This window comes from Glycine max, chromosome 2 (genome assembly GCF_000004515.6).
Source record: "Glycine max cultivar Williams 82 chromosome 2, Glycine_max_v4.0, whole genome shotgun sequence".
Lineage (NCBI taxonomy): Eukaryota > Viridiplantae > Streptophyta > Magnoliopsida > Fabales > Fabaceae > Glycine > Glycine max.
The window spans coordinates 47,752,316-47,807,437 of NC_016089.4; the positions used below are offsets into that span (position 1 = coordinate 47,752,316).

At 31.3% G+C, this 55,122-nt stretch overlaps 7 protein-coding genes, 1 long non-coding RNA gene and 1 pseudogene across 13 annotated transcripts; 4 read left to right on the top strand and 5 right to left on the bottom strand.

The window, feature by feature from the left end:
* Positions 1–3,267: 3,267 nt before the first annotated feature.
* LOC100814270 (pentatricopeptide repeat-containing protein At1g71210, mitochondrial) lies at positions 3,268–7,967 on the bottom strand. Its single transcript, XM_041009309.1, has 2 exons — positions 4,982–7,967; positions 3,268–3,639 (listed from the first exon to the last, which is right to left on the bottom strand). Exon 1 carries the CDS (start codon positions 7,701–7,703, stop codon positions 5,085–5,087), a length of 2,619 nt encoding a protein of 872 aa, XP_040865243.1. The 5' UTR covers positions 7,704–7,967; the 3' UTR covers positions 3,268–3,639; positions 4,982–5,084.
* A 1,545-nt stretch (positions 7,968–9,512) lies between these two features.
* LOC100797024 (urease accessory protein F) lies at positions 9,513–12,676 on the top strand. 2 transcript variants are annotated; one of them, XM_003519450.4, is made up of 2 exons: positions 9,513–9,627; positions 11,631–12,676. In XM_003519450.4, exon 2 carries the CDS (start codon positions 11,673–11,675, stop codon positions 12,387–12,389), a length of 717 nt encoding a protein of 238 aa, XP_003519498.2. In that variant the 5' UTR covers positions 9,513–9,627; positions 11,631–11,672; the 3' UTR covers positions 12,390–12,676. The 2 variants fall into 2 exon arrangements, with proteins under 2 accessions (XP_003519498.2, XP_040865246.1); XM_041009312.1 differs by lacking the exon at positions 9,513–9,627 and adding an exon at positions 10,697–10,833.
* Positions 10,238–10,785, top strand: LOC102665510 (uncharacterized). Its single transcript, XM_006575550.4, has one exon. It carries the CDS (start codon positions 10,238–10,240, stop codon positions 10,655–10,657), a length of 420 nt encoding a protein of 139 aa, XP_006575613.1. The 3' UTR covers positions 10,658–10,785.
* A 9,638-nt stretch (positions 12,677–22,314) lies between the features above and the next one.
* Positions 22,315–27,398, bottom strand: LOC121173480 (uncharacterized). 2 transcript variants are annotated; one of them, XM_041009329.1, is made up of 6 exons: positions 27,226–27,398; positions 26,494–26,541; positions 25,910–26,052; positions 24,012–24,109; positions 23,011–23,231; positions 22,315–22,829 (listed from the first exon to the last, which is right to left on the bottom strand). In XM_041009329.1, exons 2-6 carry the CDS (start codon positions 26,534–26,536, stop codon positions 22,405–22,407), a joined length of 930 nt encoding a protein of 309 aa, XP_040865263.1. In that variant the 5' UTR covers positions 26,537–26,541; positions 27,226–27,398; the 3' UTR covers positions 22,315–22,404. The 2 variants fall into 2 exon arrangements, with proteins under 2 accessions (XP_040865263.1, XP_040865259.1); XM_041009325.1 differs by having other exon boundaries at positions 26,494–27,398.
* A 412-nt stretch (positions 27,399–27,810) lies between these two features.
* On the top strand, positions 27,811–30,323 carry ELF1B (elongation factor 1-beta). The gene is made up of 6 exons (NM_001249608.2): positions 27,811–27,959; positions 28,063–28,179; positions 28,299–28,371; positions 29,386–29,503; positions 29,792–29,905; positions 30,008–30,323. Exons 1-6 carry the CDS (start codon positions 27,874–27,876, stop codon positions 30,169–30,171), a joined length of 672 nt encoding a protein of 223 aa, NP_001236537.1. The 5' UTR covers positions 27,811–27,873; the 3' UTR covers positions 30,172–30,323.
* A 4,810-nt stretch (positions 30,324–35,133) lies between these two features.
* Positions 35,134–37,330, top strand: LOC100797565 (probable E3 ubiquitin-protein ligase RHC1A; annotated as a pseudogene). Its single transcript, XR_003265351.2, has 2 exons — positions 35,134–35,240; positions 36,078–37,330. The product of XR_003265351.2 is annotated as a probable E3 ubiquitin-protein ligase RHC1A (transcript).
* Positions 37,331–38,927: 1,597 nt separating this feature from the next.
* Positions 38,928–42,046, bottom strand: LOC121173481 (uncharacterized). 2 transcript variants are annotated; one of them, XR_005888457.1, is made up of 5 exons: positions 41,939–42,046; positions 41,616–41,716; positions 41,260–41,380; positions 40,890–41,027; positions 38,928–39,507 (listed from the first exon to the last, which is right to left on the bottom strand). It is a non-coding gene; the product is annotated as an uncharacterized lncRNA (long non-coding RNA). The 2 variants fall into 2 exon arrangements; XR_005888456.1 differs by having other exon boundaries at positions 40,890–41,100.
* Positions 42,047–44,630: 2,584 nt separating this feature from the next.
* LOC100798094 (uncharacterized) lies at positions 44,631–48,225 on the bottom strand. The gene is made up of 2 exons (XM_003519452.5): positions 48,050–48,225; positions 44,631–46,657 (listed from the first exon to the last, which is right to left on the bottom strand). Exon 2 carries the CDS (start codon positions 46,637–46,639, stop codon positions 44,687–44,689), a length of 1,953 nt encoding a protein of 650 aa, XP_003519500.1. The 5' UTR covers positions 46,640–46,657; positions 48,050–48,225; the 3' UTR covers positions 44,631–44,686.
* A 2,324-nt stretch (positions 48,226–50,549) lies between these two features.
* LOC100798626 (phosphopantetheine adenylyltransferase-like) lies at positions 50,550–54,821 on the bottom strand. Of its 2 annotated transcripts, none has more exons than XM_006574368.4 (7): positions 54,577–54,821; positions 53,459–53,791; positions 53,307–53,378; positions 52,101–52,160; positions 51,500–51,594; positions 51,079–51,148; positions 50,550–50,956 (listed from the first exon to the last, which is right to left on the bottom strand). In XM_006574368.4, the coding sequence occupies exons 2-7, from the start codon at positions 53,588–53,590 to the stop codon at positions 50,840–50,842; spliced, it is 546 nt and encodes a 181-aa protein (XP_006574431.1). In that variant the 5' UTR covers positions 53,591–53,791; positions 54,577–54,821; the 3' UTR covers positions 50,550–50,839. The 2 variants fall into 2 exon arrangements, with proteins under 2 accessions (XP_006574431.1, NP_001241114.1); NM_001254185.2 differs by having other exon boundaries at positions 50,625–50,956; positions 53,459–53,901; positions 54,577–54,700.
* Between the last annotated feature and the right edge of the window lie 301 nt (positions 54,822–55,122).

Below are 55,122 nucleotides of genomic sequence, written 5' to 3' on the forward strand. Positions count from 1 at the left end.
AAAAAGTATTGATTTAGTTAGTTGAGTAGGATTTAAGTTAAACAACTATTGTGCATACTTATTTGTCTCTCATGTTTCTTTTATTTTTGATTTTTGTTGGTGGAACACGTCTCCCTTTTTTTGTTGCAGCAGAAATGAATAGGAGGAGAATAAGATTATCTAATTATTGCTTCTTCCGACTTGAGTTTTGGTTTTGGCTCCCTCAAGCTGCTCTTGTTTTATTCTTTTCTTTTTCATCAATAATATTTCTTTTTTAGTGTGTCTTAAGATCTTTGATGTTTGAGGTGTCAACTTAATTGAGATTTCTTGCATTATTGTGAAGTTCACCGAGGTTCATTTAAAAAAAGAAGTTTCTTAACAATTCAGTTTTAGGTTTAATTTTGAATTCTTTTGCTTATCAAACAACATATTTTGAGAAGTATAAATATATTCTTATCATTGACATCTGTTTATATTTTACAAAATTAGTCTTTTATGGATTAATTAAGCCAGTATATACTACTAAAAAATTCATTTTGTTAGCCTAAGCTTTGAGGGATTGATTTTAAGTTCAAATTTTTCATTAAATTATAAATAATTACTATATAATAAAAATACAAAAGTGTAATATATATATATATATATATATATATATATATATATATATATATATATTACACTTTTGTGATATATATTATCCTAATGCTAGCTAAGCCACATTGGCAAAGGTTTTCCCACGTTTTTCAGCAGTTATTATTCAAAAGCACCATGATTTGTAGACATACATATCTATAGAGGCATATTGCTGATCTCCACTTTCTTAATGAGTAGTGATGCCTACTATGAAACTGATGATAATCTTTTGGTTTTACATATTCACCATTAATAGTAGAAGCTTTGCTGGACTTGGTTTTATGGTCTTACCCTTTACATTGATAAGTTATTCAAATTAAAATTTGTCTATGTGGTTGGTTTTGTCAGTTATCTGATATTAATTAGCTAATGAAAAGAAAAAGAATTATTACCTACCATAATTTTGGCCACTTATATTTCCCATCATTACTTGCTAATTGTTTCAGCAATAACGGGGGAATCGGAGAAAAAGGGAGATAAAAGGAGGCAATAGAGAAAAAAACGAAGAATATGATTGGTAATAACATTGAGTAGGAAACAATGAAAAAATAGTCAACTATTATGACTTTTATCTTTGTCATCTTCTGTCTTAATCTGAATTTGACGCCAAAATGCATTTTGAAATGATTTATCTATGCTGTAGTAGTTTTTTTTATATATATATTATTGATCAATTAGAAATCATTTTATGATTTTAAAATAGTTATTAAGAAAGTTAACGATTTTATAAATTTACATAAATATTTAAGGTAGTTTTCAATATAAAAAGTTTTAGACAAAAAATAACATATTTTTATTTACTTTTTAAGGTGAAAAAAATTAAAATGAAAAATATTTATCAAAATAGTCATATATTAATGTGATCAATGAAAATAAAAAGAAAACATAATAATGTTAAAAGTTTTTAGATAATAAACTATACATTTATTTTCACTACCTTAATGGTTTTAAAAACGTTTTACTCTCCGAAATATAATATGCCTTCACCTTAAGGGCATGTTTAGTTTAAAGAAAAAGGTGAAAGGAATGAAAGTGAAAAAAAAAATAGAAGATTAATGAGATGATTTTTGAAATTATTTAAAATGAGAAAAATCGTTAATCTTTTTCTCTTGTTTAATTATATAAAAACAAAATTGAATAAACACAAACAATATAAATACTATCTAAAAATGAAGACAAATTAATCTTTTTTTATAAAAAATAGCACTCATTTCTTTACTTTTCCTTCCACTTTCATACAGATTAAAAATAATGTGAATATAGCCACTTACGCTTCCTTTCTCTCACGTTATACATTAAACCAAGCCAATAGAAAGATATAAAAATTGTGTTTTCCGTGTTTTGTTATTTCCTTCCTTCCTTCCTCCATTCATCAACCTACCAATTGTGAGAAATAAATATAAATTTAAATGCAAAAATAAAATCATTGACATGCTCAGTCATGTACACAGGTGATAATTACTGTTACCCGTACAATTACTGTTATCCGTAATAATTGGGTTCTGAATTTTCCTTGGTTTATAATTTGGATGATCTTATTATCTATTCCATTGATTGACATTAGTAAACCAACATTTAGTGAATGCGTTGAAGTCTTTATTTAGTGTTATTTTGTTTGGAACCCTATTTCTGTACTAGGTGGGATACATATAATTACAAGTTTGAATTACTGAAAATCTAAAGAAAATGAATGGTTCTTCTGACAAAGCACAAAAGAATACATTCTGGTAAACAATAATTAAACATATACGTGGACATCATCTACAACACTAATTTTCAGAAATACACGAAACATTTGCAAGTAACACATTGTTTTATCCCCCACCACATATATATTCTATGAGGAAGACAATCTTATGAGTGATAAAATTTTATCTTTAAATATTTAATACAATTATATATACATGATCCTTTATAACTTAATATTAAACTTTTATTTGAGTGAAAAAATGTTGAATAAATTTCTTTAAAATAATACAAAAAAATTAAAGCAATCTACGTTGGTTATTCATCATCCATTTGAAACTGGTTTTCACAATCAAACCATATAGTTCAGTTCTGTGTTAGAAGTAATGGTTCATCATTCAAGTATAGCATGCATGCTAGAATCCGCCCCCAATAGTGTGGTTTAATCGAAACAACTTCATGAACTCAGGCTACATAGTACGATGAATTCTTGTAGTAGCAAATCAATAAATGGGATGGTGCTAAAAAAAGGCATCAACAAGCGATAACGATTTTCTCTCTTCTTGATCATGCACCGAGTGTTGTATTGTCTTCTGGCTTTCTTAAGATAAATTCGAAGTCAAAAGCCTACCCATTTATTTATGTTGCCATCTTTTTTTTTTGAGGGAATGTTACCATCTTTTGTTAAAGAACTAGAATAAATTACTGCCAGATGCAACAAAAAAAAAAGGTTACATAGGGTATAGATCACATTTCCGTGATTCTCTATTAATCTCATGCAACTATCCAGCTAAACTTTAAATCAATCTATTTGGAGTATTCTCAAATTTTGTTGCATAGATTAGTATTCTATTTTATGTTTTCTAGAGTTCGATAGTAATGAACCTGCGATTCTGATTCCTGTGTGTGGGGTTTATCCTATTTTCTGTAATAAGTTGCCTAGTTGCCTATCAGCTTTCTTCATAATCATACCATCCAAACATCTCAACTGACTTAATTAATACCTCCAATCTATGATGCACAGACATTCCAAACCAGGAATTGTTGCCATGTAATGTTAGAAAAGATGCAACTCTTCAAACCCTAACGGTACAGTTTAAAGTTCAAACTTAAATTTGTTGCACTGTCCATGCTAAGCCCATGCTCCTTTGTGAGTTTCATTCTCTCCACTTTGACACTTCTCGGAAAAGATTGTTATTCTTTTACATAATCACAGCTTGAATTCTTAGGACCTCTCAGGTAATGGACTAATGGCTCTCTTGGCTGCACCACTTCTTTATTTGTCTTCTTCCTCCCTTCTTTTGTTCTTTCATAATCTTTTCCTCTCTTCTCTGTTTGTTTCTACAAGACCAGTTCTCCATTTCAGTTTTCAGCTAGATTCTGCCAGCAGTGATGACGACGAGCATACACCTGGTCACGAAGTACTACTACCATGCAAATCCTACCAATACCTCAAATGTGGCACACAATTTTTCAAATAAAAGTTATTAATGGAGGGATTACTAGGGCCAGAAAACATCTGATTAGAGGAAAAATAATACCGTGGTATGTATATCATGCTTCGAAATAATAGAAACCTGAGCTATCCTATAGGTTGAAACTAGAAAGTATGTAAATAATGATAAGAAAAAAGAGCCAGGGATAAACAAATTTGGAATCAGATTTTGAGGAATTTGACATAAATCATATAACAACATGAGACTAAAAATGACACAAAAGAAACACAAAAATTAAAACGTCAAGTATAAAATCCAAACAAGAAAGGAGTCCAGCAAACTGCCCATCAAAGAAATCAAAGCAAAAGGCACCAATTGATAATTTTGCATGCCACTATAATAGTACAAAAAAAGAAATCTTGCCAAAAGATTATAAAACCACAACAGATTATGCTTACAAGAAAGGATGTAAGGAAGCTCATAGGGCAAATTGCTAGGTAGATGTATGAAGCAAATACCTTTTAATTCTGATAACTACAATATGTTTGTTGCAATGCCTAATGTCCATGGCCAATATGGTACTGACACTAAACACACAAGCCCTCATGAAATAAGCAGTCCATTTCTCAATGAATTCAAGCACATTCTCAACTTGATGAGAGAATATAGCAAGAAGTGCATAAAACATATGATATTAGATCATGGCAGATAACAAGAAAGAAAGAAAGTGCCACATGAAACATATAACTGAGAGCAACAATCTCATATCAGAAGCTGCAGCTCTTATTCGGCAACCATATTCAAATCTCGGAATAGAAAATCACGTAGATAAACCAAAATCAATGATTCAGTAATTAGTGACACTAACAACTACTTAATAAAGATTCAAAATCAGTCAAATCTGAGTCCAGATTCATGAATAATCTGGTACATTTTTTATTCTGTGTGATGACAACTAGCACAAAAAGAGGATAAGAAGCAAAGTTTCTAACTTTAACGATTCAGTATGGAGAATAAAAAAATGTATAAAAGCTATGTCAAATATCATAGCTTTATGTCAATCTAGTGTGATAAATCATACAAGGTGGAAACATATTTTATTTCCCAATGCTTCCACAAGAAGAAAAAAGAGGAGGGGAATACGAGATACAAGGATTGCTAAAGAATAACAAACAGAAAAACTAAAACCAATGCATCCAATGTAGCCCATTTTTCTAATAAATGGATAGAAATCATAATATCCTTACCAAAATTGGATGAACCATTTTACATCTTTAACGCATTGATTGGACCTTGACCAGTTCTCCTTAAATGAATATTCTATTGTTTTTTATCATAAAATTCATAAAATCAGTTTCGAAACATTTCTTTAAGCCACCGCCTAGCCTCATCATTCCTCCCATGAATTGAGAAACCACGTACCATGATATCATATGTCCAACTATTAGGTTGATAACCCCTTTGACACATCCGAGCAAACAACAAACGAGCTTTGTCCATATCACTCCTGGCTACTTGTTTTAGCAACAGATTGTAGGTGAAAATATTAGGTGGAAAGCACTTCTCGATTAATCTTTCCAGGTCCGTAATATAATGGCTCACTCTGAGACGACCAGAAAATGCACCAATCATCAAGCAAAGTGTTGAATTACCAGAAAATACCCCCTCTTCCACTCCTCTTAAATTAACGCATGTATCGTAGAGTTGCGGTGAAATCAAAGAATGATAAAGAAGTACATTGCCAATAAAAGAACTTACTGGACGTCCCATTTTCTGAGATACATTAATGATATGCATTGCTTCACTATATCTTTGCAATGAGCAAAGCTTTTGCACAAGAAGCTCATAGCATTCAAGGCTTGGATTCAATCCAACTCTTAACATTCTGAAAAAGTACTCACGTGAAATGTCTACCTTATTGGACTTGCAGAGACCAGTAATCAAGGCAACATATAACTTCTTAGTTGCCAAACCCCGGCGCTGTACATCATTAAAAAAATTCAGAGCATCAGAAATTCTCCCACTGATCAAATAACCATTCATCATAAGAATAAGAGAACACATATTGGGCGTAATGCCATTCCTTTGCATCAACTCAAATACTTCCCTAGCCAACTCAGGCTTCATAGCATGTCCAGCTCCATCAAGGAAAAAGTTGTAAGTCTGACAAGAATGTTGACAACGGGTCAGCATCTCCAGTAAATTGAAAAAGCGCCCTCTTGAATTGTCCATTTCAAGCAAGCTGCAAATAACATATCTACACAACCGAGGAATCGGCGTATGACCCTTCCCATTCATTTCAACAAGAAGCCGAGCAGCAGTATCTCCCCTACCAGACTTAACAAAACCCTTAATCATCTTAACATACGACGTCTTGGCAGCAACACTCTTAAGTTCCCCATGTACCAAATAACCATCTTCCACTCTCCCAGCCCGGCACAGAGCCGATATGTACTTGTCATACATCGACGTAGGAGGCACAATATTCCGCCCCACGGCAAGATACAACAACTCCTTCATCTCATCAATCTTGCGCTCCCTGCACAAAGCACTCGCAAGGGTGCAAAACGTCTGCCCATCAGGAAAATAACTCCGGTCAACGGTGCTTCTGAGCACATTGAACGCCTCCTTAGCGCCCCCATCCCAGCACAAAGTAAGTATCAAATACTTGCAAGCCAAGTGATTGGGAGACAACTCTAAGTCAGACCTGGAGTTGTACAACTCCAACGCGACATCCGCCATCCCCACTTTGCAAAAGAAGCACAAGACAGCATTCATGGTAACCGCATCAGGAGGAATGCAGCTCTCACTCATATCCACCAACAAATCATAAACCTCGCGAAGCCGATTCTCCCGCAAAAGCCTACAAATCAAAACATTATACCTAACAGTGGCGGGAAAATAACCTTCCGAGTCCTTCTTCTGAGAGAAAAACTCCAATGCCTCATCCACCCTCCCACCCCGGACAAGACCCTTTATCCAAACCCCATAAGCATGATCCAACGGAACCAACCCAGAGCTTCCAAATTGCTTAACCAACTCAAAGGCACGCTCAAACCTATAACTCTCACACAATGCACCAACCAAAAAACTCACTTCAGGCCCTTTTAACTCCTCTCCACGACACATCAAACCATTGAGAAAACCCTCAGCCTCCTCCAACCTTCTCTCCTTGCACAAATGCTTAACAACAATGACATTGGTCATGTGATTCTCGTAGCCCCTGGAGCGAATTTGCCTCACGATGATGTCAAACGCATTGAGATAGTTTTTCTCGACGAGGGCGTCCAACAGGACGTGGTAGGCAAAGGAATCGAGGTCTAGGCCGACGAAGCGCATTCGGCCGAAGGCATGGAGGGCGTTTTGGGGCTTTCCGGCAATGGCGTAGCCGACGACCAGGATGTCGTGGAAGCGGACGCGGTGGTGGAAGATGCGCCGGCGGAAGGAGTCGAGGAAGTCGAGGACGAGGGGCTTGAGGTCGGCGCGGGCGAGGATTTGGAAAATGGCAACGAAGGTGGCGCGGGTGTGGTGGAAGTGGGGCTGGTGGCCGGCCCAGTCGAAGAACTTGAGGCAGGGGAGGATGTTGCGGCGGGCGGCGCCATGGCGGAGGACGCGGAGGACGAGGCTCTCCGATAAGGGGAGGCGGAGGGCGGAGAGAGCGGCGGAGAAGTCCTCTTCGCCGGCGGGGGAGGAAAGGATTTGGTGGATGCGGTTCAGGAGGGGGTCGAAGGGGAGCTGCTGGTGCTGCTTCCGCGCCGCCGCGAACCACGACCTGAAGGAGGAGGCGACGTCGTTTTGGGAGATAAGAAAGGAGCTTGAGGCTGAGGAGGAGGATGTTGATTGGGAGGGTGATGATGATGCGAGAGAAGTGTATGCAGCATGGTCGGAGGAGCACGGGTTGAGAACGGTGGAGATGAAGGATTTGGATCTGAGACGGTGTTTGGTTACTTGTTTGAGCGGGAGCATCATGGATTGGAATGGACCAATGGAACTGGAATGTTCTTCTCGTTCTCTCAGGGTTCCATTGCATTCCAAGTGTTTGTGTTTATGTCCGTGAAAGTCTTCATACCTGCGACTTTTCACTGCTCCTTACTTCGGGGGTGTTAAGGGTTTAGGGGGGGTCTCACTTTCAGTAAATAAACTTAACCTGCTTTGTTTCGATTCGAGTCACTGCACCACACCACCCCCACCCATTGTGGTTTCAATTAGGTCTAAAGTCTAGACCATATGGATGGACTAGTATAGTAGAGTCGGGTCGTGCAGGTCAAATTGTTTCAAGTTTCATGTTATTTCTTCAAGAATTATCTTTCAGAAATATTATTTCTAGATATATTTAAAAATTCTTTTTTTTTTACATTTTAATATTTTTGAGAGTTTTTTTTTAAAAAAATTAAATAATTTAATCAAAAGATAAATGAAAAAATAAGTTAATGATATTTTAAGAAATAACTTTTCTTATTCTCATATGAAAATATCTTGTTTTCATCCTTTTTTATGGAAAGAAAACACGTGTTAAAAATTGGAATTTATAACATGTTAAAGGTGCATATGTGAATTTTTTTATAAAAATAGATAAAATTACATTTTTTGTCCTTCAGTTTATCTCCAGTTTCAGATTTAGTCCCTCAGTAATTTAATTCATGAATTAGGTCTTCATATTTTATAAAATCGTATAATGTTGGTCTCTAAATCACAATTGGACGTTGACAGTTAGCAAGTGACGTTGACTATCACATGTCACTCTCTTATTAGATGATGACTGTCATGTGTCATATTTTGATTGGATGCCAACTTCATGAAAGGTGAAATGTATTATTGTTTTCATTGACCAATCAGAACATGACACGTGACAATCATCATCTAATAAGAAAGTAACACATGACAATCAACATTTCTTTGTAACAATCAACGTCCAGGGGATGCATTGCATGATTTTATAGGAGGACCCAATTCCTGAATTTAGTGGAGGACTAAATCCGAAACGGGAGATAAATTGAGACCAAAAATATAATTTTACCTGAATTAATATTATGTAATTATTTATTATGCAATTTTACCTAAATTAATATTATGTAATTATTTATTATGTTTTTTTAAATAGATATGAAATATTTCTTTCAATTCACTTTTTTTTTTTAATTACACCAGCAAAATATCCACCAACTTTATTTATAATTAGTTTTTGTTAAAAAAATTGTCTAACCATTGTTTTATTCATAAGGTTGGAACCCAAAACTCAATTATATTCAAATTAATAAATAACAACATGTTGCTTTTCTAATGACATATAAAACTTGACTTTTTTTAAACTAAAATAACTTAGTACTCTTTGCATTCAAACTAAAATATCCTTATTTAATATTTTAATCTTTTATATTTGTGTAATCAATAATGAATATTAAATGAGGGTATATCTTAGAAGAAAAAAACATTAATAACACTTTAAAATTCTAAAAGAATAATTGTTTTGAGAAAAAAAAATAGAAGGATAAACAATTAAAGAATGAAATGGAGGGAGTAAAAGCCTTAACATTATTTATTGGGTAAAAAAATTTGGCTTGTCCTAAACCTAATGTAAGCTAGATCATAAGTCTAATTGAGTGGCATAACCTATTTTTATCCTTATTAGTTGGGATGGCTTGACTTGCTTTGTAACTTCTATTTATTATAAAATTTAAGAGCTTAATATAAATAATGTTTTTTTTATTAAATGATAGTGTATAATGTCTATATTATTTATTCTAAATTAAATTCTTGAAAATTTATATTCTTCTTGTGACAAAAAAATTCAACAGAGTCCATAAGCCATAAGTACAACTGTACAAGCCCATCCACTGTGTTGGCAGCGAAAGGAAGAGACAAGAGGCTTCACATCGAGACTCAGCTTCACCTGGTAAACTTCACATACCCTACTGCTTCTTTTCCACTTTCTTTTCTATGCCCGAATTCCTTTGTGGGCTTTGTAGCTCGGTAGTGCTTATACTCCTATGGGTTGTATCCTTCGGGGAGTTTATTCCCTTGTTCTTCTTCTCAATTTTTTGATGAATTAACTCTAATCGTATATTGCTAGTCCCACAATGAATTAAGTACTGTGATTACCCACGAACAATTGTTTTTTCCCCTTATTCATACAAAAGTTAAATTTTGTAGATTTAATCTGTCATGCTCCGTTAAAATCGACTTTCACCAATAGACGACGATTGTTTTCCCTGCAATTAGAAATTTTTTCATTAGGGTTTCAGTGTTTGGTGATGGATGATTTCTCCATTTTGTTGAGTTAATAAAAGTACTGGGAACATTCACTTTGGAAGAGGTGGCATATATACGCAAAATTCATGTCACAATACTCAGAGGCAGTGGTCCTAATGTTGTTCATGAATTACTGATCACTCATCACTATGTAAGCAAAATGTTTGTTGGAAGTCCGCAGTAAGTAGGTACCTTCGTTTGTTTCAGATTCGATTTGTGGAAGTCGAGTAGGCACTGCAGTTCTGCGGGCATAGATGGGTTTTGGGACACTGAGTTTATCCGTGGTGGTCCGATTTGAGGCCACTAATTTCAATGGTTTGCCCCCATCTCGGTCGTCCAATTCGTTGCCTCATCTCTCGTTCACAAAGCCATCTTGGGTTGTGAGAACGGAGTCTAATGTTCGGAAGAAAAGAAGAAAGAAGCCAGATCCGCATTGCGTGGTATGTGAGGGGAGTGGAAGAGTTGATTGTCACCAGTGTCATGGAAAGGGGAGGACAAACCAGGTTCATTTGGAAATGCTCCCGAAAGGTGAATGGCCAAAATGGTGTAGGACTTGTGGTGGAAGCGGTCTTAGTTACTGCTCCCGCTGCCTTGGGACTGGAGAGTATAGGTATATCATGGGCTTCCAGTTCATGAACAGGGACAATAATCAATCCCAAGAAAACAAGTCTTAGCTTCTTTTTTTTTTTGTCAGGGATGATGGTATTTGGTTCAAGGTATTAGAGAATGTCTTGGTACAGCAGCTTTACTTGTAATTGCTGAATGATGAGTCTCAATCACAGTATGAAAACCTTGATAAATAGATTGTTCCAACTCTCACCTCCCAATGCAATTTGATCTTACCTTGCAGGTTTGTATGTTGTAACCTTAGGTAATATATTTTAAAGTGAATTTTTTCTTGCTTTCATGTATCAAGAGAGCTTTGAAGGATGTTTCTAACCTTAGTATATATTTCATGCTACTTTTAATTTCTCGTATCTTACTTTTTGTTTTTATTTTTTCTACTATTAAATAACTAAACATGGAACTATATATGCTGCAACATTTAGGAAGTTTCCACCATTTAATTCAACCAACCAAGATAGTCAGTTACAACTGTGTTTGTCTTCAATATTGACTTGCCAGGCAAGCTAAGAACTTGTCACTTTTGGCATTTTGTTCAAATTTTGTTGATAAAAGTTCCTGGCTTTTGTATCAAAACCATTTCTTTGATTTTGGTTATCATAGAAATGAAGCTTCCTCCATGCTTAACTTTAGCATGTTTAACTTGAGATTTTTTTTTACAGCGGGTGCTTTGGTTCACTTGAGAGTTGACAACTTGATAAGCCTTTTGAAATAACAAGTATTTTTTGACAAATTCACATCTTAATTTTTTTTCTCTTGGCAAGGCTGTTGCTGTTGTCAAACTAGATCTGCTATATCAGTAGAAGTATATTGATGCATAGCAACTATTTTCTGTGAGCTTATTGCATTCGGTAGTGATAGAATCATGGACCCTTTTGGAAATTCAACTTTGGTCAGGTTGAATCTCCCAAAAGGTTTATCTCTTACATATATGGTTCATTTTCAAAAGATATATGGCAATATTTCAGATTGTTTTATAAGTTTTAATACATAAACCTATTTTATTCCTTTGGGCATTTGTAGTAATCAGACAATTGCGGTCAACGTCGAAGTCATATCATTACGATGCAAGTAAATGAAGAACACAACAAACCTTGCTCAGACCCATTTTTACAGTGGAGTCAGTGGCAGTTGCTTGATTCTCTTTTACCTACGGGTGGATTTGCTCATTCTTTTGGCCTTGAAGCAGCAGTTCAGTGCCACTTAGTGTCTGATTCCAATGACCTTAAGACATTTGTTATCCATATATTGGAGAATACAGGAAGCTTACTCCTTCCTTTTGTGTACTCAGCTTCCATGTTGCCCAATTTAGAAACTTGGCATAAGCTTGACAAAATATTGGATGCTACCCTAACTAATGAAGTGGGTCGAAAGGCATCAATCTCGCAAGGATCTGCATTAATGAGGGTGGCCTCAGCTGTGTTTTCTGAGGTCCCCTCCCTCAAAACCATGAGAGATACTTCTCTGGGTTTAGGGACTGTATCTTTTCATCATGCTCCTGTATTTGGACTTATATGTGGAGCACTAGGATTTGATAAAACTAGTTCTCAGAGAGCTTACATGTTCATCACAATGAGAGACGTGATTTCTGCTGCTACAAGGCTAAATTTGATAGGACCCCTTGGTGCAGCATTGTTGCAGCATCAGGTTGCCCCTAATGCTGAAGTTATATTAGAAAAATGGATGAATCGAGCTGTTGACGAAGCATGCCAAACTATGCCTCTGTTAGATACTGTGCAGGGCTGCCATGGTTACTTGTTTTCAAGATTGTTTTCATCTTAGAAGGCAAAATGTGGACATTGCACATCATATTTCGATGCATGTAAAAAGTTTGTTTGTAACAGTTAGTGATGTGCTTAAGGTTTTGAGTTTTCTAACTTCAATGATGCCCACTCTTCTGCAGATTATGTGATGTCTTAGACTGAACAGATCCGTACATTCTCTTTGGGAACTATTTGTTATACTGTATGGATGATGAGCTTGTTCTTTTTGCTTTACAACTTTAGCCTTCAACAAGAATTAATGTGACGATGTTTTGAAATTTTATGAGACTAATTTTTGTTCACAAAGATATTGGTGGTGATTCATTAATTTTTTAGAGACTGACTCGGAGACTAGTATAGTCTTTGAAGGAACAGGGACACATGGTAATGATTTGCTGAAATTTTATTGTGCAGTCATCCCAATTTAGAGATGATTCTTCCAACCAGTATTTTGAAATTGATTATTGATATAATGAACATGTTGGCTTACACTTTACAGTTTAGTAGTTGAAGTATTGTTAAACGATGGCCAAACTAGTGATAATTATACATTTCAATTAATAAAAGAAGAAATTAAATTATACAGGTAAGTCTATTAAGGTTACTTACTCAAAAAAACAAAGAACTTGGACCAATTAAACCCAACACTCTTTAATTGATTGACTTTTAATTACCTCAAGCTTGACCCATTTGCATTTCTAGATTAAAATACTACTTAAAAGTAATTTTAAAGAATAAAATAGTAGTCTTAGTTATTTATATATATTCTATAAGCCTAAATACGTTTTTGATCTTTGATAAGTTATCAATTTTTTTTTATTCTACTATTTTTTGGTGTTTAATCCCTGATAAAATAAAAATTGTCTTTGGGTTCTATCCTTAGTTTGACTTTGTTAAGGGGTAACATGATAGATAGTTAAATTTTCAAAAGACGTTTTTATAATGTTTGTAATAATGTCGCGTTGATTTAAATAATCAAGTTACAGTTTTTAGCTAATTTCTTTATGTTGTTTCTAAAAAAATATGTTTCTAATCATTGCTTCTCAAATTCTTCGCTTTAAATTGAACTTGCAAAAACTGAAGTTAGTTATTTTTGTTTTCAAAACTTAGCTGTTAATTTGTTTAAAATGAAAATTGCTTATTTCCCTGGGTTGTTTCTGATAGGTAATTATGTCTGTATTCCTTGTCACATCCTTCACTTTTAAATTGAAATTGCAAAGTACATAAATACTAATTTATGTTACTTTGTCAATAGCTAACTTCATTCTTTATTGATTATACTAGTTCTGACAATTTTCTCACACTAATTTTCATGTTACAGCTAATTCATGAAAGTTGATCTGATATCTTTAAAAACTTTTTTTTTGGATAAGAAAGTACTCCTTTCCTATGTTTGTGGGGTGCTTCTTGCACTCTTTGCTACAGTAAAAGTTTGCATAAAAAATAACAAAATTCTTACATTCTTTGATGTGGCTAGGTACATGGGAATTTCTCTTAATTTTTATTTTTTAACTAAAAATAGTTAATAGTTGTGACATTCTTCATTAATTTTAAATTAATCTCTTTGTAGTCATGGTGTCTTCTGAAAGTAAAATACAGTACTATACAAAGATGACCATGGATAGACAACGGAAGATGATGTAATATTGGCACCATATCAAGTGAGAAATTACACATCATTTAAGACCAAACTTAAACAAAAAAAAAGTACACGACCAAGTGTTCATTACTGAACCTGAACTCAATGATGTAAGAAATTAATGGGTCAGCATAACTTGGGATCTCGCATGTTTTTTTGCTTATACTTGTAGATTTATTTGTCTCCTCTGGTTACTGTAATAAGTTGTATTATTATTAGATTTTTTTTCATCCTGTTGTTGCTAAAATAAGTTGTATTATTATTATTATTATTATTATTATTATTATTATTATTATTATTATTATTATTATTATTATTATTATTATTATTATTATTATTATTATTATTATTATTATTCTACTCTTGAATGCACGTTGCACCGTAACAAAATATATAAGATTCAATGCATTAATATTCATATTTAAAAATATATAAAAATTATAAATCATTTCTTCAAATTATGTATAAAGAGAATAATTTTCATTTTTTATTCATCAAAGGATAATATTTTTATGTTTCATGTGTCTTGTACATGAGAAGCACATGATTAATTCAATCAGACCAATAAAAATAATTAAATTAGTTAAGTTTAATTAATATTATCATAAGTTTAAATTTTATTAAAAAATATTCATATAATTTATTGATTTAAGTGATGATTAGATATAGATACTAATTGTATTATTTTTTCTTCTGAGACTCATTAAACGGTTAACAACTAATTAAATTCATAATAAATCAATGTTTTAAAACATTAATAGAATTCATACTAAATCAATGGTTTACAACAAAAGCTGGTCATTGATAGGTTGAGGGTGATATTTTTTTTTATAATTAGAAAAAAAAATAGTACCATTTGTTTTATACAAAGAAGGGGAGCCAATACGGTAAGATGTGTATCTCATGTCATGTTAAATTTATATCCCTATAGTTTATAGAAAATAAATATTGTTAAATATATAAATTATTTTATACTTAAATTTGTAATAAATAATTTTGAAAGTGCTATATGTTTTTTTATAATTAAAATAAAGACAGCACCATTTTATACAACTATAATTTATAATAAATAAATACTTATAAATATATAAAATATTCTATCATTAAATTTGTAATAAATATTTGTAACATATAAATTATATTTTAAATTTATGATAAATAATAATGTTGCGATATATTGTTATTTTTAATTATTAATATTTTTTATAAAAAATATTCAAATTCAAGTTAAAACTAACATGTTAAAATGATAGATTGAAAGATATAAGTAGTTACCCTATTTAGTTAATATGAAAACATAAAAGATGATATATCATAGGTATTTTAGGAACATATTTAAATTTTGAAGATAATATATATATATATATATATATATATATATATATATATATATATATAATTTAAAATTATTTTTTATATTCAATTGCAATTGTTAGCATTAAAGAATGGAAGATGATACATCACATTCAGACTATAATGAAGTTCACAACTCTTAATGAAAGAAGACTTAACCAATACAAGTGAATGTGAGGAAGGATGGGGAGACTAAGGACTAAGAAGAAAGTTCACTTAAATGTTTATTATATATGTGTGTGAAAATTGAAAAATTAAAGACAACATTTGTTTCACAGGTTATTTGTTTATTCTTTATAATGAGGTTGGAAAAATTTATTCATGCATTTGTTATGAAGTAATAAAATAATTATTGTTAGATATATCACACATTTTTTAAAATTCTTGAAAACAACATTCTCATGTTATATTTGCAGGAATAAACAAATAATTCATGAAGCAAATGCCCATGAGATATTTAAAAGAGCAATAAATAAAAAAGAAAATTTGAAAGGAATCTTGCAAGACAAATAAATTTATGAAAACAGTCTTTTTATATATGGGAATGGAGAAAAAATACAACAAAAAGTTTATTTTTTTTAATCAATTAATATTCACATGACTTTTTTTTATTTTATATTAAATAGTAAAAAATGGACAATAACTAAATTAAGGATTCTCTTTATTGTTTTAATATTTGTATTTAAATTTTAAAGTAGATTTTTTTTATACTTAATTTTTTAAGATTAAATTATTTATTAGGTTATGAACCATTTGAGATTATCAAGTTCTTAAACTTTTTTTTTTTATTGAATCCCTAAACTAAACAAAGTAGATCTTCGAAATTAGATTATGATGGCTTAACATTAAAACAATAAAAAAGTGAAAACTTATGACATTTTTAAAATCTCTAGGGACTCAACTAAAAAATTACATGATCATGGAACTAATTAAAAAATAGCTTAGAGACTAAAAAAGTTAAAATACTGCTTTTTCCACACAAAAAAAGTTTATTATGTTGATATAAGGATCGAATTTATATTTCACAAAAATATAAGTTTAAGTTGGGAATACAATGATTTTGCTCGTGGACGATCTGTGATTTATCATGTAATCACGTTTAAAGAGCTTTGAGACATGTCCCGGTAATTTGGTAATTCAATTCATTTACCTAAACTTTCACTAATATGTTAAAAAAAATAAGTTAAATTATAAATTTAGTCCTTATTTATATGAGAAATCGATTTTACTCTTTTATAATTTAATTTACAAATTTAGTCCCTAGTTCCATTATTTCAATGCCCAATCCCAATCCTTGTATGTTAATTTTTATTGGATAATAATTTCGTACACCTAATTAACATTAATCTTCAATAAAATCGTGACGATGAAGGTTCAATAAAAATAATCACACATGATTGTCAAGATAAACAATTAATTGTCCATGTCCAATTTTGGAAATTGAGACTTAAATAATCGAATCATACAAAATTAGAAGACTAAATTTATGTAGAATTGTTGACTAATTTATATGTTATTTTGTGTAGAATTGTCTAGAAAACAATTAAATGCGTTGTTTATATGTTATTTTGTGTAGAATTGTTGGCTAATTTTTTATAATGTGATATGTTTATTGCATTTATTGTTAACAGTTTATATAACCACAATACTATATAAAAAATGTTTGATACACCTAATGTGTTATCTAATACTTAAAAAAATATAGTTTTATAAGATTTATGATACAGGACATGAAAAGAGAGATAAAAAAGGACAGGTGTTGATTAGGTATTTAGAGTGAAAAGTAATTTATTTATTATTACTCTTTAGATATTTACTATATTCATTAGTATGATTCGTGCCATCACTGTTCGTAACAAATAGCAGCGCTCCATATATAATATCCATTTATAGTCTAAAGTTTCAGGGTGATTACATGTCTTGTGGCTATGCATGTTCAAATGACTAGGGCTCTTCCTCAATGTCCATTTCCATCATTAATATTTGATGACTCATTGAGAGTGAGTGAGAATCCTCCGGCTGAGACTCGTGTTCAGCACTATGAACCACGTTCTCCATGCAGAAATGGGTATTTGGAATCTATATTTTGCCCAATACCAAAGAATTTGGAAGGACCAGATCATTTTGTTCCATGCAAGGGGAGTCAAGTTTGGGAAACAAAAAAAAATTCAGACCAGAGAAACCTTGTAAATCAAGATACTTTAGGTGACTCGAGAATCATGACAAGGATAAATATGCTCTTAAGGATACTTTAGTCAGCATCATCATCTACCCCTTTTTTCCACACTAATATGTACTGATTCTTAATTTGGAGGATTTTTTAAGAGATAATAAAGCTGAGGGGCTTCACTCTGGTGGCAGGCTTTTCTTTTTCTTTGGTCGAACGAAGATCATTTGGTCTTGACCTTACCTTGAAGAGTTCATGGCACCATCATCACGAGTGACAAAACAGCTACATATTCTTCTGCAGGTTCATACATAACTTTAAGAGATCTATAGTTTTAGTTCAAGTATTTTTTTTTATTGTTGTCTTCTCTATTTTAATAGTTTCATTCCTTTATTTTATTCCTAGTGGAAGTGTTAAGGGCGTGGGTTAGTCGATGACCTAATCCGACCGTATTTCTGGCGAATCTAACTTAATTAATTAAATTAAGTTTTGATCATATATATTTTTATAATCTGACTCATATTATATAATTAAATTTATTATTATATATAAATTAGTTATTAAATAAAAAATTAATTTTTAATTCACATAATCTATTAAACTAAACCATTCATGATTTTTTAAAAGTTGTTTTTATCATTATCTTAATTTTGTTCATATTCTCTCTTATTAACACAATACTTTATTTCTATCTAAAATAAAAATTTCATTTTAACATTCAAATCAAATCATTAGTCCTGTTAATCAATTATTATCACAATTTGATATTTTTTAGTATATTTATTCATTATATACTTATAAAGTTTTATACAAAGACAAATTATATATTATTCTTAAAAAAATAATTTTTACAGAATAAAAAATAATTTTTAAAGATTCATAATCAATTAACCTTATAAGGGTGTATGTAGTGTAATGTATTTATTATTGAGTATATCAGTGTAATGCATATAAGTTGGTTCCGGGTGTGGCTGGTCTCAAAACTTAAAAAACTCTCACAGATTACGTATTAATGATGCCTTCACATAAGACCTTGGTAGAGAAATTTGACCTCACGTTCTCCTAAGATATGAGTCCAATTTTTATGCAGTGAATCAAACTTTGTTTTTAAGTTTAATTTACTCTATTTCTTTTTTGTTATTCTGTGTGCTTTCCTAAGCTACTCAATGTTATATATGTTGTTTAATAATAAAGAAAATGTTTAGTAGACATCTAATATGTTAGTTGACACCTAAAAAAATAAAAAAGAGAAAAAAAATATAAAGATGATAAGACATATGATATGGTAGAAAAAAAGGAGATAAAAGAAAGTGAAATAAGGAAACACGATGTTGGGGGACAATTTAAAAATTAAAATTTATTTTTATAGCATATAATAGAATTATAATAAATAAATAAGTATTAATTTATACAAAATATTTACAATTACATGTTTTTCTTACAATTTAAGAACACGTCATCTAAAATATATTTACACAAAAAATAATGTAAGCATTTTTCTTAAAGGATCAGTTTTTTCTTTTTAAAAACTCATTATTACTACACATGCTAATAATAAAGTTTGTTCTTCAATATCTAACTTATTTTTCCAAAGTATACACATTAATGTGTACCGTGCACTTAAGGTTGAAAACATATTAGAATCTCGATCAAACAATAACAGTAAAACAAAAAAAAAATATTTTAGGGTGCTTAATCGGAAAATATTAATAAATAGTTTTTAAATTATCAAATCAATTATAATCAATCAAATTAATATTAAAGGAAGACTAGTAATGTTATTTGATTGCAAATATAATCATATAATCATTCATATCCTTTAAAATACTAATAATAAATTATAAAAGAAAAAATGTTAAAAAATAATACTAAAATATTTTATCTAAAGGAGAGAAAAATATAATATTAGCCTATTAAAAATAAATTATTTCATTATCTTTACAATGATAATTATAAAAAGATAATTAACTATTTATTAAAATAAAAAAATAATACTTAAATATTATTATTTCTAAAATTAAACTTTCAAATAAAAATAAATATCATATACAGTATATTAAAAAATATTAAAGTTAAAAAAATAGGGGGGCCTTTGGTCCTCCAAGGGATATGTATATACATCCATAGTGTCTAAAATTATGAATAATTTATGTATTATTACTCTAATAATAATGATATTTTATATCATATGTTTCCTTTCCTTTTGCGTTTCTCCGCTATGCAACCTATCTTTTGATGTTGCTATACTGCAAATGTTCTCACTCTCATTGACACATCATGTCATTGCCGTTTTTTATTTTTTTCGGCAATGTCATGTGACCATCGTGATCATCCACATGTAATTTTTTGCTGAAAAAATGCATATAATTAATTTATAACTATGATTTAAGTTAGTTAATACGCACGGTGTAAATATTGGATAAAGTTAATGAGTTTTTTTTCTTATCAATGCATAATCTACTTAATTCTTTCTTCATCTTGCTCTTATTGGTGGCCTCAGCTGAAAGACTCTTTTTTTGGCTGCTGTTATTTTCGTCGTTTGGGCGATTTGGCATTGTTCTGTTGATGATTTTCTCATTCTGAAAAGTCTCGGTATTGATGGTTCCTCTATGGAAAATCCGGGAATTTCTGGTTGCTGTATTTCCAAAAGAAATTCATATTTGCTGCTGTATCTTTAATTTAACGTAATTAGTTTGACTGTAGCTCTTCTGTTAGAGTAGAGAATTTGATTTTAAAGTAAGAATATTTATCATTTGATAGTAAATAAAAGAATAAGCCAATATCAAATCAACACTGGATCATCAACAAATAATGTCTTTATCAATGCAGATATTCAACAAAGCATCACTAGAATAGTCATTGGGTAATCCTTTTATCCCTAATATTAACACACTATAATATGTAAAGTAAATAACTCTCATGTCAGTGCATGTAAAAAAAATAGGCGGCTATATCTCTATACCAACACACACCAAGTATTTGAAGGAGCGAATAACTTTCTTTTGGTGTATGATAAATTGGTAATTAGAGATCTATTTTCAATCAAAATATGTTATCTTGGAAAATAATATCATTTAATTGCTTTCAAAATATTTTTCATTATCATCTTGATCCTCTAATATCCTCTCCTCTCTCTTTTCTTGTTTCCGTTTTGTATGTTCCCACATTACTCTAATCGCCCCCGTCTTTTTTTTTTTTTCTCTAAGTATTGAGACGGATTTAGATCAACAAAATAAGTTTCATAGGCATATACCATGCTATCTTCTTCCATACTGTTTCCTTCTTCAGTTGTAGGCTCGTAGCTTCTTTTTTTTCATCTTTCTACTTCATTATATTTTTGTTTTGTTTTTCTCCAGTGGATGATGATGACGAGGAATGATGATAAGTTATTGGAAAAAATAGAGGAGATGAGTAATTCACATCCCGAGTTACGTGTAGAAGGTGGTAAACCAAAGGATGACGTTGAAGGGACACATGAGAAACTATCTACAACAACACGCGAGTGTGAATTTTGTGGCAAGAAGTTTAGCTCTGGCAAAGCATTAGGTGGCCACAAAAGATTTCACCTTCAAGCTCAAAGGAAAGGGAAAGAGGCTAATAACTCTAATGGCAATGGCATCATCAAGTTGTCTCCAAATAATTTGATACTTAGTGGTAAATTCAGTTGTTCTATTTGGTAGGAATGATTTCCCATCCAATAAGTCCTTGTACGGACATATGAGATCCCATTCTGATAGGAACTGGAAGGGCATTCATTCTCCTCTATTTTCTTCTCTCCTTAATCATAGGCATAGTTCTCACTCTGAATCATCTACGGATGAGATGAGAACAAAGGTAAAGGTTGTTTCAAATCAGATGAAGAGCCTGCTATTGATCCATCAATACATTTGCAAATGCAACCAAGATGGCATAATACCAATAACAAAGATGGGGAACGCCTGGTGAACTACCTCAAGTGGAATGTTGTGTGAAGAATGTGAAAGGAGGGCCGAGAAGTATGATCATTGAAGATATTCCTAATACTAGTGGGTTAAAAGATCATGTTAGTCACTATGATGCATCAAATGTGTTGAAGAAGAGAAAGCTGATAGTGAAATTGAAGAATCCATGTTTAGAATTCAAAGATGAGAAGCCGGATACCTACCAATGACATATAGAAGATAATGTGTTGCTAATACTCCTCTAATTGAGTCATTATAGATTAGTGTACAAGGATGATTGTACCATATTTTTTAATTTGCCAAATCAATTTTTTAATGTGCATTTCTTTTTCAATCGAGTATTATTGAGCAATTTGATTAAAAAAATAGTTACTCTTGCAAGGTATTGAGTTAGCAGTGATCCAAGGAATATTTATTTTTATTTAGTACATTCCAAGTCCGAGTGATAACATTCTATCAGCCCCTCAACAAGAATAATACTTTCTTGACACTGAAGTAGTAGAATTCTGCTATGCTATGCTGTTACCTTTTTGTTCAAGAGTGATATGTCGATTCAAGGGGTGTTTAGGCATAGGATTTCAAGAACACTAGTCACCAGATACGATTTAATAATTTGATTGATGATGTCGGAGAACATAGATTTTGCTAAAATCCAATAATTAGTTATCATTTTTTTATACATATGAATTAAACACAATATGTATTGGATTTACAACACTCACACATCATACTCAATCAACTGAACATAAATTTTGTTAAAATCCAGTAATTAGTTATCATTTTGTGAAATAAAAACCAATAATATTCATCACTTATGAATTAAGGCAGAGAGTGATCAACATTAGCTAATCTTACCATCATATTAAAGAGGAATTAAGATAGATTGACACAAACTGATAATGTGTAAATAATGCACATAGGTATAACTTTCAAACTAGTTTTTCACATGAAAATTACTCAAACTAAAAAACTGTTCACACACTGTATATTCTTCCGCCCCTCCAAGATAAAAGTTTCTAGCTCCACCAAAAGATGAGCATCTTTCACCACCTTTCTGATACACCTTGGTGCAGAAGATTTTCTGTTCTGTTTCTCTTTTGCTTCCACTACAAGTTATGTCACAATTTTTTTCTTCTAACTTCTGTTTCGGTTTTGGGTCCCTCTCATTCCCATTGTTTCTGTTTTCTTTTTGTTCATCTTGCCAGTGTTGGCTTCTTTGTGTTTGACTTTCCATATGCTTAATACTATTGTCTTTTTCTTCCATGTTCAGTTGATCAGGAGTTAAGAACCCTTCCTCATCATGGAGGCTCTTTAGGGTATGTCCTTGTTCCTGGTTCATCTGATTATCTCCTCCTTGACCTATCATTTTTTTAGATGCTCAGTGAGGAGAAACATGCAATAAAACAAAGCATATGCTAATGCTAACCCACATGTGAAATGCAAAAATGAAAACAATTAAAAATATTGAAGCTGATAGATCACATGATTATGTTATGACTAGATGAGATGGCCTTAAATCTAAAAGTATTCAAGTACTTACTATTAGGGGAAGTCTCAGCGCTGAAGACGTAAAGATCATGTTCAGTTGAAGTGTCTGGTAGTGGTATACTGTCAGTGTATGTTTCATGGGTGCTACCGGGTTGTGTTTCTTGGGGGAGGTGTAGTGGTTCTCTTAAACGTAGAATTTTATTGAAACGCCTTACTCTTAAGATACCACAAGAAAGCTTCCGGAGGAAATACTCCTCATCATTCTTCATTTTCCTGTGACCACCCAGATGCATCTTAAATTAATGAGGTTGTAGTTAGATAATTCACTAAAATTGGGTTTTGATTTTACACTTGAAATAATTACATGGTTTGTTATCTTATTTCATTGTTTAATCAAAAGAAAGGTATATTTGTAGTTACCTACACCCTGCAGTTATTTCAAGCTCCTAAATATGAGAATGTTGCACTACATGTATGGCTTTATATAGATTTGGGTTTGACCGGTGTATAATTAAGAATTTTTTTATAACTAGGTTATTTGATAAACTAGCACAAATACCCATAACTAAATGCAAACACCCAAATTTGACTTCACCTACGATAGACTGATTCATAAGTTAAATATCATTCTGTCTTTTTTCTTGTGTTCAATGTGTACTTCAATTTAAGTAGTTGTATTGTCAAGGCATAACTTGCTAGTGCTTGAGTGGGTAGCCTGAATGGTTATCTTGGAGTACAGTTGAGATTTATATTGATATATAAAGAGATTTTGACTGAAACAAATTGTATGTCAGAATTATGTTGTGATCTTGCTGTAAGTTAGAAAGAGAATACTTGAAATTAACAAAAATCAAAATTTGCAAAATCTAATTTATTATTTAGGTTCAATTTGATCCTCTAATTTTTAAAATCAATAGTCTTCAGATGAAGGGTTTCAAAAGAATTATATCATTTTTGCATGCCTAGTTAGTTTATAATTTGACATGTTTTGGACTTGGTAGTCCATCCATGAGACTAAAGATAATTCAGATAATCCGTTTAATTTCATCTGACCTGTCCAGTATGAGCCAGTTTGCCTTTAGCTTCATGGCTGATTTCAATGCAACTGTCTTTAGTGATGACCCTGTAATTGTTTCTATCTTAAATCCAACCTGAAAATAAGATGTGCAAAGTTTCATAAGATGCAAAAAACAATGGGTTTATAGTTTTTCTTCTCTAGTTCTCTTGAAATGATTTATTGTCTTGAGAGAAACATGTGTGGTAGAAGTATAGAGGAATAAATAAAATAAGAGCTTAAATCATTGAATGCTTTCATCAATTATTTTTATTTATTAGATGTTAATTGTACTTTTGAGAAACAATGTTAAAAGAAATACTAATTTTGGAGAAGCATTGTTTCCAAATTATTGTTTATGTTTAGCTTAAATCATTGAATGTTAATTGTACTTTGGAGAAGCAGATGTGTGGATTATTCAAGACCTATACTTGATAAACAGAAATAGTGTATGTGTTGAAAAAAGTAAAACATGAAAACAGAACAACAACATGGAAGCTACATCACCGCAGTCATACGTGACATGCAGCCTGGTTTTTCATATATTATGAAGCTATCATATTAGTTTTAACATCACCATTATGTATGTTGTTGATCTAATATGACAGCTTCATAATATATGAAAAACCAGGCCGCATGTCGCATATGATTGCAGTAATGTTGTTCCATGTTGTTGTTCTGTTTTCATAATTTTTCTTTTTTCAACATGGTATCAGAGCCTCATTGATCTTTCGGGTCTGTGAGGTAGAGAAAATCAGAGTTAATGAGGGAGTGTAAATAAACCCTTATGAAAAAAAAGGCTGCTAGTCGTTTTTGACAGCAGAGCCTCATTGATCTTTCGGGTCTGTGAGGTAGACAAAATCAAAGTTAATGCGAGAGTGCAAACTGAGGTCAGATTTGGATCAGTTTTGCTCTACCCATATGCCATGGTGTTGATTACATATTGGCAGTTCAAATGCTTATATCAAAAGAGGTTGCATGTCACCATATGACAACAGTATGATATCCTCATTTATGCCAAACATAATGCTCATATAATGCCATGGAATTGAAGTTGCAAGGAAATGTCGATGTTTGAGGGTGAAGATCAGCTTGAAGTATTGAAGAAAAATCTCAAGGAGGAGCAATGGAAATATCTTGCACTGCCAACAGTATGTTTGATATACTATTACTTTAGAAAATTGTACTTTTGATCTACAATAATTTGGAGAAATACTTGTCGGTTCACAGCCTGCAACTGCAAGTTGTAGAAGAGTGTTGCCTATCTATAATTTATTAGTGTTTTAAAGTCATAACCATAATATTGTCAACCGTGGAATGGTTTTCTTTTCATGCTAGGAGTGGAGGGATTCTTTATAATTGGGTAAATCTCAAATATATAAAACTCATGATTTTTCCTTGTAGGCAATACAAGTAAATTTTGTCACTGGTTTCTATCAAAACGTAAAATTGTTTACCTGGAGTTTTATCAATTGCAATGATGAGAATAATAGAAACAAGGAGATCTGTTTTTTGTCTTCTTCTCCAGCTCTTATTTTGTATATTGTTTTACTTTGTCATCTTATTACAATTTATACAAGTTCACAAGCAAAAAAATGGCTGACTGTTTAATGCATAGTCATCATTCATGTACACACACACACACACACACACACACACATAACAAAGATTAAGCTTAGGGTCGCATAGAAATGAAAGAAAAGGGATAGGAATACATAAAAGTTGAAATTTGGAAACAAATGTTCTCAAAAACATCTTTTTAGTCTAATTATCTCTTTTAAATATGTAGTAGTTAATATGCAAGTCATATTTGATGTTTTCTAATGGTCACATAACATAGTAAAGCTCATAATGAAAACAAAAATGGAGAAATGTTATTAACTAGTATTTGTATGACCTTTTCTGATTTGTATAGTTCAGAAATCTGAGCAAGCTCCGGATTGTTAAGATACTCTTCCTTCTTCCTTGCAGCTTGTGCCTCAATCATCTTCTGGTTAGCTCCAAACATTAACCTGCTGTCCACACTGCTTTTGTAACCCACTACAACAAAAAAAGGTGTAAAGGGAACCAAAAATTGGATTGATTAGTGAAATTAATATTGTTCTTTGATTTTCCGTTTTCTTTCTTCCTAAAATGATTTTGAGAAGATAAATAAAGTAAGCGTGTATTTCATTTCTATTTTCTAAAACTTATTTTAGTTTTTAAATTACAACTAAACAAAGTCGTTCATACAGGGAAACAGCTGGTAGTAAGTGATGCAAGGCATGCACAAAAAAGAGTGAAGAATTGATGAAGAAGTTGAACAAGATGAAAATAGAAGAATATGAGAAAACATCTCTTGAGTTGTTTTTGGATTTTAAAACACTTGTTTTGGAAACAATTTTCAAAACTTGATAGATATTGGATAAGAAATTGATTGTTGAGTAGTGTAGAATTGTTCTAGCAAACAAATTTTAAAACTCAAGAAGCAAGATGACTTACTAGGAGTAATAACCTGGTGCATGACTGCAATTAGTGTGAGCATATCTCCTGGCACAAGTAACAAGCCATGTAGAGACCATTCAAAGATTTTAACATTTATTTCTCTAGAAGCATCATGGATAACAACTACACTTTGCCCTTCCATGGCAATGACTTCAATATACCTTACTGAGGAACTCCAACTTTTTATTACAAAGTGGTTCAAGGAAATTTTGTGTAACAAAAATAAGTTCTAGCAGCTTAATAAAGTACGAGTTTCCCAACGAGACAGTGTGTGTGTCCAAAGTGATTTTGTCATTGAGTGATAATATCTTAAGATAGCATTTCTTGCGCTTATCAAGTATCCTAAGTAACCCCTTAAAAATGATTATTCATGATTGGCCTTAATGGTTTAGCTTTGGCAAAATCTAAGCTCATTGCCCTAAACTATCCGATGAGAACGAATGATTTCCTGGTTAAGTAACGAAATTACCAAGCATTGCTCTGTAAAATATTATTATTTCATTACTTTTATTTGTTCTCTTTCAATCATTTTCTCATGGAGCTGCGACATATGGTACATGTTTTTTGAGAAACTAAAACAAACTTGTGATGACGTGTAGCCATAACGTAAAAAACAAATAGCGATATGTGAAGTGGGAACTCGTGATAAAAGAGCAACTGAAATTTGAGGTAGGGTGGCTGCACTATTGTGCAAAATTTGATTCTATAGCCGGAACATATGGACTATACCGTTTTATTGCTATGGATGAATTTAGCACTGATTTGATGCTAAACACAAAATCAGATTAAAGATTTGTTTGCTTCTCTTGGTGTGTTTGGTTTGACGTTCCACAGTGATCATCAGCGTACGCCTATTTTGAAGCCTCTCAGATACTTTTCTTTCTGTTAAATCACCTTTAGAATTCGTGCTGCCAACAAACCAATACACAATTTGCACATTTATCAAAAACTACTATAAAAACTGAAAGTACTTTTTCTTTAAAGCAGATAATGAAATTTTTTTAAATTTCTATAACTCAATAAATTGTTTAACATAAATTCTAAGAGTACATGCATTAATGATTTACATAATCTCAAATAAATAAAACATATACATTCACAAATTTATATTTCTAAATAATTAAATAAGTAAAGTATCTGCCATATAATCTATGTCATGCATAAAAGTTTTAATATCTTATGCAACTCACAAAACATAATAAGCACGCATTTAATTAGATAAATATAAAAAATTAACTTAAAGAATACAGAAGTGGAGACTGATCTAGGGTTTGTGACTGTGCATGCTATAAATATCAATTATTGAGCATTGAAGGAGTCTCTCTCTTTTTCACTCACTCACTCTGCACTCACCACTGCCACACTTCAATCGCACTAATGGCTGTCACCTTCTCAGATCTACACACCGAAGAGGGCATCAAATCCCTCGATCAATTCCTTTCTGGGAAAACCTATATTTCTGGGTAACACTTATAACATCAACTCAATGTCTTATGAAAAAAAATTGATTTTTTACTGTTTTTGATATTTGGATTATTGAATCTGTATGTGGGTTTTCGAGTTCAGGGATCAGTTGACAAAGGATGATATTAAAGTGTATGCAGCTGTTGTTGAAAAGCCAGGGGACACTTTTCCTAATGCTGCCAAGTGGTACGATGCTGTCTCTTCTCAACTTGCTCCAAGGTTTGTTCCTCTCTCACTTCTTTTCCTATTCTTTTTTTCTGCTGCAAATCATAGTTTTGTTTTTCTTTATTTGAATTGCAAATTATGATTTTTGTTAATTTCAATTTTTATTTGAGTAGCTTTCCTGGCCACGCTCAAGGGGTAAGATTCAGTGGCGCTGCTGCTCCAGCTGAAGCTGCACCTGCCAAAGCGGTATGCTTTTTTCTTAATTTTATATTTTGTTGTTAGGTTTTTTTAAAAATCGTTTATGTTGAAAATGCATGTATATATCATTTAGTATTTGACTTTTTTAGTAATTTAGGGCGCTCGATAGCTAGATTTTTAATTTATATTAAAATATGTGAAAGTTACATGGAATTTGTTGTTAATACTTAATAGGAAACTAATAGCAAAAGCCTTATCTTATCTTAATAAGAGTGTGACTGTGTGAGAATGATTGATTGCCATGCATATTGCTATTATGAGGGAGGTATGGGACTGAGTGGCTCAGTAGAAATGCTAAGTTTCTTTTCATACATTAAAAAGGTTGGTAAATGTATGCTAAAAAAATTTAAGCCATTGGATTAAGACTGCAGGACCTTGCACTTGCAGCTACTGTTCTGACTGCAGGCGATTCGGTTCCAGTTAGTTCATGTAAGAGATACGAAGTGGATTGCCTGAAATCAGAGTGTGTGAAAGTAGAATCTTTACTGGTTATTTCGTTTTTCAAACTTCATAAAGTTAATGGTATATAAATAAATAAAAACTTGAGCTGTGGAATCATGACTGCTGAGTTGACTTCATAAAGTACTTTCATATTGAGTTTTAGAAGGAACAGAGCTTGATTATAACCATATTCATATGTAACATATCATGTTTACTATGTAGTTCCTGAAGGTGATATGGATTAGCCAATATAGCAGCATTGAAGGCACTTTATAGCATTGAATAATACTATAATTTGCTTTTGACTAGAGATAGTTACTTAAGGTTTATCCCCTATGCAGAGTAGTAGTTGCTTTGATTGAATTCATCATGATGTGATTACTAAGTGAAATTGTTCTTATCTAAGATAACAATATTGAAATGAAGGCAGTACTTGGATTGCAAAATTGTAGAAATAGACTTTTGACTTGATAGTATACATGAAGTGTAAGATATTATTGCAGTTGTACTGAAGCTGCTAAGTGAACTAATTCAACTAATTTGATCATTGGGATTTGTTAGGCTGCCACTGCTGAAGAAGATGATGATGATCTTGATCTCTTTGGTGATGAGACAGAGGAAGATAAGAAGGCAGCAGAGGAAAGGGAGGCTGCTAAAAAGCCTGCCAAGAAAAAAGAGAGTAAGCTTTCTTTAAAGTCTCCTGACTGTAAACTGTAATTATTGGTCCATGAAACATTTCTCAATTCTCAGAAATATAATTTGATAGAAGTCATACTTGAATTTGTCTAATCCACCTAAAATTGCATAGTTATTTGGGGAAAGTAGGAATGCCTTGTTATATGGTAGAGTAATAGGTTGAAATTTATGATGACTTGTCATATACTCATATGGAGGACTAATTTCTTAACGCTAGATCTTATTTTCTTGCTGAAAGCATTTGACACTGTCACTAATTGACATTTTATAGGTGGCAAGTCTTCTGTCCTTCTCGATGTTAAGCCTTGGGATGATGAGACCGACATGAAGAAGCTGGAAGAGACTGTCCGCAGTATTGAGATGCCTGGTTTATTGTGGGGAGCATGTATGTTGAAATTTTCACAAACTTTTCTCTTGCATATTTGATGCATTTAATTTCTTTCAAAATTACCATTTATCTAAAATGTTCTTGTTTCAATTGGTAAAGCCAAACTGGTTCCTGTGGGATATGGGATCAAGAAGTTGCAGATCATGATGACTATTGTTGATGACCTTGTATCCGTGGACACCCTTGTTGAGGAACGCTTGACAGTTGAGCCATGCAACGAGTATATCCAGAGCTGTGACATTGTTGCATTCAACAAAATTTAAGTTTTCTTGTTTATTTTGATTTTAGCCATTTTCAAGCGGCTGATCAGTCTGTTACTCTTCCTTTCATTGTTCATGTTTGGTCTCTTTCAATAGTGGTTTTGTTGCAAAAATTGTGAGAAGTAAAAGCAATATATTAGGGTGTGTTTGGTTTATATTTTTATTTTCTGTTTTTATTTTATTGTTTTCAGTTTTTGGTTAATTTGGGAAAATATTTTCATTGAAAATGAAAATAGAAATCCAACAAAATACATTTTCATTATCATTTTTTATTTTATATGAAAATGAAAATAGAAAATAATCAAATCAAACACCCCTTAAATATCATGTTATGGTGTATCTTTGAATATTATTTCTTGAATTAGATTTATGGGATTAAGATAACTGAACGATGTGCTTCAATTTAATTTTTGATAGTTTGTCAAAACCTCTAAATTTCCCTGAATGTGCTTCAGGGGTATAGAATAGAACCAGTTTGGTTTCTGACTTATTATATATATTATTTGGTTTTTTATCTTATTTTTTATATTTAATTTAGTTTTTTATTTTTAAAAAAATTTAATCTGATTTTTTGTTATTTTTTTGGTTTACTTTAGTTTTTTACTTTTTGAAAATTTTATTTTGGTTTAACTTTTTGTTTCATTTTAATTTTTGGATTAATTTAAGATTGATAATGTTAGTCATTTAAGATTGAACTTGTTTAATTAAAAATAAAATGGAGATGATAGAGAGAAAAGTGAATAAAAAAAGTTGATTTTTAAATGATTAATTAATGACATTAATTTTAAATACACTATAATATCAAGATAAAGTATCAAATTATACCCAAAAAATACGATAAAGAATGGCTTAGTGGTTCTCGAAACCAATCAAGAATTTGCAGACCTTAGTTTCATCAACACCACCGAACAATCATCATTGTTACAGCTCCTACCACTACACCATCATGTAACATAAATTTTGATTTGATTCTTTTATTTGTAAAAATTTAAGTTTAAAATTAAGATTGTTATTTTTTATAATACTTAATCTATAATGTTTCTTAATTGTTTTTAGATTAAAAATATTTTTTATTAAAAAAAATTATTGACAAATCATTAAAAAAGAGATATATTGATAACAAAGATAATTTAAAAAGGCTATAAATTTAAGACAAATTTATTGGTAACTAAATTAATATCTTTCTTTAATTTTAATAAATTATATAATTGTGTCTTTGTATATAAGAATAGAGGAAATTCTAAGAAACATCATACATAGTTTTATCGACTAGTATTTATTTATCATTAAACTATCATTTTCTATAGTTTTATTTAGATGAACTTCTTTACAAGTTCAAACAATGTATATTTGGAATTCTTACCGTCATGCAGAACGGACAAAAAGAATATGATATCATAATTAAGTCTGCTACAAATACAATTTCCTTAAACTTTTTTTGTCATGTTAGCCTTTATTATTTTGACTATATTTAATGGAACGATTGCTTTGCCTGTTCAAACCCAGTGTTCAGCCAATTTGTTTCAACTTTTAACATATTCACATAACTTATCTTACCAAACTCTTTGCGTGTCTTCTCATTATCACCTTTGTTTTGTAAAATGTAAAGTTCATTTGTTCTGATTGGAACTTTATTTGATTTAGTATTTAATAATTGGAATTTTGATGCTTGAAAAGGTGAAAGAAGATATTTACCCTCCATAATTTCAGAAAATGTAATGGTACTTTACTAAATTACCCTTTATTGATGTTCTTATTCAGGATTAAAAAAATTATTTACCTTAGTGGAGGTATTAAGAGTAAAAAAAATAATATATATATATATATATATATATATATTATATTCATTTTTTAAATAACAAAAACTTTTTTTTTCTTTACAATGACTAAATACTTTTGTAACATGTAGAATAGAAGTTAAATTCAGTAAGAAGCTCTATTTTCAAACAATTGTTCAACTTCAAATAAGAAAATCTCATAACACTAGATGTATCAGGATTCAGAACGAAGTAGCCTTACATAATAAGTAAGGGTGTACTATGAAACATAACACTATTTGATCATCGACCCAGTAAAAGAGAATATTTACCTATCAATTTTTTCATTCAAAATCTATAAAATAGTAAAAACAATTTGTCTACTAACATTAGAAATGCATATTGAAAAAGCAGCTAAGGTAAAAACAAAAATGCTTAAATTTCGGGTCAAACAAATGTCCAAATCAGAAGTCCTTAGTCACATTTATTTATGAGTGACATAAAGTTAGTTGGGAGGCTTAAACAATTGTATCTAATGCAATTATAGGGCACCATCACCTTGTCGTGCTATATAGTATATACATATATCCATGGTCCTTCCTACGTTGGTGGATCCATTCATAATTGATGTTATCGGTGATTTCTATCATTTATGATCTGTCTCTCGTACATGGCAATACAAAAGTTTAATTCATTTTTAATAAAAATAGATTTTTTGAGGATAATAAAAACAGTTAAACTTAAGTAAAATATATTTTTTAAACAAAAGAGTAAACTCTCGTCTTAATCATTAAGATTATAAACTAACAGCATATAATTTAATGGAACGTGTTAGTCTCATATAACGTAAAGTTAATTCACCAAAAAAAAAATATAACGTAAAGTTTAGGATTGATTTTTTTATTTATGAAAAAGGTGTTTATATTTAATCTCAAACCTTGTCTCGAATAAAATTATTTTTAAAAGAAAATATTTTTGAGAAATTAAAAAAATTACAGTGTTATGTATTTTATTCATTATTTTTAATTTTCCTTTTTAATTTTTAATTATTTTACTTTTATTTTATATTAAAAAACTGAAAAAAACATTAATTTTTAATTTAAGAATTAGTAAAATAAAATTGAAATGTCCCGTAATTTTAAAAGACGATTATGCCAAAAAAGAATAAAGAAAATGTGACTTTTAGTCATGTTTTTAAGATTGGACTAATCATTAAATTGGTTAAGACACTGAGTCAAGATTCATTGGTTCAACGTACTTAAATTGTGATTAAATAAATCTTAATAAAATAATATTAACAATTAAATAATACTCTAAATAGTATTAAATAAATATAATATTATAGCATTGTAACACTAAAAACTAAAATAAAATATTATTTCTTAGATTCTTAACAGTACACATATAAATCTAAATTAAATATATCGTAATAATTAGCTTTAAATTTTAATAAAATACACCAATGTTTATCAACAATAACAAATTCAGATTTAGATTTTAAAAAATGAATTATATAACATAAAATTATAAGAAATCAAGATATACAAAAATTAAAAATTAATACAAATAGTAAATTGTATACATGTTTTAGAAGATAAATTAATTGATAACATAATTTATACTCACTTGTAATTCTTATAAAATATTTATTTTTAAAATATTTTTATTAAAAATTAAAATTGTAAAAACAAAAAATATTTTTTAAACAATATGGGTTCAAACCGATTTTCTATACTAATTTTATATCAATTTTTGGTCGATTCCCACCAAGTTTAAAATGTTCTGTCTTTCTAGAATCTTCAAACCAGTTGTCTCATTAGGTTCAACAAGTCAATCTAATATGGTTTTGACAACCATGTCTTTTAGCATGTACCACTATCATGGTCCATGGATAGAGTAGTTGATGATGATCTCACTCAATATATTGGCAACTTATAAAAAATGGGTAAAATTTGATTTTAGACCTTATAAAAAATTAATTTAATTTTTATATCTCAAAAATTTAAAATTATTATTTTTTGCTAGTAATATGCAACACTCATTAATCGTCTGTGTTTAATAGAACAACCATGAATTGAAATTGTTAAATTTTAAAAATATGAGAAACAAAATATACAATAAATTTTTTTAGAAACCAAAACTATATAATCATAAAAAGATAAAAAATATATTTAAGTTTAAATTTTAATTGACTTTAATTATCACTTATTGATAATGTAAAATAATTTTATATTATTATTAAATCATAAATTACCATTAGCATGATTTATAAGGTAATTATTATAAAAATTAACAAATTTATCATCCATGATAATTTATTATTGAATGATATTGTAAAATTATTCTATATTACTAGTACATAATCTTTTTCTCATATTATTTATCTACCTTAAAATGAATGCCAAAGATTAAAAATAATGATTTCAAATTTTAAATAAAAATTAAAAAAGAAAACGTTTTACAAAACCAAAACCTAAATATAGTTATTTCAATTTTTTAAAAAGTAAAAAAATAAAAATTAAAGGAACTAAAATAAAAAACTAGTTCATTTTGTAAAACTAAAAAACATATTTAAACATTTTTTTTTTACTTTTAATCAAATCCAACTTACCCTTAGCCCTTAGGTAACTGCGTGAGTTTTTTTTTTTTTTTTTATCAACCTTGCGTGAGAATTAAATTTTGTGCGGCCAATAAATTCAACTCACCCTTAAAATTATGAGTAATGAAAAAGCTAATAAATGCATGACAAAATCACACTAAAACTACCAAACAACACACATGATAATAATAATTCCGTGTTTAGTTAAAAGTTTAGAACTTAGAAGGTAACTTATTTTTTGAGGGGTAATTTTGCAACAAACAAGGTAAAATGGACCTTTTGATAAAAGGGGTAATTTTTTTATGAAATTTACTAATTGAGGATAATTTTTAAATTAATTTTCAAATAAAATAAGTCGTATTACTGTCCACGACTTAAAGGCTAGAAGTTATATAACTTTTTGAGAGTTTTATTTTATTTTCTCCATTTAATAAATTCCAAAAAAATTAGCTTTTGGTCAAAAGGCCCGATAAAAAGATGGGGTGTTTTAATAATTATTCCATAGTAACTGCTGATAGTTTGTGTTAGAAATTTCACCAAGTATTTCTTTTCTCCCACTACGAATTTTACTTTATTTTATGATATAAAAGAAATAGTCATAAATTCTCTCAAGTGGTAAAAATAATGAGACTTTTCCCTCAATGGAACAAACCTCAGAAGCAGAAAAAGGTCTTCTCTCTTTCTCTCTCCTTTTCCCTCAAGCTCAGAATCTCCCGGTACTAAGCTCTGAGTTCTTGCTTTTAACTTTTAATTTTTTCTTTTCCTTTTGTAACTTCACTGCGATGAATCCTGAACCTTTCTAGTTCTGCTTTCATGCAATTTTTTTTTTATTTTTTTTGCGGTTGATTGTGTATGTATGATTTCGAGCTTAATTTGGCCCTTGGAGTAAATGGGTATTGATTAATTGAAACCCCATTTGAAAAACAAATTTTGCTTTATTGACAATTTCTTTGCTTTCGTCTTAGTTTTCAGTTGGGGTATAGTCATGTCCTCTCTTTACTGTTACTGTCTCCGTGGCGATGATTCATGATAAGTGCTCTTGGCATCATGCATGAATTTTGTTAATCCCTTATTCATCTTTGATAAAAAAAAATTTAATCCTTTTGGGAGAAAAAAGTTGATTTCATTTTTCAATTCGTCTATTATGATGAATCTGCAGAGAATCCCCCCCTCCCCACCTGATTTGAACTGTTCTTTGCTGTGCTGATGACTAATTAATGTTGGTTAAAATTGATCGAAAATCACCAGATTATGAATGAAACTCATTAAATAGAAGGTGAAACCAACATCATTTTGTGAGGCACAGATATAACTCTGTAGCAACAGCTCCAAATTTAAGTAATAGGATGGTTTAATGTGCTATACATAGCCATCAGTCACTTTTGGTGGTTTAAATTTAATTGAGATAACTTGTTTCTGCGTGTTACTAAGTAGTTGGTGGTTTAGGATATACGTATTAATACTAGCATAGCCAATTGTCATATTGAATTTTCATGTCATTTTGATTAATTAACTGTTTTTTATTTCTAAATATGTGTGTGTATTTGACAAAGAACGAAAGTTGAATTTTGGTGCATATTTTACAAATTAAGAATCTTGTTAAAAAGAAGAAGGATGTCAAGCGGAGCAACACACTGGTGTCATGCATGCAGACAGCCAGTTGTGCTTGATGGGAGAGATGCTGTTTGCCCTTACTGCGATGGAGGATTTGTACAAGAACTTGATGAGTTGGAAGGAATTGCACCCCACCATACCTTTTGCTCACAATCAGGAGAGTTCCATCAAATGCCTGACATTTTCGATGCTATACCTGCTTTTATGGGACAGAGGGGTTCTGACCAGAGATCCAGGCTTATGGATGATGCTGTTGATAATTTCATGAGGCATAGAACGGCTGGAAGAAACTCAAACTTTGATGTTAGAGGGAGATCTGGCTCTCGCCCAGTTCCTGAACGGAGTTGGGGCGTTTTTAGTTCTGGTCCTTATTTAATATTTCATGGTCAAGTTCCCGGATCCACCTTCGCTGCTGGCAGCCCAAGAGGTGGTTCTAGGCATGTTGATTTTGGTGACTACTTTATGGGTCTTGGACTGGAAGAACTTATTGAGCAACTCACCATGAATGATCGGCGTGGTCCACCCCCGGCCGCACTATCTTCAATTGATGCAATGCCTACTATTAAGATAACACAGGCGCATCTTCGCTTGGATTCACACTGTCCAGTTTGTAAAGAAAAATTTGAATTGGGCACTGAAGCCAGAGAAATGCCATGCAACCATATTTACCATTCTGACTGTATTGTTCCTTGGTTGGTTCAGCATAACTCATGTCCTGTTTGCCGTGTTGAGCTGCCACCTCAAGGACAGGCTAGTTCCCGGGGTACTCAAAATTGGGGAGGAAGGAATGACAGCAACACCAGCAGCAGTGGCAGCAATGATAGCTCCAGGGGTAGAGAGAACAGCCGTCAGAACCATGGAAGGAGAAATCCATCATCTTTTTTGTGGCCATTCCGCTCATCTAACTCAAACAATAATCATCATTCTGATACTGGGGGAAGCAGCTCTTCAAACCACTCCTGACCAGAATAATGGAACAAGTTACAGCGGTTGGCCCTTTGATTGCTAAAAATATCTTTTCTTCTCCTGGATAAGTACAATTTGCTGTCTAATAATGCTTGTAATTTAAAATGCCAAGGAAAGAATTTATTATATTAATTTTGTATTTTAAACTTAAGCTCATGTAAGGAAGATAGAAGTTTCTTAAAATCTTTGTACATGAAATTGCATGGTTAGTTGAATCTCTTTGAAACTTGAATGCCTCACCTGTCATTGTTCAATTTGATTGTATCTTGCTGATTAGTACTTGGTTTGTTTGGTTCCTTTGGGGTCTTGGCAGCAAGGACAAAATGCTAAAGAGAATCAGTTTGCTAGATGAATCTTTTAGCCAGTGAATGTGAACTGCCAGCTCACAGATTAAGTTTGCTTCATGAGATAACTGCATCATCAAGCTTATGGAATGCACTCTTGAGAATGGTGTAAAGCTAATTCTCTTTCTGTTTATTAGCATGGTTCTTTCAAAATCATTAGTGAGGTCTAGCAATGGAGGCCTTTATGAAATACTATGGGCAATTTGTAGGAATTTTGCCATACAATTTAATGTATATATGTCAATGCATGTGTTAGTCCCTGCTCCCATCAGTCCCACGCCATGATGACTTATTGTCTTTTTGGTTTACAGTCGTTTCATCTCAAACAAAAGTTGAGAAAAAGTGAGGTTTTACATGGTCAAAGATTTTACGTTGCATCCATTGACATTATTCTGATGTATATTCAAATTAATCATAGTCAAAGATCATTAGAATGCGTCTCACAATGACTAAAGGCATAAACACACAAGTAACTAAATGTTGTACGTTTTAAAGTCCTAGTTTGATAACCCACCCATCAACAGCCTAAATAGGAAATTAATAGCATAGTTCGGCGATGTAGATAGGATATAACAAAATTTGCAAGTTACTAGGTGATGGTAGAAAGTTACTTTTTTTACATCAATTATAATTATAACTAATATTAAAAATTAAAACCATTTATATTTATCTTTTGTTAATGATGATAAAATATAAAAAATAAAAAATTCAGGTGATAAAATTTATAAAAATAAAACTTAGATGATAAAATTTATAAAATAACAAAAATTGAGTAGTAAATTTATAATTAAACTAATTTTGCAATAAAACACAAAAATTGGTCATTGTATGAGTTTATATTCCTTCCCTTCTTAATTATAAGATTTTTTTTAATTAATTCATGTCCCTTAAGAAAAATAGTTAATTTAATTCATTATATTAAATTAATTATTTATATTATTATTTAATTTTTTTTATCTTTCTATCTATTTAATTGTTTTTTGAGAGATAATAATTATATAAGAATACGTGAAAAAAATTAATTAAAAATAAAAAAATATTATTATAACAAAATTCTAAAAAAAGGAAACCAACAATTATATGAAACACTAGGAATGTAGCGTAAATTCCAAATAATCATAGATAAATGATATCCATGGACAAGAAAAAGAAAACATATCATATAATTGGGGCCAACTTGACAACTTCAATGATTCATATTTATCTATTTTTAGGTTTAACCTACTTTCTAAACTTACTTTTATTTAAAAAAGTTTAAATTATTCTAGTTAACTTTCTTTATACTCGATCATATACTATATTTAAAATTAAAAAATAAAATAAAGTAATTTGAACCCAAAAGTATTTTATTAATATTTATATAAAATAAAAATATCTATAATTATAACAGAAAATTTCTATTTATGAAAAAAAAATAACTTGTCTAATAAATAAATAAATAGTATATTTAATTGACATTACAATAAAAGACAATGTAGATAAATAAATATGAGTGTTCAAGCTTATTTCCAAATCATATGAAGTGTCACTATGAGCTAGTAAACACAGCAGTTTTTTTTTTTAAGAGAGTAAGCACAGAAGTTGAACTATTGAAACATTATATTGTTTTCAAATTTTAATTTATTTAGCTGAAGATTTATTTTATGTTTATGTTTTTGGTTTTTCATTTTATGGTTAACGCTATAATTACTATTTTTGTAATAAAAATAATTTTTCTCAAGTTTTTTTTTTAATAAATATACTCATTTGGAGAGTATGAAATTATCCTTCTAAACGAAGTTAAAGTGCTAATAACCCCGTATCTATGTCATGATCTTGCTTTTGTGATTTTGTCATATACAAAGAAAAGCAAAAGGTGGGACCCTGTTGGCATGCATGCAATAACTACTATGCCTAGGAGTCACAAGCAGCATCATTCTCTGTCACCAAAGTTTTTTATATCTGTCACAAAAAATACAAACAATAAGAAAGGGTCACATATATCAAGAGAATTTTTTATTTACCGCTATTTTTGCATTTGATGTCGCACTCCTGGGGCATTATTGTCCTCAAAGTCCCACTGGAAAATAGTTTTTTTTAGATGAAAAGTAGTAACAAAGAAAAAAGCAAGGTAATGGAAAAATTCTACTTTTCTTTTTACTACGTTGTTTATTTTATGGACTTATAGTTATAGACAAATTAAACTGATGATTAGCCAAGTTAATGATGAAATATTCCACACACTACATATGTTAAAAAGTTTTTTTTTACTGATCACATGTTAAAAAGTTGGATCACTACTAATTGAGTTTTAAAATTACTCCCTATTTATTAGTTTCCTAATTGATATTTAGGAAAGAAGGTTGAACTTGAGATGATAAAAGAAATAATTACTCTCCGATCCACGTTTTCATTTTATTTTCATGTTCACTTCTAATGAATTCACAAAAGATTATTATGATATAGTACTATAATTTAAACAAATTCACCCGTGTTATAAAATTAATTAGAATATATAATTTGAATATACATTTTTAGTATTCTCTCTTCTCTTCCTTAGATGTGTTTTCACACATTATTTCTGCAACTAGCTAGCCATTCAATAAAGTGGATATTCTCATATGACTGGTTAATCGTGTCAATGTCAACTGTTAGATTTGGCTACTCTCATATATTGCTATACAATGAAGCTGGGGCAGACTTAACAGAAGAAGGACATGCAGGCAAAATGAACAGTTCACATTCTCTACTCTACACAACCCTTGTATACTTTTTATAATATGGAAACTAGAGAAAGAAAAAAAAGTTAAAGGATTCACCTAGCAAACAAAATTGAGACAACTGTGATGCTGCCAACTTGGACTAAACTTTATAGCCGCAAGTGCATAAAGAAAAACCAAGCTATCTTGTCTCATTAATTTGTGTCTTTATTTATTGTTGTTATTCTTCATCCCTTTGAGTTGTGATTGTGTGTTTGATTGATCTCTAATCAATTTGACAGCTAGCAGGCTCACTACCACCAGTTATTGCATCCATATTAGGGTGGAATTTCAGACCAAAATCCAAATGATTTTGATAGTGAAATGATGCAAAGAATGGAACTAAAAATAGGGAGTGACGGTAAGATTTTAATCCCACTTGTTTCTGCCTACAGGATAAGGCAAAAGTGAATAATGATTCAATGAACGTAGTTTGAAGGTCTAAAGAAACAGAATGGAATAACATGTACACAACTTTTGTTCCAAAAGTTCCCCCCTTAACTTTGCATAGTAAAATATGGTGAGGTGGGATAAGTTTCTTGTAAACTTTTCTAGAAAAACAAAAAATAAAATAAGTTTCTCTCATAAACTAAAACTATACACAAGTTAAGATTAACATTTTTAGAGAATCTAAATGATTTTTTTTAAAAAAAGTGATTTAACTTCTACATAAGTTAATTTTAGCTTATAGGAGAAAACTTACTTGAAGAAAAATAGCCGTATGACTTTTTCAAAGGTGCGTCAATCTCTCAATTAATTTAAAAAGAACTAGATATCCAGAACCTCCAAGCAGTAGTAATAGGGTTATCCTCCCTCCTGGAACTAATTCAGGTAGTTTCACCTATGAAGATGAATTTTTAGTTCCTATCAGACCAGGACATTGCAGCAGAAACAAACTCCAAAAAGTAACAACACTGTCAATGGCAACAACTTGCTATGTCAAAACTTAAAACTACTTTTCAGAAAACAACTATGACTTGCATATATTTGTTGTATTAAAGATTAACATGGTCATGAAAAAAAATGAGCAATCAATACATGCAGACATGCAGGGTAACACATATTAGCTATACCTCCATTCGTTCAGCAAAGTCCAAGGCTGTAAAAAATATTTCTGGGACCAACAATGAGAGTATATATAAGTGGTGGAATTAAGTCAGTGTGTATGACAGAGGCCTATTGGGAGATTCAGCACTGAAAATCAAGATGGTGAAGCAATCAAGATGGAACACTTGGGATCCCATTTCATAATTAAAATCTACAAAGAAGTAGAATCACGCCAATGCCTAGCATTTCAATTGTGTAATACTTGTTTGGTGAAGCATACAAAGAGGTATAAGTCACCGTAAATCTTAAATTGATTCTATCAAATTTCAGTATTAGCTTTTAGTCGAAAGATAAGAAAGAAAATGAAAAATCTAACACTTACAGTCTCAATGAAAATAGTGATAGGGTTATCCTCCCTCCTGGAACTAATTCAACAAAGAATGCAAGTAACTGCTGATGCTAAAAGGTCCTCTTCTTGAGTCACTACAACACAAGAATTGCAAGGATCCAAGCATCCACCGGTGATTTTTCTTTACATTTGATGGATATGATGACAATAAGTAATGCTTGAATGATACAAATAAACAAAATAAAAAAAAGGGAAAAGTTATCATAAGTTTTGCAGCTATGAATACTGAATAGCAATTAAAATTTAATTTGGAGCAGAGATTCTAATATCTAAGCTTCACTAGCGAGCATTCTCACCTTGAATTACCTTCAAAACAAAGGACATGCCTTAGTATTTCCATGAAGAGTGATGACCTGTGATAAACATTGTTGAGATCTAGTAACTAACATGATACTCATACATTTAATGTTGTAATACACAAAATGGTTTTCATAAACAAGTTCATATTATGTTATATTTTTAGAATGTGGGTTTGATCTTAACTAAACCCCAAAAGGTAAGTTATAAGATGAGGATTGTCTCCACTTATATATTTTATCTTAATCTTATTTCTATGAATTTGAAATAGACTCTTATATCATCTTAAAATATGTATTTTGACCTAACCAAATCATAAAAGCTAATTCAATGAGTTTTGTCTCCTATTTATATAATTTATTTTTAACCAATACAAGATTTAAATTTTTCTCAATATATATATGTAGTTATTTACATGTTACAAAGGAAAAAACTTTATTCTCCAACTTTTTGGAGAGCAATGTCACTCTAAAGTCTAAATACATTCCAATTTGCTTTGAAAAGCCAGCCAAGCCAGTTGGAAGGAAGCAACCATTTAAAAGTAACAGTATCCACGTTAAATTATAAAACTAACATAGGGAACACTCAAATGCAAATCAGGCAGAAACACAAAAATTTGGTAGTAGATAAAAAAAATAAAGAGCAAAAATGGCGCAACATGGTGCCTGTAACCAGTATTAACACAAGGAAAAAATGCATAAATTGAAATTGCATAATGGGGATTTTACTCTAAAGATTGATGATGATAATGATAAAACGGACAGAAACTATAATGAATAAAAGAATTATAAGAATCAAAATAATAAAAAAAAGGAGAATTGGAATAAAAACAAACTTATAATTTAGAAACTAAAAAGTTATTTAAATATTATATTAATAAGCTACAACTTTAAGTTAAATATATATAATTTTAATTCCAATTGAATAAGATAAAATTCCTAAATAACAAAACAATATCAAACCAAATTTTCCTTACAAAAGTAAACCATTATTAACAGTAGTAGATTAGGCAGTACATGCATGTCTGTTAAATTTGATTTTTTAAAATAATTTAATATGGTTAATTTGATGAGAGTTTAATAAATAATAATAATAATAATAGTTAAAGGAAAAAATAGTAGGTAAATAATTACAAGGTAAAATAGTCTACTAAAAGGTGAAACCAAAAGAGGGTATTTCATTTATTAAAGTTATAGATTATAAATAATACACTCGTATCGTACCTAAGAACATTGTGTATCATATTCATAGTTATAGTCTCTCTTTTAGCTCGCTATGCATTAAATAATCACCATTGAAAAATCTCGATTAAAACACACTATTCGAGTGAGGTCGAACTGGCCAGTTAGGAGAAATGGGATTTTGTCACAATTAGAAAACCATGTTTTCTTTAGAAATGTGTTCAAATTGCACGTCCAAAGCAATTTCGTCCATTAATTTTATCTGTAAATTCGTGCCCTGACCGAAGAAGCACTTAACCTATTGTCAAGGATGATATTACAGTTCATTTAATTCAACATTCCGGACGTAACTAATTTTCATGTTCAAGAAGAAGTTAACAGTTAGTATTCCTTCTGTTCCTATGTATTATTAATAATGTGTTCTTGAAAAAAAAATATTTCTCTCTCTTATCTATTTGTTTATAGTTTCTCTCTTTGTATTGAAAAAATAATTAGTGTTGCACTAATAATATAGAGAGATTAAGACCCACAAAACAAAACATTCGAAAACTACAACTCAAGGTAAACAAAAAATTATTTATGCTTTTCATAAACCAAGTCGTCAACTGCTTCACGACTTTAATAAAAAGAATAAAAAACATAAAATGAAAAGTAAATCACTATGTATATTTCTTTTATTTTCTTATAGAAACATCGTACTGTGAAAAGTTTTTTTAAGACTATACTCCACTTTTATTTTCTAACATGCACTAAAATAGAAATAATTAATTATTTTATTATTTTTCAGTGAAAAAGGAGAGATTATAAACAAATGAGTCTATAAATAAATCAGAGAAAAGTAATAATTTTTTAAGAACACATAATTGATAAGCTAACAAGTTAGTTGTAATTGGATAATTAATAAACCTTTAACATGTAGAAAGTTACACATGTTAGAAAAATTATTAATATATTATTTTCTTTTAATAAGAGATATTTATAGTCTAACAATAGATTGAATCTTATAAAAATAAATAAACATCATTTTAGAGTCTTATACATGAAAACGTATAAAGTATAATTTTCACACATTTGATGTAAATTTTGTACTACAATACATTTATCTAGGGTTTATTTTAAAAGAAAAAAAAATAAAAGACAAGATAAATTTTATATTTTATTTCGTGGAACCCACGCCTCTTATGCCGGGCAACTACCAGTGGGGCTGTTGCATTTGGTGAGTTTAAAAGGTATCCACTTTACACTTAATCACCCATTCCTTAATTCTTACACTAGATTTATTATTCACTGTAGAAATTGAAATTCTGATTTCTCCTCATTTTGTAGACTAACCATTGAAATGTCAGCTTTTCATTAACGGGCTAGATCATACATTCTAATATAAATACAAGTTTGCGGCATAAATTGTGTTTTGTGTGGCGGGTTAGAACTTAGAATGTATAATTTGCATGTTCCACCCACTGAAAGCTTAGCACCAACAATCAACTGTAGAATCATAAGAACCAACATCAAATCACACACATTCTGGGTCTTTCATTTTATTCATTCATCTTTCTCCCCCTCATTTTACAGAGAAGGAGAAGAAACAAACTGTCTTGGTAAACTAAAAAGATCTTTCCCTTCAAATGGAGAACTCCACTCCCGGGAACCAGCAGTAGATGTCTCAGCAGAAGCTACTCCACCATCTTGCAATCCAGGCATGGGAGCATTCATGCTCCCATTTGAGGGCACTGGTCTCATTGATGATTGAGCTACAACTCCTGAAGTATTTGCATCATACATCGGAGCACTATTACTCCTTAAAAACGGTGAAAATCCTAGCCATAAACCGTTTGACCTTGGTGAAGCTAAACTTCTATCCAAGGACCAGTCTATGTTGGTATAATCGAACTGCATTGTCCCACCAGTGCTCCAGTCTACTGGAGAAGAAGCCCCTGATGGGCCTGCTGATCCTAGACCAGAAAAGAGTCCTAGAGAAGTAGCAGCAGCAAGCGGTGGAGTTGCACCTGTTCTATTCCATATGCTATTCCCTTGGTGATCTACTGAATTGCTGCTGCTGCCACCAACAAACTGATATTGTTGAGGTTGATACTGAAGTTGGTGGTACATTTGATTAGAATTGAGATAGTTTGGACTGAGGCTTCTAGTGCTAGGAGCATGAGATATAAAGCCATTATTAGATCTGACAGCATCAGAACTGTTAGTTGGATACCAACTAGCAGCTATTCCAGGAGGTGATGAACTCATGCTTGTGGCTGGAACTTGCTTTGCATTTACAGTTTGGGGCCGCTGCATCATGATTAATTGTTCCCTGGCAACTCCAGACTGAAGGTTCTTAAAATCACCTCCAGCTGGCATATATTGTGTTTCGGACTTAGCAGGTGGGGGTGACATTTGCAATGGTGATGCCAGTGAATAAGAAACGGAAGGATTAGATCCTGCACTTGGCCACCTTTTATCAGCTGGTACAGTAGCCTGTTGGGGCTTTGTCCATTCAGATTGGATTCTCTTTAGAGGTTGCATATTTTTATTACTAGAATCTGAAGATACTCCAATAGTCAATGCAGCCTTTGTATAGTTAAAATCCTTGTCATCTTTTTTGGGTTGATTTGGTAAAGGAATGGGTTTTGTTTGTGGCCTTGAGCTCTGACTTGCAACTCCTGACTGCTTAACATTGTTAATAATAGGAGGATCACCGGTTTCCTCTGGTTTTGGTGGAGCAGATGGTGGATCAAGTTTCAACTCTCTCAAGGTCTCTGCAGCCCTATCAAGATCACCCTCATAGCTAACAATCACTCTTTCAACCTCCTGTTTCGAGCAATCGTACCTGGTTACCATATCAGCAATCCGGGCAAGCTCATCTGATATGTCAATTTTCAAATTGCCCCTACCTATGTTTGTATCCTTGTTACCATCTGCATCTTCACCACCTTCAAACAGCCACGCTACTGATTCCTCCACCCTACCTTCATTTAATATCAGTGCCATTGTTGCCCTTTCATGAGAAAATCCCATTGCCACAAGCTGTTGAGAAAGAACCTCAAGTTTCCTAGACATAAGGTAACCAGTGCACCGCTCATGCAATTCCTGTGCTCGCCTTTCCTTCTGCCGTTGATGTTTTCTCTCATTCTTCTGGCGGATTTTCTCCCGCTTGTCATTATCAGCTCCCGGTACTGATTCCGGTCGAACAGGAACATTAGAGCTTTTGTCTTTATGTTCTTCGGACTCACCAGACCAACTACCATTGTTAGAAACAGAATCATACTCAACACCAGCAACCAATGAGTTGACAGGATGTTCATCTGTCTCATCTATGTTCCGAAAACGACCATTAGAATGTATTGGTGAGGTAGGAGCTGGTGACATGTCCAGAGTATGGAATGTTCCTAATAAGGGGTTATATGCACTGGCTGGAACACCAGCTACAGCATTACTAGATCCTGTAGGCTTTGCAGAAGCCTTCTGAGCATCCTTGTTAGCCTTTCTGTCTTTAGACTTGGATCGGGATGCAGGAGACATCCTTAAGACTCAATGGCCCTGTAACATTTAAAGAAAACAAGTTATAGTACACATTGCTTTTTAATTACCAAATCAATACAGGATTACATGCATAAACAAAGACAAACACAAACTTGTTGGCCAAATAATATTCTGTTCACCGCCCCCCCCCCCAAAAAAAAAAAAAATCTGTTCAAATAAGGACCATCATGTTTGTATAGATCCTTTGGCAAATAAGCAACAGCTTACAAGTTGGGGGAAACTTGCAATAAAGCAAATGAGAATGAAAACTAACTTCCATTCCCTAGTTTATAGTATAACACACTAGACACTACTAGGGGGGTAAACAAATGAACAACGGCAAAAAGAAAGTGAATAAGCCAAAACAACAAGTACATGTTAAAATAATTAAACAAAACCCAACAGTTTATCTACCCTACGAAGAAGTTTTAATACAAAACTTGGAGGAATATGGGAAGAGGGAGGGGAAGGATTTCCTGTCCATACACTTTAATACATTTTAAAAAGAGAATTTAATCACACAGGAACTTCTTTTACCAATGATGACTAACTTCATTTATATGTGCAGCTACAGAAATTTATACAATTACACACAACCAATCTGACAGCAAAAAGCTGGATCCCTCTCTACACCGGAACGTCACAGTATCAAAATTGAGAATGTTTCAGTTGAATTTACCAGAAGGATGCACAACACTTACTACAAAGCCAACTGAGAGTGCAAGTATCACACAGTCCAGTACCATTTTTCACAATGGTTCAACCATTCAATCACGCCGAATTTTTCAAATAATCAACTCTAAGACAAAAAACCACCATTCTACTTCTACATTAATCAACACAGTAAATAAAAGGAAAAAAATGGTCTTCTAAATGCTTGTGGTCAAACTGAAACAAAAAACCTAACTTTCTTCCAAAGGCCGTGACATGATGGCTCTCCCAAATTTTCACAAGATCATCCCACCCTTAACAAAAAAATCCAAATTCTTGATAACCAACCATGAAACCACAATCCCCCATAACACTGACATGTGATATTTCTATCACCAAAAAAATTCACCTTTCTGGAAAAAAGAACATATTGCCGCAATGGGCACTCAATACAAAAAATCACACACATCCCCTTCAAAACTATATATAAAGAAAAACGCAATCAAGGTCAAAATTTCAAAAATCAGCACGCTATTCCCTCTCGAGGATCCGTGATATTCATACTTCCCCAATCCAAACAGGCCCGAAATCCCGAATCCCACAAAACGCGAAACCAAACATGCAGTTTCTCAGTCCCCCACACAACCAACAACAAGGCGAATTACCGAATTCCGAGAAAGAGGATCATAGCTGTGGTTTGAGATTGAAAGAAAGAGAGAGAAAAAGCGAAAAACGGGAACACGAAGAAGAAGAACCAACCTGAGGTTTAGGAAATGGGAGCGTTGATGACGATGATGGAGACGGAAAGATCGCTGTTAAATGGCGAAATCGTTAGAGAGAACAAAGATAGATAAATGTAGAGATAGGTTTTTCGAGGCTCAAACTGAATTTGACAGAATTAGGGTTTTGAAGAAACAGAGATCTGAAAATGATAAAAACAAAAAACAAAAAAACAATGACATGAATTTTATAAAAAAAAATATTAACAGAGAAAAAGGAAAGAAAAGTAAACTCTATTAACGGAAGATAATCATCATCATCCAAAACAATTACTGATAATTTTCGATAACGATTCTTAAAAAATTTAATTTAGAGAGAAAATAATTAATTTTAATTGTTGATATAAGGAAATTAATATTTAGAGAGTAGTACTAGTATTTATACATTGAATTTTCAATAATGATTGAAGCAGTTTATGATTTTTATATGTTTATCTAAATTATTTTTATTTAAAACTAACGTGTCGCTCTTAATTTTTTTAAATAATAATAAAAAGTTAAATACAATTAATGAAAGATGATAGAAAAAAAATAATATAAAAATAATGAAAAATTAATGTAAATTAAAAGAAAATTTTAAATTTAAGGATAAAATTATCCATAAACGCGTATACTAAATGAGTATGTGCTGGTAATTTTTTTTGGGGATATGACAGTTTCCAAACCCAATTCTTTTTTTGGAACTTATTCTCTTCAGTGATAAGTTTTTTTTTTTTTGAAACAAATATGTTCAGAAATTTTTTCATTTTTTGTTTATGTATTTTATGCCCTATGTTTAGTGCTTTTTTGGGCTGTAGCTTTTTTTTAATTTAATTTGTGGTGTTGGAAATGGAAAGTGTTTTTGAAGAGATAACTCAAAACTAGGTGATTTTCCTCTAAATAGATTTTGTTTGGTGCTTTGGCTAGATGAGGCTTCGAAGCACTTTTTCAAGAGTAAAGTGGTAGGATATAGTCAATCAATGTATTTCGATTGAAATTTTGGGACCATTTTGTATTATTTTGTGCAAATAGAAATAATAATAATATTTATGAACATTATATGCTCTAAATGTTTTTTAACATAATTTAATACTTTTATTAGGACACTAATTACTTTATTTGTAATTTATTTTATTAACTTTAATTTAGAAAAAAATGTCTATACTACTAATATTAAATTGATGTTCACTAAAATTTAAATTTACTCACACACAAACACACATGCAGGCACACACATACATATATAATTGAAATTTTATTATTTTTTTTTATAACATATTAGTATGTGTTATGCACAAGATGAATGCTTACTTTATAGGTAAAATAAATTTTTTGATCTTCTAATTTATCATTTAATCTTAATTTGATCTTTTAATTTTTTTTTAATCTCATCCTCTAATTTTTAAAATTCAATCAATTTAATCCTTTAATTTTTAAAACTTATCCATGTTTTTAGAAAATGCATATTTTATGACGGTCTAAAATAATTTTTCATAGGGTGTGATTCTTACCATTCATACTAAAGGAACAAATTGAATCAATCTAAAAAATTAGAGGATCAAATTAAATTTAAAAAACAAATTAGAGAACTTAAAAAATAATTTAACTTATTTTATATAATAAAATATTTATTATATAAAATATTATATTATAATTAAACTTCTTATCATAAAAATATTTAGAAGAATAAAATAAAAATTAATGAGTTGTATTAAAGTGTAACTTAAATAAAAATTTTGCCTAAAATATCAAAACTGATAGACACAGTCCTGGTTAAGATTGAAGATAAGAAGAGTGTCATCGAACCTTGAGGAAACTAATGTGGATACCTTTTTTTTCTTGAGTGCTAACGATCCCTTGTTAAACAAATTAGTGAGAAGATGATGATAATTGGAAATTTTGAGTTGGTTTAGTTAACATTGTGAGATATCTTCTCACAACAAGAATTTGAAACTTTGTGTTCGGAAAAGTATCCGTTGGATATGAGAAATGATGAAAAGCTTGAACTTGAACCCTTCGTCGCCAAACTGAAGCACAAACGCTGATTAACCTTTGATTGATTGGATATTGAAGGCGAAGAAATGAAATTAAACACGATTTTTATACTATTGCTAGAATTTTTAAGACATGAAAAAAAAGGTTTTAAGAATACAAGTGAAAGGAAAGTAACATTATTTTTAAAAACAAATTAATTTTTCATTTTAAAATATTTAATTATTTTCACATATCATCATTAGTTAGTATTATTTTTCCACATGAAGTGTCAATTAAATGAATTGGATTAGCATCAGTCAACAGACCTCATCCCCATGATTAACTTATTGAACTATCAATGTTTGAGTATTTTTTATTTTTTTTAAGTTGATATCTGAGTAGGAAGTTGAAACACGAATGAAAAACAAAACTGGAAAACATCTTACGAACAATGCCATGAAAAATAGTGATAGAAATGTTGACTAAATGCAAAGCATAACTAGCTACATATATCATGAAGAACACTGTTTACAATAAAATAACTACTTTAAAAAGTTTATTTCTTTTAGAGAAAATATAAATATAAATACAACAGATTTCTCTAAACAAACTAATAATGTTCTTTTGTTGCGTGCGTTGAAAAAAAAAACGATACATCGTTCCAAAGTTTTTTCTAAAGAATGTGACTTGCGCCTTTTAAACTTTGAAACAATGCCATAACATGCAACCACATGTCAGTTAGTTGCTTTAATGGACATCTTAATCTCATCTTTGAAGAAATATTTTAAGAGAAAAAAGTTACACAAATTGTCTGTAACTAAGTTTCCGATATCGTGTTTTGTTGTTTAGCCTTTTCAGCCTCAATCTTCCGTAGCATTGATGAACTCAGCTTAATTTCACCTGATTCTCCAGAGACCAAATCTACAACTTCAATCTGCATAAGATCCACGAGAATAATTTCTAATATCTGACCAAACATTTTGAAAAGTGAAAAGACATTTTCTTAATTTTTATGTCAGAAATTATAACCAAACTACATAAACAATAAATTGTGACCTTCAACTGTGAAAGGCCTCTTTCAGCTCTTCTTCTGTTTATAGCCAATCCTCCCGGTAATGTCTCTTTGCTGTGAAATAACCAAAACCAGTTAGTAATCAAATAACCCATGACACTTTTACAAGTGAACATATATCAAGTTGTGTTCAATCGTTTGTACTGCAAAGAATTGAAAAGAAATCACAAACTCATGATGACAATGAGGAATAAAAGAGGATAACCAGATAAGTTTGCTACCAAAACTTTAATTATCACGAACATTGAGATTAGAAACCAGCCAATAGGAATGAAATACTTGATCAGAACTCAGAAGTTACTTTTTATAAGCTGTCTATGGATATATAATCGAATGCACACCACCACCACTACCAAAAATTAAGATGGGACACACACAAGCCATTCTTAATACTAAGCTACTAACCTTACAATCACAGCCTCCAAGTTTTCATCTGTAATGGAAGGGCCAAACGGATCTGTGATTGGTACAGCTTGCACTTCCAACTCCGGCTTGACAGACTGCATGTTAGTTCAAAAAAATATTAATCAACATTTAAATAAGGAAAAAATGCATTTTTCATATAAATCCTGCTAGAAGAAAGACTATATACATTTGCAGAACACTGTTTAAAGATGTAGATTAGTATGTCATTTATTTTCTCACATATTTGCAGACAATGCAATGAACTAACTATTCCAAAAGGTGCAAGTATTAGATGAAGAAACGTGAAAGGTTTTACATTGTAATTTGTATCTCCACCACATAAAACCAACAAACAAAACCATACAACCTCTCCTATGTACACTATGCTACTTGTAAAAAGACATGTTGCTGTTAAACAGATGTACAAGATGTCTATAATCTGTCCCTGATGTTATACATTAACATACAGAACGAAGAAGTTAAAGTATTTCTGACCAACAATTATACATGTCAATTTTGTTTTTTTTTAAAGCACAAAACACAGGAAATTATTTTCATGAATCATAAGACATAGTGTCATTGCTTGGACTCATACTCATACCTTTATGAAAGTTTTGACATTATTTATCCTTTCCTCAATGGGCTGTATCAGTTCAGCAAACTGCAAAAGTAGAACATGAAAGTACAAGGATAAAAATCCAAAAGCCACAGGATTGTCAAACAGAAATAAGGTGATCTTCACCTTGTGACTTAAATTTTCAATGAACAAGATCAAATAGCACAACACGAGGCTTTAAAGTTAGCTAGCTTGTATTATTTACTGAAGATAATTTGATAAAGAAAACTTGATCACTGAATTTTACGAGTGGAACATTTCAAGCATTTAATCTGTGGCACTAAATAGTTTTCTGGGTTTACCAGTCAGTTTAACTGTTTGAAATTGTAATTTGTACAAACTGACTACAGAATATCATCCTTAGTTTTGACTTTAAAATACTCACATAAATAATTTGAGCTCCTTTGTCTATTTCATCTACAAGTAATCAAAAATGAAATTCATTTACATTGAATAAATTGAAGTTGACCCAGAGTTCATCAAGAGAATATAACTCTTGAAGATAAAAGCAAAGTTCAGACTCCAACAATTTCATTATTCTTTTTTTCTTTTAACTCTCAACAAACTTAATGGCATGCCTTGGAGTGCCAGATTCTTCAGTTATAACAATCCACAAGACAGAAACTTACCTGACCAAAGCATTCACAACAGGATGGAACAGAAAAATTAATATCCAAAAGTTGAAATTTTCAATAGAGTTTAATTTCCATGCACCGTTACTGTAAAAGTTTTTACACAGTCAAAAATCATCCAAAGTATGATTTTTTAAATTAGTTATTATAAAAATCAACAAACTTAAATAGATGATAATTTGTACTTGGATAAAAATTTACACTGAATCATAGTATCCTTTCCAAGAAAAGGCTCAAAAAAATCAACAACTCCACTAATTCACAAAAGTGGAATGTTATCAAAGCAGCCAATAACAAATTGGTTGAACTGTAATACAAATTACATTCAGGCTATTCAGCTGAAAAACTAAAACTGTAGCTGGAGTACAATAATTATGGTAGGTGCGTACATAAAAATGGAATTCTGAAACACATAAACTAAAGCATATTAAAAGAAGAGTCAAACTCAAATTAATATAGTTTGTGTCTAATTAGCAGTTAATAGAGGAAGGGAATGACGTCTAAGTATTTCACAACAACCAAAAATAAAAAATAAATGTGGAAAAGGGAAAAAGCTAACCTGTTTTTTTGCCAGCATAGGTCCGTCACAAACTCCAATTACAATCCGGCGCCTAGCCAACTCCGCTGAAGCCTACACACAAGTTTCAAACTTTTCATTATTTAAATAAAAGAAAATGAAAAATTGAAGAATAGAAGGGAGGAGAGAGAGACAGTGAGGAAGAGGCGGTGGCCATTGTGCAATCGGTCGAAGGTGCCACCGTTGACGACAGCTTCGTAGGTGTTGGGCGGGGAGAGGTTGGGAACCACCATCACCACAGGGTCATCGTCACCGTGAACTGCCATTTAATGTGCTGAAATGGCTTTCGCACTAAGCAGGAAGTGGTGGCAGTAGGTGTGAGATGAAAAGAGTATCGGATTCGTTATATATTGAACTGAACCAATGGTTCGTTAGTGGTGCTTGTGTTGGTGCATCTAACCGTTTGCTTTACAGTTCTGTGGGGAAGCAACTTTTCAGCGGGAAACAACTGTTAGCTGGATCCCTCTCTACACCGGAATGTCACAGCATCAAAATTGAGAATGTTTCAGTTGAATTTACCAGAAGGATGCACAACACTTATTAAAAAGCCAACAGAGAGTGCAAGTATCACACAGTCCTGTACCATTTTTCACGGAAGTTCAACCATTCAATCACGCCGAATTTTTCAAATAATCAACTCTAAGACAAAAAAACCGCCATTCCACTTCTACATTAATCAACACAGTAAGTAAAAGGAAAAAAATGGTCTTCTAAATGCTTGTGGTCAAACTGAAACAAAAAACCTAACTTTCTTCCAAAGGCCGTGACATGATGACTCTCCCAAATTTTCACAAGATCATCCCACCCTTAACAAAAAATCCAAATTCTTGATAACCAAACATGAAACCACAATCCCCCATAACACTGATATGCGATATTTCTATCACCAAAAAATTTCGACTTTCTGGAAAAAAGAACATATTGCCGCAATGGGCACTCAATACAAAAAATCACACACATCCCCGTCAAAATTATATATAAAGAAAAACGCAATCAAGGTCAAAATTTCAAAAATCAGCACGCTATTCCCTCTCGAGGATCCGTGATATTCATACTTCCCCAATCCAAACAGGCCCGAAATCCTGAATCCCACAAAACGCGAAACCAAACATGCAGTTTCTCAGTCCCCCACACAACCAACAACAAGGCGAATTACCGAATTCCGCGAAAGAGGATCATAGCTGTGGTTTGAGATTGAAAGAAAGAGAGAGAGAAAAAGCGAAACACGGGAACACGAAGAAGAAGAACCAACCTGAGGTTTAGGAAATGGGAGCGTTGATGACGATGATGGAGACGGAAAGATCGCTGTTGAATGGCGAAATCGTTAGATTGAGAGAGAGAACCAAGATAGATAAATGTAGAGTTTTTCGAGGCTCAAACTGAATTTGACAGAATTAGGGTTTTGAAGAAACAGGGATCTGAAAATGATTAAAAAAAAAAAAAAAACAATGACATGTAACAGAGAAAAAGGAAAGAAAAGTAAACTCTATTAACGGAAGATCATCATCATCCAAATAATACTAGTATTTATACAGTGAGTTTTCAATAATGATTGAAGCAGTTTATGATTTTTATATGTTTGTCAAAATTATTTTTATTTAAAATTAAGGGAAGAGAGACACTTAGTGTTTTTCTTAAAATTTTAAAATAATAAAAAAATATAAGTTAAATATAATTAATAAAAAATAATAACACGAAAGTAATGAAAAGTTAATGCAATTAAGAAAAAAATTGAAATTTAAAAAGTGATTTAAGGATCAAATGAGATAATTTTTATTATTAATAATTATTGATAAAA

Bases quoted from the DNA above. Each gene is read 5' to 3' on its own strand.
- LOC100798094 (XM_003519452.5), bottom strand. From the start codon at position 46,639: ATGTCTCCTGCATCCCGATCCAAGTCTAAAGACAGAAAGGCTAACAAG.
- LOC100797024 (XM_003519450.4), top strand. From the start codon at position 11,673: ATGCAAGTAAATGAAGAACACAACAAACCTTGCTCAGACCCATTTTTA.
- LOC121173480 (XM_041009325.1), bottom strand. From the start codon at position 26,638: ATGGAAGGGCAAAGTGTAGTTGTTATCCATGATGCTTCTAGAGAAATA. The intron at 26,053-26,493 runs GTAAGTCATCTT...TTTTTGTTGTAG, and splicing joins GCACCAGGTTATTACTCCTA to TGGGTTACAAAAGCAGTGTG. The intron at 22,830-23,010 runs GTAAGTACTTGA...AAAAAATGATAG, and splicing joins CGCTGAGACTTCCCCTAATA to GTCAAGGAGGAGATAATCAG.
- ELF1B (NM_001249608.2), top strand. From the start codon at position 27,874: ATGGCTGTCACCTTCTCAGATCTACACACCGAAGAGGGCATCAAATCC. The intron at 27,960-28,062 runs GTAACACTTATA...TTTCGAGTTCAG, and splicing joins GGGAAAACCTATATTTCTGG to GGATCAGTTGACAAAGGATG. The intron at 28,180-28,298 runs GTTTGTTCCTCT...TTATTTGAGTAG, and splicing joins TCTTCTCAACTTGCTCCAAG to CTTTCCTGGCCACGCTCAAG.
- LOC100814270 (XM_041009309.1), bottom strand. From the start codon at position 7,703: ATGATGCTCCCGCTCAAACAAGTAACCAAACACCGTCTCAGATCCAAA.
- LOC100798626 (XM_006574368.4), bottom strand. From the start codon at position 53,590: ATGGCAGTTCACGGTGACGATGACCCTGTGGTGATGGTGGTTCCCAAC. The intron at 53,379-53,458 runs GTCTCTCTCTCC...ACTTGTGTGTAG, and splicing joins GCCACCGCCTCTTCCTCACT to GCTTCAGCGGAGTTGGCTAG. The intron at 52,161-53,306 runs GTTAGCTTTTTC...CTACTTTTGCAG, and splicing joins CTATGCTGGCAAAAAAACAG to TTTGCTGAACTGATACAGCC.
- LOC102665510 (XM_006575550.4), top strand. From the start codon at position 10,238: ATGGGTTTTGGGACACTGAGTTTATCCGTGGTGGTCCGATTTGAGGCC.